At 30.4% G+C, this 72,089-nt stretch overlaps 6 protein-coding genes and 2 non-coding genes across 10 annotated transcripts; 3 read left to right on the top strand and 5 right to left on the bottom strand.

Moving 5' to 3' along the window:
• Positions 1-15,226: 15,226 nt before the first annotated feature.
• LOC108331952 (bHLH transcription factor RHL1) lies at positions 15,227-18,997 on the bottom strand. The gene is made up of 7 exons (XM_017566990.2): positions 18,283-18,997; positions 18,094-18,195; positions 17,842-17,997; positions 17,402-17,467; positions 16,750-16,815; positions 16,484-16,552; positions 15,227-16,004 (listed from the first exon to the last, which is right to left on the bottom strand). Exons 1-7 carry the CDS (start codon positions 18,832-18,834, stop codon positions 15,558-15,560), a joined length of 1,458 nt encoding a protein of 485 aa, XP_017422479.2. The 5' UTR covers positions 18,835-18,997; the 3' UTR covers positions 15,227-15,557.
• A 7,788-nt stretch (positions 18,998-26,785) lies between these two features.
• Positions 26,786-26,859, bottom strand: TRNAT-AGU (transfer RNA threonine (anticodon AGU)). Its single transcript has one exon. It is a non-coding gene; the product is annotated as a tRNA-Thr (tRNA).
• Positions 26,860-27,811: 952 nt separating this feature from the next.
• Positions 27,812-39,112, bottom strand: LOC108330171 (nuclear pore complex protein NUP1). 2 transcript variants are annotated; one of them, XM_052876958.1, is made up of 8 exons: positions 38,733-39,112; positions 35,689-35,744; positions 34,655-34,821; positions 33,686-33,881; positions 32,262-32,564; positions 32,095-32,172; positions 29,489-30,100; positions 27,812-28,491 (listed from the first exon to the last, which is right to left on the bottom strand). In XM_052876958.1, exons 1-8 carry the CDS (start codon positions 38,992-38,994, stop codon positions 28,048-28,050), a joined length of 2,118 nt encoding a protein of 705 aa, XP_052732918.1. In that variant the 5' UTR covers positions 38,995-39,112; the 3' UTR covers positions 27,812-28,047. The 2 variants fall into 2 exon arrangements, with proteins under 2 accessions (XP_052732918.1, XP_052732919.1); XM_052876959.1 differs by lacking the exon at positions 35,689-35,744 and having other exon boundaries at positions 38,733-38,875.
• A 1,477-nt stretch (positions 39,113-40,589) lies between these two features.
• LOC108332135 (EIN3-binding F-box protein 1) lies at positions 40,590-43,332 on the bottom strand. Its single transcript, XM_017567276.2, has 2 exons — positions 42,998-43,332; positions 40,590-42,842 (listed from the first exon to the last, which is right to left on the bottom strand). The coding sequence occupies exons 1-2, from the start codon at positions 43,020-43,022 to the stop codon at positions 40,912-40,914; spliced, it is 1,956 nt and encodes a 651-aa protein (XP_017422765.1). The 5' UTR covers positions 43,023-43,332; the 3' UTR covers positions 40,590-40,911.
• A 9,448-nt stretch (positions 43,333-52,780) lies between these two features.
• Positions 52,781-54,693, bottom strand: LOC108330624 (tetraspanin-7). Its single transcript, XM_017565116.2, has 2 exons — positions 53,911-54,693; positions 52,781-53,259 (listed from the first exon to the last, which is right to left on the bottom strand). The coding sequence occupies exons 1-2, from the start codon at positions 54,415-54,417 to the stop codon at positions 52,966-52,968; spliced, it is 801 nt and encodes a 266-aa protein (XP_017420605.1). The 5' UTR covers positions 54,418-54,693; the 3' UTR covers positions 52,781-52,965.
• Positions 54,694-57,285: 2,592 nt separating this feature from the next.
• LOC108331795 (eukaryotic translation initiation factor) lies at positions 57,286-63,306 on the top strand. Of its 2 annotated transcripts, XM_017566729.2 has the most exons (9): positions 57,286-57,635; positions 58,568-58,639; positions 59,115-59,213; positions 59,493-59,681; positions 60,527-60,624; positions 61,066-61,153; positions 61,237-61,572; positions 61,664-61,909; positions 61,987-63,306. In XM_017566729.2, exons 1-9 carry the CDS (start codon positions 57,480-57,482, stop codon positions 63,019-63,021), a joined length of 2,319 nt encoding a protein of 772 aa, XP_017422218.1. In that variant the 5' UTR covers positions 57,286-57,479; the 3' UTR covers positions 63,022-63,306. The 2 variants fall into 2 exon arrangements, with proteins under 2 accessions (XP_017422218.1, XP_052732917.1); XM_052876957.1 differs by lacking the exon at positions 59,115-59,213.
• Positions 57,825-57,928, top strand: LOC128196429 (small nucleolar RNA snoR103). The gene has a single exon (XR_008248717.1). It is a non-coding gene; the product is annotated as a small nucleolar RNA snoR103 (small nucleolar RNA).
• Positions 63,307-66,477: 3,171 nt separating the features above from the next.
• Positions 66,478-68,701, top strand: LOC108331455 (NAD(P)H-dependent 6'-deoxychalcone synthase). Its single transcript, XM_017566140.2, has 4 exons — positions 66,478-66,841; positions 67,037-67,280; positions 67,803-67,979; positions 68,362-68,701. Exons 1-4 carry the CDS (start codon positions 66,522-66,524, stop codon positions 68,548-68,550), a joined length of 930 nt encoding a protein of 309 aa, XP_017421629.1. The 5' UTR covers positions 66,478-66,521; the 3' UTR covers positions 68,551-68,701.
• The last annotated feature ends 3,388 nt before the right edge of the window (positions 68,702-72,089 follow it).

Below are 72,089 nucleotides of genomic sequence, written 5' to 3'. Positions count from 1 at the left end.
TCATCTTAAAACTAAACAATTCTGACCGAACGGTTTACAAAAGCCCATACCGAACGGTCATACAAAAACAAAGGGAAAAGGTGATCGAGCGATGACCTTACTATCAGACTATACTACTGACAGAACGGTTCTACTGTTCGGTCTTAACTTCTACTAAGTTATCTTCCTCCAGCGCCTCTTCTAGCTATGTAATTTAATTCATGTATAAACATATATTTCACACAATCCACCAAACAAGATAACTCATCATTCGTTCATTAAAAGCCTAATACTATACTGACTGTATGAAATCTGTGTAGCTACGACGTTCGTGCACCCAAGTGATGTAGTAACTGGTGTAACGTCCCGGCAACTCACAGGGACCATCGACTGCCCCCACAGATTATGAGTTAGGCTACCGAAAAGCAAATGCATTTTGGTGATATGAGTAGTCAAATCAATTCCTTTAAGCTATCCTTCAACTGTATAGTCCCATACCTACACAGTCTCCAGATCCCTCTCATTCCGGTGTATGCTCGATTCGTCCATGTACCCCTTCAAATCATGTGACATCCGGGCACTAACGAGGGCGGGGAGTGACGCCGGTGCAAGAGGCATGGTGCAGGGGGCACAGTCAAGGAGCGGCTCCTGGCAGCTTCGGGTGGAAGGGGTACATGGACGAATCGAGCATACACCGGAATGAGAGGGATCTGGAGACTGTGTAGGTATGGGACTATACAGTTGAAGGATAGCTTAAAGGAATTGATTTGACTACTCATATCACCAAAATGCATTTGCTTTTCGGTAGCCTAACTCATAAGAACTCCATGGTTAAGCGTGCTTAGCTTGGAGCAATTCTTGTAACACCCAAATATTTTAAAGGGTATTACTGATAGTAGAGACTAAATTAATTCGATATCTCATATAAACAATCAAACTTTATTTCAATTACTCCAAAGTACAATACCAAACTTACAAACTTTAAACAATATAGTCTTCACCGTTGACATTTCAACTTTTAAATTTTACACAACATAATCTTCCCAATACAAATTTATTCTTTTTACAAAAATCCATGAAAGGTTTTCCCCGCATCTCTCTCATCTCTAAGCTTTTTCAACCACATCTGCAACATTATCTAATCACATATAACATGAGTTATATGATCATAGCATAAACAAATAAGGGTAAGCCAACCATATCAAATCAATCATTAAACTTGTAATAAGAATAGTTTAATCATTTATTTCTACAATTACTCAAATATCATTACCCCGATGTCATTAATTCATCATTATCAAAATCATCTTCCTCAATTTCATAAACCTTACAATTTATACTATGCTTACTCACGAAGCCTTATGGTCAGACCGCTCTCTGCCTGCTTCCTTAAGCCTCACCTGTATACTATGTCTTACTCTCTGAAGCCTTATGGTCAGACCGCTCTCTGCCTGCTTCTATAAAACTTATGATCCACATATTTATGTCAAAGCCTTATGGTCAGACCACTTGCTGCCTGCTTTCATTAACCTCAGGTGTTACTTTGTTCATACCAAGCTCTCATGGTATAACCGAACATACTACTTCCCGTAGGGAACATCATTTCATAAGCAATAATTTCTTATATCCACTCCAACATTTCATCACCTCAACATTTCATACTCTCTTATCCACTCCAACATTTCATCAAATCAACAATTCATAACCTCTTCTCCACATAACTCAATCATGTTCATTCTCTAATCATAATTTGACAATAACCTATTTTGGTGTTAATAAATTAAACATATCGCCGACTATCATACTTCATATTATAAACTCATTTTTGACCATAACGAGTATAACTCAACATATTTTCACCAATTAAAGATTCATAGATCAGCCAAAACATTTCATCATATCTTAGCCACTACGTATTAAAGTCTGAACTCAATGTAACGATAAATAAAATATATATGAAGTTTTTACCATGATAAATTTATGCATCTCGAATTAACTTATTTTATTTTAATTTCATCCTATTAGAGATCTTTCTTTACCCCAATTGGTCACCGGAGAGGACCCAGATGTCTGAACGCATCAAACTCACCTTCGACGCCAACACATATGACTAGTCACAACTGACTGGACCAGGCCAGGGCTGCTCTATGATCAGGGATGTGCCAACTCAGGTTTTTAAGGTTCCTCTATCCTACCAACAAAGGGAGGCCTTCAATAATTAACAATTTATTTATTTAAATTATCTACCTTGTTCGCTTATGCTCTAAATCTAAAATGCCTAATTTTAATATTTTTACTTCGTCTTACAACAACCTCAAATAGTATCACTACATCTATTTAATACTCATATACAAGTTATTACAGAATCCTTACTCCAGACCTTCCAACAAGATCAATTTCAGCCAAGAAACTCATTCATGATAGAATTCATACAAGATAATTATAAACAATTACCCATAATAAGATATTACTATAAATGGTCATAGAAGAATACAATATTTGACAATCATAAGAATAATCTTAATATAAAAATTTATGGGAAACAAGAAGTTGAATCTGGCAGAGCCGGTTAGACAACTTCTAATCCATCCCAAAATACAATATAATTAAATAACAAGAACAATACATGTCTGGGGAAATAAGAAGTTGAATCTGGCAGAGCCGGTTAGACAACTTCTAATCCTTCCAAAAATGCAATAAAATAAATAAGTAAAGCAATAAATAGTTTGGGGAAACAAGAAGTTGAATCTGGCAGAGCCGGTTAGACAACTTCTAATCCTTCCAAAAGTGCAATAAAATAAATAACTGAAGCAATAGAAAGTTTGGGGAAACAAGAAATTGAATCTGGCAGAGCCGGTTAGACAATTTCTAATCCTTCCAAAATACAATTAAATAAGGGAAACAATAGAATGTTTGGGGAAACAAGAAATTGAATCTGGCAGAGCCGGTTAGACAATTTCTAATCCTTCCAAAATACAAAAAAATAAACAACTAATAACATACAAGTGGCATAACATAATCAACATTACATTTTACAACTATCACACTTGGATATCAATACAAAGCATACTCTCATTTAAAATTTAAGATCATACAGAAACAAAATACTCCATATTCAAGATATAAGATCAGAAAAGCAAAATATAACATATCCAAGACTCAAGATAATACAAAAGGAAATACTCAAAGTTGGCTCCCCTTACCTCTATTCCAGACTTAGTTTCCTCTTCTCAAACCGTTCTCCGGAAACTTCCAGAATTTCCCCTCTTCAACTATAATTTACTCCAACTCTCTTCTCTCACAATTTCTCTAGAATTTTGGTGTAAATTTCCAGCCTCCCCCCCTTGGCTATTTGTAGTAAAAAAATTTACTATTCATTTTTACTATTCATTTTTACTATTCATTTTTTTATTCATTTTACTATTACAAAAATAATTTTTTATTTGCAAATTGGTGAATTCTGATCTCAAAGCTACGTGTAACACTTATCCTTTCCAAAAATATATTTTTTTTTTATTTTTATTTTTTTTTTACTATTCACTTTTTACTATTCACCTTTTACTATTCACAATTTACTATTCATTTTTTTTTTATCTAGTATTTAACTTACAAATATTTTTTTAAGGATCTTACAATTCTGGGATGGGTGACCTTCTGGGAAGTTTTCCCGGAAAGTGTGCGAGTGAGGACAAAGCACACTGGAAAGCCTGGTGGTGATCTGTGGGGGCAGTCGATGGTCCCTGTGAGTTGCCGGGACGTTACAACTGGGATGCCCTCAACAGCTGCCACCCGAGGTTAGTCCTATCTGTCCAAATTAATGCCCACATTCATACTTTACCAAATTCCAATATCCATTCATGAGCTATTCCTCCCTGGAACGCTCGTCCATAATCCAAAACATTCCATCCATATCAAATTTTATTCATCTTTCATTATTAATCATCTAAATTTCACCCTTCGTATAAATACTTAGCTTATTTGAGTTTAACATCAAGAAAACCGAATGTCAGTCAATGACCGAGCACGGTAGAGAGAGAACTCTATTGAATTTGGACGAACGCTATTTTCATTAAGATAGATTATAGAAAAAAGAATGAGAGCTTGGTGTAATACCCAACACTAAATAGTACGAGCGCTTGGTGAAAGACCTAACTCTAAATCGTACGAGCGCTTGGTGAATATAAGGTATCATTTGACTAATGTTCAAGAACGAACGGACATACTACTACACAGATATACTTAAATTTATATTAAAATACCAAGGAAAGGATATCCTTGGTGGAACACCTGTACACAAATTGTACTAGACGAAGACGCTCGTCCTCAACATAAATTCCTTCCAAATTAAAGAATCCAGTTCTAAGCGAGTCCCCGAGAAAAACCGAACGGTCAAAGACCATTCAGTAACGAACATACATTATCATAGGGAATTTTCATACTTAGAAATCATTTATCTCAATTCAATTTCTCAACATTTATCTACATAATTTCATACATCCACATCATAGAAATTTCACATACTTCATACATCAAAACATAGCACAATCATACTTCATTTTAATTCATCAACTCAACGAACGTTCATGCAATACAAGCAACATATAAATTAAATTAATAAGCTTCCCTTATCTCTGAGCGTGACCGAACGTTCCTAAAGGCAGAATACAGTTCACACTACTACAAGTCCTTCTACCCTCAACGCTCAACAATTCTCCAAAACTAAACCAAACAAAAGACCAAAAATGGCTCAGAACGAGATTATGAACTCATGCAACCAGAATATTGGTTTGCATGTGCCAGAAAACGAACGGCTAAAGGAGAGGAAGAACTTACCAGTTCAGAACCCGAAATCGATCGGCTCAAACTGAAGCTCTTGACGCCGGAAGTGCTTCTGCGGTGCTTGAGTGGTGATCGGAGAAGAGAAAGGGTGAGATTTTTTAGAGAGAAGGAAGAGCTTTTAGAGAGAAGGAGGAGAAAAATGAAGTTTCAGAATTTGGAAAAGAGGTTGCATGCAGAGAGTGGCGTGAGTTTTGAAAAAACTAAGATTTGCTACCACCGTCAAGGACGAACGACCACTTTGCTGCCCACACCTGTCTCCCACTTTCTGATTTCCAGATTTCCTTCGCTTGACACCTGACATCCATTCAGAGTGGTTTTGAGTGCGTTTTTAGTGAGGTCTGACACTTTTAGCACAGGTGGGTATTTTGTTTTTTTCGTTTTCTATTATAATATTAATGATGAATAGTTAAAAATAATGTTAAAATAAATAAAAAAATATTAATAACGATTAAAATTTTCTAATTTTTTATTAATTTATTTCTAAGTAATCATTCCACCGATTTCTTACTTCTTTCTTTCTTTCTCTTTCAAAGGGGCGTAAAATGTTAAACAGATACATAGAATATTATTTTGATTCTCAGTTTTTCTCGCAATCTTGCCATCTATTTTTCCTCTCTCGGAGTCAAAAAATGTTCACATAAAAATCAATAAAGTAGACTGTGAGATGTCATGTGTGTTGCCGTGCTAGTTTGAATTACGAATCAATGTCAATCTGTATCTCAACAAGAGAATGCATTTTAGAAAGAAAAAAATAAAAGGTTGTTGAATTAGAATTAGTATTTAAAGATTATTTTAATAATCATAAAATTTACAGAATAATATATATTTTAATATTTTATTGATCTTTTATACTTAATATTTTATTTATTTTACGAAGGTATATTATTTTGAAGTAAATCAAAATGAGTTGGTGTGATTTACTTGGTTGAGTTAGTGCAGATGTACAGTGGAATAAAAAGCTTTAAATTATTGTGGGAGTCAAATTTGATTGGTATTATCATCCATAGCAGACTCATTTGACTAGGGAGATCAATATTTGGGTCGACGGTGGACATGTTCCGAAATTTCTAAAGATAAAAATTTTTAAACAAATTTTGACATGTGATTTTAAATAAAATATAATTTGTAACTGTCTTACTTATAAAAAAAATATTAATTTTTACTAACTAAACTATTTTAATTTTAATATTATTTATTTTAAGTCAAGAGAATTCACTGTACCTTTTATATTCGATTTTACCGTAACAGTGAGCATGTCCCAAAATTTCTCGGGATAAAATCTTTTAAATAAACTTTGGCATGTTTACATCACTATGAATGGTGGTATTTCAATGATGTTCACACCTCAATTTGTCCTATGTAGTCATGTCAAATATAATATAAAAAGTGAAAAAAAAAAAAAAACTCAAATGTGTCGTTTTTTTGGATAATCTTAAATTTTAAGGTTTTATTAATAATTTTGTTTAAAAATTTTATTTTATTAGTTTTTGGATACTGTAATATTTAATTTGATTTAATAGAGATAAAATAGGATAAATAATTATGATTTTCAGTTTATTTAGATATAATATTAAACAGATTTTATGTTTAAGATAATTAATATTTTATTTTTATTTCTCTTAATATTGTAAGTGTTATGATTATTTAAAATTTTCAATTATAATGAATAATAAGACTCAATTTCAGGAAATTATTTGAGTGCGTGAGATTTTTCCGAACAGTTTTATCTTTGATATCAGACAAAGCTACCTCCATAGAAGAACAACTCAAGACAGTATGATCATCTGTTACGAATTCTCCATGGCACAATGGTTTAATCCGTGAAAGCCGTAAATATCAATATTCAACAACATTCTGACCAATATGGTAACATTATTTACCTCTCCCTCTCTATGTACCGTGAAAGATTTTCACTAGTTAAAAAAATTATTGAAGTAATTACATCTTATTATATTTTGGTTCTAACTATCACAATAAAGGCTAAAAAAGTATGTAAAATGACTTATTATATGATCTTTATTATGTTGATAGTATTAATAATCATTATAATAAGTTTATTTTATTATGTTGATTGTAGTACAATCATGTAGAAAAGAAAAAAAATATTTAAAATGAATTATTTAAATGTTATTTTCTATCACAATTAGGTTAAGGAATAGATATTAAACATTTTGTAAAGTATAGTTAGATGTTCCAAAATTAGATAACTAGCAAAAGAAGCATAAAAAGTTACCGTTAAAGGATTCAAGACTAGATCACTTATATAAAAACACAAAATGACTCATGAAGAAGCGACAAATTCATATAGTTAAACAAGACTCATCTCCATATTGGACTTTATGATGTCTAAGAGAATTATTTATAATATTTTTGAGAAAAAACCTCACATACTTTAAAAGAAGATTATGACGTACACAACCTACTATACCAGTAAATATTTGACTGTACTTGTTATAATACCGTATCAAGTAATTATGAATTGTGTCATGTCTAATATAATAAAACATCAAACTTAGTCGATATGACTCCGTCTTTATATTGGATCGAAATCAAGTTTAGTCGAAATAACATCGTTCTTAAGTTAGATAAGTGAGAATGGTGGTGTTGACATCCTATATACAATCTCCAATTTCACATTTATCCTACTTATTTATTTAATATTTTAATGTGATATTGTTTTATATAATATTTATTTTCATTTCTCTTATTATACCTAATTGTGCATGAAAAACAACTTTAAAAGTGTTAATTCAAATAAACCCTAAATTATCCCATGATTGATGTAATCTTGAAATAAATAAAACACATAATTGACAATTTAAATTTTTTTAATTTTAGGAATGAGTTTGTCAACTAGGAATGACAACATGTCGGGTAGGGTACGAATAGTACCTACCTACAATCCAAGCCGCAAAATGAAAATTTCACTCGCAATCCGCTCGTTACCCATGTAAATATCTGTTTCAAAAAAATCATCAGATATTTTAAAACCCGTAGGTATCTGCGTATACACGCAAACATTAAAAATATATATTTTATGCATTTTTAAAATAAAATTATAAAAAATATATAAATTAATATAAATAAAATAAAATATAAATTAAAATTAATTTTAATTAAATTTAATCTAATAAAATATAAATTAATTTTATTTTAAATTTAATTTAACTAAATAAAATATAAATTAAATTATTATTTTTATCTTTTGCGGATAATGAGTACCGACGGGTTAGATAGTATAAATACTCGCACCCGATTTGTTTATAAATGGTAGTAAAATACCAGCAATCTGCAATCTGCGAGTATTTACTACCCACGGGTACTAATTATTCGTCGCAAATTTCATCCGCTGGTACGAATTTTTTTGTCATCCCTATTGTCAACCCTAACATAATGGTGTTTTTAGTGTATTTGTTTTTAAAAATAAATTTGAAAGAGTGTATTTGAGAGAAAGGAGAAGGAAAAGTATAATTGTTTGAATTAAGAAAAATAATAAAAAAAAATAAAGAAATTTGAGATAAAATTAGTGAGTGATAAGATAAATTTAATAAATTAAAAAAGTATTTTATTGCATAAAAATAAAATATTACTATTTTACCCTTAATCGTAAAAGTAATTTAAAATAAAATATAATTAATGTAAATTATATTAAAATAAAATATTAATTATTATATATATATATATATATATATATTTATAAATTGATTTTTTTTCATATTTTTGTCACTTATCTATTATTTTTTTCAAGGTTGTTTTTGTCATTACATATTTTTAGGTTATATTTCTTCGCATACTAATGAAGATGATAAAAATGTAAATATTTTTTTATCCGTACTTTGAAATCAGTGCACATTTTTTGATTCATGAAGAGTGACTATCTCATTTTCATTCGTGTGAATATTATTAATCTGAATCCAAACCCAGGCGTGGAGTTGAGACCAAAGAATTGGAAGATGTTTATTACCATGAACACATCCTATCCTCTATGGAATGAAATGATATTAAAAACTTTTGTTACACCTAACGATAAAATAAATAACGACAGCAACCTTAGTGAATATTTAACTCTTTGGAAGATCAACCGGTGGGGAAAGCAGCTACTGATTTCGAAGGTTTCATAATACGATCTCCAACCAATCTTTTTCACTTTTTAATATGATTAGTTATTAGAACAGTTCTGTCCAAACTCAGTCCATTTCACTCCACCTTTTGAACAACTTCTGTTTCCTATCAGTTTTTTTCTTCATTCAATGCCATCTCCAAATCAATTTGATTGGACACTTTTCAGTACAAGTTTAAAATGTTTTGAATCCTTACTAGCAATGAAGGTTCATTACTAGCAAAGAAACCTTGCAGAATTTCTTGGTGAGATGTAACTCTCACAATGATGTTCTTGAAGAAAGGGATATATCAGTAGGTTCTGTAGACAAATTGTTTGCCATGTTCTTTTGCATGTTTGGTAAGGAAACCTCAATTAACACAATTCATTTCAAAGTATATATAGAAATTTAGTTTGAAAAAAATAACTGAAAGTTCACATTTTACCTTGGTCTTGGAGCGTTTGTTTCTTTGAGTATGCTTGCTGCAACAACTCTGCTACAAAGAACACAAAAAGAGGAAGCCTGAAACAAAGTGAAGTAGAAGGTTTTATGATATGTTCATATTATATATGTATATATAGGGGAACACATATACTAAGTTTCATTCCCTGCAATACCATAATCTATCTCTTTAAAAGACCATTCTACCATCCAAAAATTATATTATTCGTTGTCTCTCCCATCAACTCGTATTGCAACAAAATTAGGTTTCCTCAATTATTACCCAGCATGCCACACCAAAAGCACTTTTGGTCTAATAAACATGCAACAATAGACATAATGAGTCTCCAGCATCCTTTTCTTCAAAAGTTTGCAAAATATAAAAACAATGTCAACTTCAACAAACCATCATGCTCTCATAGCCAAAACCTCAGAAAATGAGCTTAGGATGATAGTCATTCATTACATAACAGCCCCTTCTCCCTAAATAAGATCCAGAAAACAATTAACATATAAATCCCTTCTACTAACGCTTTTTATTTCCATGTCGTGATTATTAAAAGAAAATCCCCAAGTATAAGTACATAAACACTGCATTTCATGCATATTGCTTCAGTTGAAAACCATATCAACAACGAGATAGAGAGGGAGTGGTAGTAAGAGAGTGAGACAACGCGATAGCAAGATAGCGAGAGCGTGCAAGACTCAGAATAATTGGCATTTTGTACAGAGGATAAATTTACTAAACTAAAAACATAATATTATGAAACAAAATTTTGCTGAGCAAATCCCAAATATATATAATGTTTCGGTATGCAGGGTCAACTCAACTTCCAAGATATATGCAACAGTCCAAAGGTCCTGCTAATGTTCTTTAATCCTAATTTGTAGTAATTGATATTTTACCGCTTAGATATTAAATATCTATTATTTATTTTTTTTACTTTAAAATTATGTTTATAAATTATGAAATTGATCTTTGATTAACAATTATTTAATTGTGATTCAATTTATAATAATTATGCTTTAAGTTGTTTAATATTAGACTTAATATTTTTGTAGTCACTCATCAAACGGTTATATACTACATATATAATATTAGGTAGCAAAACAGGCAAAGGTTAATAATGTTATCCACAAATAATTTTACGTGAAAAATTTGTAGATATTGTTTTTTCTTTTTGTTGCATAATTTTATTCACAGAAACAAACATGTAATTGCAATAAAATCGGCACGAGGGTAGTCCATTATGTTATTGTTAATGCAACAAAATCAGCAGGTTTTAATATTGATTTTTTATACATATTTTCTTACAAAAATAATCGTAGATTGAAACTATTTTTTACTTAAAACATTTAAGATAACAAGAGGATTACTCTGTATTCTCCATCTAAAGCTTTAAGATAAGATAATGAATTAATGAGTTTTTCAACATACATTATACAGTGCTTTATTTTTTTATTTTTATACAATATGGGATTTGGACTCACATTTAATCCTATTTTTTTCAAATAATATTTCTAAATAATTTTTGGAAATTTTTTACCAAAAATATTTCATAATAAAAATTGAGAGTATTTTTTATGAAAAATGTTTTAGGAAATTAATATTGTAGGTAATAGATGTGATTTTAGTAATGATGCCAGCACAAAGATTATTCTCGAAGTACACATGCGCTTAATCATGTCATAATTAGCATTATTATGGCTTTGTTTCAAATGATGGAGTTATTTCGCAGTAAAATCCTAGCTTAACATTGGTCATATATAACTGGAAAGTTTAGATATTCTTAAGTTTTCTAGTTTCAACCAATCACAAACACAGTGATTGAGTTTCTTACCTGTTACTTTATCTTTGTACCACTTATCTAATTATACATAGGCAATGTCTGTTTTCTTTTGTCGAGAATTTCGGATACTCAATTTTAAAACAGTGATTGAGTTCTGCATGCTGCATATATTTTCCTCTCATGTTACTGTTATATATATCCTTAACCGGGAAATTTATGGCAACTTAACCTTGATTTGGTTTCATTTCTTCTATCTTGCCATTAACGTAATACAACACATGATTTTGGTAATATTGCACTATCAGTAGATATCTTAGATGACTCTTTATCTCGCAAGTATTTGATGACTTGAACAAAATAGTTATTATATTTTAATTATCAGTACATAGATTGGGTTTAGAGTTTAGTGTTGATTCAGAGTAATATAGATAAAAGAAAATCACAAAATAAAAAAAAATCCAAATAAAAAAGTTTTATAAGATGAAAATATTAACAAAAGAGCTGAGTTAAGATTAACATACAACTCAGAAATTATTACAAAAGAATTACTTAAGACATTGTATATACATGAAAAACATTTAGTTAATCTAAATCAAAATTCAGCATGAGAAAAGTTAGATTGGATTTAAGTCAAGTTAGAATAGATTGACACCATGTTAAAGTAATCAAAATGGACCTAAGTCAAGATAAGTCCACACCATGCTGAAATCTATTAGGTCTAGGCCAAGTCAAGTTAAAATTGACTCAAGGTTTTCTAATTTAGGCATAATCTAAGTTTTTTCGAGTTGGACCTAACCCAAGTTCTACTAAATAGAACTTAGTAAACAAGTTCAATTTTGAATATATTAGTTAAGTTGGAACAAGCTCATCACATGTTAAGCTAAGTAATGCCTAGCTGAGGTCAAGTTGAATAGAACCCTAGGTCTACTTGAATTGTTCTCAAACTAATATTGATAGGATAAGATCGAATCCGAGTTGAGTAGGTCAAGTCGGGTTGAGCTTAGATGAGGCTGATTCCAGGTCAAGCCAACTGCAACTCAAACCAAGGATAACTACCTATAATAATTTATTAGTAATGGAACAATTTACAAGTTATTATAAAGGAGAATTAGACATAAAGGATGAACTGATATAAAGATATTTATGTCATTGGATTATCTATTGCTCATGTAATAACCTTTAGCTATCTTTTTAGAAAAGTTTTATGAAAGCTTTTTTAAAACAATTTTCAACCATTAGAAAATCATTCCTAGATCGTCTAACTACCAAAGCTTATGAAAATATTTTAATCTTTATTCATGTCTTTTTCCAAAGCTTATATGTTTCTTTTTAGTTTAAAGATTTTATGCTCTTTGTTCAACTTTTTATAAGCATTGAATAGTTCAACATTTTTATGTTTTTAGTTTCTAAATTTTGATGTGATATTGAAATTCGTGTTAAATGATGTTTTAGCTGACACTTATGCTGAAACGTGTCAAATGATGTAAATGAATCAAACATCAGCCGAAAACATTGTATAACACGGCAAAAAAAATTTATGTAGTTGGGTTAAAAAGATTATTTCTATTCATTTTTTAAAGTTTGAGGAACAAACAATATCAAAGTGTGTGATAGTGACAAATTCTAATTTTGCATCCAAGTTTGGAGACATAAAATATATTTAATCATTCTTGTTTTGCAATTTTTTTAGTGTATCTTTACTAGAGTTGTTAAAGGTGTTGTTCGTGATAAGATTTCACAAGTGGTAGTAAAATATCTTGTAGGGTTGAAAATGTTGTTACATGTATTGTATTTTCATGCTTATTTTTAGTGGTTCTTGTAAATTTTGAAAATATAGTGAATTGGTCTAATACTAAGGATGATTAGGTGACTAAATGGAGCTATTGTGATAAAGAAACCACTACAAATCTTTATGCTTCTCTCTTTTCTCATATTTTTTTTTCTATTGATATATTGGTCACTACATATTTGGTTTTCTTGAAGTTTACACAACCTATAATATTGTATTTCAAAACTTTAAAAAAACTTATTTTATAACCATGATAAACTTGATTTAGTGAAAATTTGTCATAGTTTAATTCACCATCCTCTTCAACTCAATCTATACTTTTAAGACTTTAGACTTTGTATGATCAATGTTTTTCCTTGATGAGATAAGAATCGCTATCATGACTTCAATAAACTTTGTTGTTTGTTATGACTCTTCTTCTCTTTCTTAAGGCATTCTAACCATATTTGTAGCAAACAACTTGATTTCTTGGATTTGTAGCATACAACATAGATTTTTTTTGTCTTTTCAATCCTTAATTAGTTACGGTGAAATGTCGTTTTTCATTCTTCACATCTTATAAATCTTCTTGAAAATGAAGGATTATTCATTTTTCTCACAATTATTCCAGATTTGATGGTTTTTCAACCTTTAGAACCTTGGTGGGAATATTGATTTTGTTATGTTTTAATGCTAAAGATTTTTCTTTCTTGAATAATTCATCTTATCAAATGTCTAGCCTATGTACCTTAAGGATACTAACAAGTTCCTTGAATGATATATTGTATAAGTCTTTAGATGTTATTGTAATAATTAGGAATGACAAAATGGGATATGTCTCATAACTCTACCCACTAAAATGAGATACGCCAGATTAAAATTTTCAACCTATAAGTCCATTTTGGCTTAGCTCGCCAAATTGGCAGGTTAAAATATGTCAACTCATTGGTCATTTTAAATTAAAAAAATTTAAAAATTTGATTTTTTTATATTTCTAAAAATGTAAATATGCAATAATATTGTAGTTTAAATCATTAACATTTATAAATTAAGTTTTAATTACTAATTATAATAGAGTAATTTAAAATATAAATGTAATAATTATTTTAATTTATTTAATTAAAAAAATAATTAATCAATTAAAAGAATGTAAAATATTTATATGATTATGTTTTTAATATATATATATATATATAAATTAAAAATTAAAAATTAAAAAAAAAAAAGATAAGACTGATTATAATTTCTGACTTTTTTTTATGACAAGTCAATTACCCATTTTACCACCTCTAATTATAAATAATCATTTATAATTGTTATTGTTTCTTTTAGTTATATTCTCATTCTTGACTATTACTTAAATGTCTAATTAGAGTTTAATAAATCTTTAATTAAATTCAAATTTTGACTAAAACTATATTTATTAATAAAACACAAATTAAAAGAAATTAAAATAACTCTACCATTAGTGGTGAAATAGTAAAAAAATGCAAAACTATCGATAAATCTTGTTAAATCCTGTGATTCGAAAAAAAATTAATCTGATTTATTAAAAATTTGACTCATCCACACACACACGCATATATATATATATATATATATATATATATATATATATATATATATATATATATATATATATATATATATATATATATATATATATATATATATATATATATATATATAAATTATTTAAATTTTATTTAAAATTATGATTAATTTTTGAATGAATGATTTATTTATTGTTTAAAATGAAAAAAAATTGAACTTTTTAGATTTTGGAATTATTTAAATTTTATTTAGAATTATGATTAATTTTTGAATAATAGTTTATTTATTGTCTAAAATGAGAAAAAATAAATTTTTAAAATAGATTTGAATTTTTAAATTTTGATTATGTATTAAAAAATATTAAATTGACGAAAAAAAATATATTTTTTAATTAAGTGAACAAACAGATAAAACTCCTATTTTTTTAACTCACTAATAGGGTTTAGTTAATTCACTTAATGGCTAAGTCATGATGAACCAGTCACGGAGTCCGTTTGAACAGTTTAATGTGCGACTGCGTCAAAGGTACAAAATTCTTCGCCGCTTTAACATATCCTCAATTTGTGAGATACCATCTTTTTAAGACAATATTACAAATATTCTGATGTGACGAAACGAGCATTAAGACGTTTACACTTTTATGTTACGTGATTAGACAAATATCATCTCAAACCTAAAACTTGCCAAAATATACTCTTAATGCAATACCATAATTTAAGGCTTCATAATAAAAAGCTATAATTAATTGGAACGCATTAAAAAATGAAAAGGCAGATCAACTTGTTATTTAGACGGAAATGCGAAAAGGAAAAAGAGAAGGAAGTACACTAATAATTTAAAAACAATGAACAAAAGAAAGCCAAAGCGACAGATAATAATAAAGAAAAAGAAGACGGAGGTTGAAAGTTAGCCTCAGCCAAACAAAGTCTAGGTAAATACGGCGTCGTCGAGTCGACCCCTCCGTATCCCTGACGCCTTATTTTCGTAGACTTTAACGGCTCTTCATAGAAAAACACACGTCATTTTCTGTCCTTTGGCACTTTATGTTCTTTTCTATTTCACACCAAAGTCACCCAAACGCCGTCATCACGGCTTCGAAACGGAGGTAGCGTCCTTCACGGCGCCCTCGTTGCCCACCACGGCCGACTGCACCGTCAGCACGGACATGCTCGGAGAGGACGGGCCTTCGCCGTTGGACGCCACGGCGGGGTTGACGAGAGTGCCGGGGGCGGCGTTGGTCGGAATCTGGGTGCTACCGGAGGCAGCGTTGATCAAGGGGTTCCTGGTGTGACACGTGGCAGTGGAGATGGCAGTGGCAAGAGAAATGGGCATGAGGCAAAGGCCCTTGCCTTGAAGGTACTGCATGGCGGAACCCATGTCCTCCTCCATCAGTTTCGCTACCTGGTGCTCCGTCATGGTCAAGCTGTCGTTCGAGGTTGACGCTGTGGTTTGGTTGTTGTTGCTGTTGGAATTTGGCGCGAGGGAACCGCCGCGGTTAGCGTTGCCGTTCGCTTGGATGCAGTCACCGCCACCCTGCAAACACAAACAGTCACGTGACCATGGGGTTTTAACGGAAAGTGAAAATAGAAAGGCGCGTGTGCGCGTGCGTGAAAGAGAGAGACAGAGGGGAATCTGAGAAAGTGGATACGCGTGCTGCTTTTGGATTGTCGTTTTGTGGTGATTGAGAATTTGAGTATTGAAATAAGCCAAAGCCAAGTGAAATGTTGGGTGGGTTGGTGGGGTTGTGGGACAGACTCCTCTCTCCGACATTTTCATTCATGGTGCGCAGTCTGTTCCACATTTTCTTCATTACTATTTTTTATTTTTTCTTCTTATAGCAACCCTCTCATGTTTTCCTTCTATTTTATCCTCTCACAGTTTGATCTATTATGGTACTACGGACACCTAACACTTGTTCAATTTTCTAAATAATTTCGAAATTCTCTCAGAAATTAGAGTGTAATGAGATTTGAAGTTCTCTGCTGTGACAATGAAAATGGAAAAGTAATAACCTCAGAAGACATATCAGCAACAAGGGGTGCGACAGCAGCTGCACCGCCCAATCTGCTCATGCTCAGAACCTGTAACCCAAACAATGACACCATTTATTTATTTATTCACGACACAGGAGAGTGGAATTTAATAACCATAACACCATACTTAAAACCTGTAATTAAATAATGAAGTCCATCATTAAAATATGCCAATACTTGATGCTGATGAAGAATAAAATCAAATTAAGAAATATTAGCACAAGAGTAAAACCCGGGAAGAGCACCTTGACTTGGAGCTGCAGGAACTTCACGTAATCGATGATCTCATCTAGCATGGATGCCTTGTCTGTCTGTCATTCCACAAACCAAACAAATATTTCAATTAGGGATTGACCAGTTTATTTTTCCCATATAATAGTCACAATAATAACAGTAACAGTTTCGCATAATGATAATTAAACCAAACATTGTTCTTTCATATGTTATGTTATGCCTGGACTACCCCTCTATATGACTCAGAAGTCAGAATAGCCACACTTCATGGTCCCTACCGTGAGCAGTGATCGGTGAGCTATGTGGGGCCTAACCCCTCTGCTATCCAGCTTAGTATGTTAAGTACGCACGGAATCGTATGATGATCAGGCAAGACAAACGCTCACAGCACCTCCGGAGCGCGACATTACTATCCATTCTTTTCTTTCCAGTTTCCTTGTTACATTAACGTCGATATACACGACAGCAACATCAAAACAACTAACAACTCATATATTCTATCGATATGACCCAGTTGTCCCATTACACAGCAAAACTACAGTCACCGTGTTGCAAAAAACTGCTCATCGCGTGCCAGATTACTGTGGCTTCCGTTTCAATTTCTTTTAATTAACTGAAATTAGATCCATATTATAATAAACAAAACTAAGGACGAGCATTTACCTTGTTGGCATTGGGAACCAGTTCCTGTAGGGCTTTCATTCTCTCTGCGATTCTCTCCCTTCTCAACTGTCACAAACAACGTATCCAACCAGCTCAGTAACCAAAACGCTAAAGTCCTTTACTAACTGCCCGGGAACAAGCAGAAAAAAAATCTCTCTGTTTCTTTATTTTCCTCACTTAATTCATAGTTTATAAACCCTAACTATGTAGCAGTTTATCATTGTCGTAAACATGACATGCTCGATGTATAAGAATTAAAGAAAGACTAACTACTGAGTTTATTATTCAGTCTGTCACTTATCACTACCAGTTCTACTGAATAATAATGAATTAGGATATTGTCTACCTAATGCGACGACCTGAAACTATTGGGCTCCATTACCTAAACATGATATTTAATGAAGCCAAGAATTAAAGCCAGAAACAAAAACAGTGAGTACCCTTTCAGCGATGCTGTGAGGGTCCGTGGCTTGACCTCTCCTGGCACGAACCCTCTGCCTCGGCTGAGCAGCTGCGCCACTCGCCGGAGCTTGGTTCGTTGCGCCCCCAGTAACCGGCGCACCAAAATTTTGCCCTTGCATCGGATTAGAACTTCCCTTTAATTGAAACATAAAAAACAAAAAAAAAATACTGTCAACGATTCACGCAATAGTAATTATTTTTTGTTTAAAATTAAAATGACAATCGCAGACCTGAGGATGTTGAAAATGCTGAGTCTGGTTGGAGGCTTGACCGGCGCCATGCAGAGATCCGGCAAAGCCGTTGTAGAGAGCCTGGACCGAAGTCTCGCCGCCCTACGGAAATAAAAATAAATTAGGGATAAATGCAGTTTAGAAGAAAGAAATGGGAAGTTTACGGTTGCAGCGGTGAGAGTGATGTACGGGATTGGGGGATTTGAAGGAGGAGGCGTCAACGACGTCGTTTTGAGGTAAGGAAAGCGGCATGTGAAGGAGCGGAGAGTCTCTGGACATGAGGAGTTGATGCTGGAGCATGAGAGCTGCGGCGGCGTTTTTTGTAGAGGAAGCGCTGATCTGGTGGTTGCGGAACTTGGAGGCCAAGGTGGAGGGTTCGTCGTAGGGGAAAGCGACATTATTATGGTTAGTATTATTGGTATTGTCGTTGTCGGAGGGAGTGGTTTGGTCGGAGAGGGTATTGGGGTCCCACAAGGACTTGTTTGGGTTGAGGTCGGGCCAGGAGCAGGAGGAGAACATTTGGTCGAGAAAGTCATCCTGAGAGGTTGGGTCGAAGTGAGGGAGTTGGTGATGGTGTTGGAGTGGTTGGTGGTGGTGGTGGTTGATGTGTGAATTTTGGATCTGGTTGGTGGCGGTGGTGGTGGTGGTGGTGGTGGTGGTGTGGAGGTCCTGGAGGGAGATTTGGGAAGAAGAGTTGAAGAGGGAGTTTATCCCTTGCATTTCTCTGCTACAGGGCTGCATAGTTACCAATAGAATGGTTTAGGAGGTGAGGATGGTTTAATGTGAGAGATAGAGTGGGAATGGAAAGAACATTGTGTTTGCGGGGTTTTCGGTTTCGCCCTTCAGAATCGGAAGCCAGTTACGTTTCTGTCTACTGACTATCCATCTTTCTCTTTACTTTCCACTCCATTTTTTTAAATAGGAGAAGAAGAGCCGTCTCCTAACAAATTAATTAATTAACTAATCAAACCAAATTAGGCTTTTATTTCTTAATTTATTCTCTCACTTCGTTTTTTCTTTATCCAAATTATTAGTAAGTAACTTCTTCACCTCAAAGACCACGTCGATATGGTGTTTAGTTAAATAAATAAATATCACTTCTACCTTTCTAGTTTTCGATTCTTCCGGGTTTATTCGAGTATCTCAAAAGTTCTAAATCTCTTGAAAGTTGAAGGTAGTAGTTATATATATATATATATATATATATATATATATATATATATATATATATATATATATATATATATATATATATATATATATATTTGTGTGTGTAATATAAAGGTACTAATCCATTTACAATGTCATGGAATAAAAATAAAAATAATGATTACAATCGATATACTATCAACTTCAACTAGAAAAATTATAATAAAAGATTCTACTACAAAGTCAAGATTCCTCTTCAAATCTACTCAATACAGCTAGCAATTATACAACCTAATAGTTACTAGAGTTTATAAGCACTTTTCTTTCAATTAATCTATTAAGAAAATGCTTTTTAAGTACAAAATTTTAAAGCCAACCATCTATAGAGTTTGACCCTAGTGTATTACGTTAATATACTTTGTGATTATATTTGGGAATAAAAAAGAAATTTTTCGGTAATTTCTATTTTTTTCTTAACAGAGACTTATTCTCATGTTGAAAGAGTTTACTTCTTCACTTAAGAATAGTTTACTTACACTGTCTTTTCTTAATTCAAAAACATTTTTTAAAAATAATAGTGTACAAAATTTAATTATTGAATTTCGAAACATATAATCCTTCAAAGGTGATCATTAAATTAGGGATATTATGTGAAGTACTTGGAAGTGAGAATAGATGATAACAATTTAAACATTTGTTCGTACACAATAATACAAACTGAAGGCTTATAGCTTTAAGAAAAAAACAAACAAATAATATATATATATATATATATATATATATATATATATATAATAAATAAAAGAGTAGTGTTTTAGAAAATGAAAAACCAATATGTTAAAAGTTTATAATATAATTAAAGTTACCTATTAGCTTCGTATTTTGTTGCCTATAATTTACACTAAAAGCATAGGGTGTAAATCATTTTCAATCAGAGTGTTCCATATTGGATCAAATATGGTATTTAGTTGAGATATAGTATTTAGGTGGATTAACACAAGTAGAAAACAAATTAGTTTCTTCATTTGAAAAACTAAAAAGTAAATAAAAAGTTAGACGTCTTCTTTTTATAAAGTATTATATAAGCTTGACTTTTGCGAAAGTGGTTTATAAAGCAGAGTTTATACTATGATTTTAAATTTTATGTTAAAAAGTACCTTTAAAATTTAAAAATTGATTTGAAAGAAAAGATTTGTATATTTCTGTATATTATAATTTTATTATATTTTTTGTTGATTATTTTTAAGATACTTAATATTAAAGATTGAAATTATTGAATTTAGGAATAGACGAGTATTTAATAACAAATGACATTATATACAACACAATCTTAAGGTAGACATGGTTAGACTTAAAAGTTTAATATAATTCTTTTAATTTTGTTTAACTATTTTAAATATTTTTAATTTTATTATATGTTTAAACCCTTTCTTAATCCTAATTTTTGTATGAAAATCTCAGTTGGGTCATCATAATCAAGTGATATTTATTGCTCATATTTACATCAAGTTATTTTTAGTAATCAAGTCAATTTGAACTAATGACGGATTATTTTTCAATTGTGTCATTTATATATTTATATATAAAAAAAATTCTCTTTCACGTACATAATTTATATTTATATTTTATCCTTTATAATATAATTATTATTAACCGTATTTTCAAGAATAACTGTTATTTCGAAATTGGTTGAATAAAACTGTTTTTTTTTTCTTTTTTCATCACATTTATAAATATATATTTAACTTTATTAATAAATATAAATTTAGTTTACATATTACTTAATCAATTTACAAATATTATTAACATATATTAAAATATAAATATTTACGACAATACATATATTTCCACTAATTATTGTATTGTGTTTTCTGTCAATTTGATGAAAAAGAGTAAGACTAAAATAATAATATTCAAATTCAGAAAACAAAATTGAAAAAATCATCATAATATTGAATCAAAATGTTTATTTAAAAAATATATTTGATTTAATTACATTTAAGAATTAAACATTTAAAGAATTGAAAATCTCACATTAAAAAAAATAAAACTATATATATATATATATATATATATATATATATGGTTTGCTGATTTATGTAAATTCTTTTTTTAGTTGGCACATTTTAACAAAGTGTACCAAGTTTTAGGTTAAAAAATATTTCTATTAAAAAAACATACTTTAAATTCAGGATATTTTAATAATTTTAAAATTTAATTTAAAATAAAAAAATAAAAGGTAGTTATTTATGATCCATGACTTTATTAGTTGTTTTTTAAAATAAAAAATAAAATGTAATTATTTATCATCCATGACTTTAGGAATATTTTTAATTATAATATTTTTATGAATATATAAATAAGACTTTTTATTATAATTTTTTACATAATAGCATTAATGTAATTTAATGTAAAACCTTGTTAAAATGTGGGATTTTAGAAGTTTACTAACTTATGTAACCTTTAAAGTGTATTAAATTTTAGTTTACAAAAAAATCTCTATTCATAAAAAAAGACATATTTTAAATACATGTATTTTAATAATTTTAATTTAAAATAAAAAAATAAGAAATTATTCAAATATTTTTAATCTTAAAACTTAGAATTCATAATATATGAAAGTATTTTTGTCAACTAAAATTTGATACACTTTAAGAGGTTACATAAGTTACAAAATCATATATATATATATATATATATATATATATATATATATATATATATATATATATATATATATATATATATATATATATATATATATATTATATTAAAAAAAATTTGGACGTATTGATTTTTATGATCACTATAGAAGAGACTCAACCATATTTTAATCAATCAATTGATTTATGAAGTTTAACTAACATATGCAAAATTTAGATACTAAGTGAGAAATATATTGTTAAATGAGTTTCGATATTAAATCCAAACAAATATTTATTTTAGTACTTACTAGCTCTCGCAAGAACTACTTCACAAAATATTTTCAGTAAAATACTCTCCAACAAGAAAATGGACATAATAAGCAAGATAATAAATAAATAACAGCCTATTAAGAATAGCATGATTTGTTTGATGGATAAATATTGGTTTCTCTTGAATTTTTTATTTATTAAGGACTATTAAATTTATGTTGGAATTTTCTATTTGCATTATTAATTTTGTATAGTTTATGAGATTTTTAACTTCTAATTATTACTATTTTATTTTAATTGACTGTGTTTTTTAACTTGTTTTACATGATTTTATATTTTTTATGTGCAGAATTAGTTTGGATGAAAAACAGAGAATATAGAGGTTTTGTAAAAGAAAATAATAATATATGTATTCACTACGAATGAAAACCAAGAAATATACAAAGAATCATTATTTGTATATGAATGTACAATTTCCAATGCAATCTTATATATGAATACGTCCATTGGTAAGTTAGTTAGAATATATATATGTTTGTAAGTAATTTATCTTACGAAAATATATTTTGAAATTCGTAGATAACTTAATGCCTATGCCAGTATAGGTATAATGTACTAAGAGTGTTTAATTTCCAGTCGTAACATTATGGAACTCCGACAAGTTCATTCGAAACAATAATGCAATTAGATTTATTTCCAAATGTCTTAATTCAAATGTTGAGAAAATTGTCTTTCCAACTAAAAGTACAGCTTAAATTTAAAAATTAATTGGTATCACCATCATTCATTGGTTAGCCATACAACAGTGTCATTAAAACAGATCACAATATATATATATATATATATATATATATATATATATATATATATATATATATATATATATATATATATATATATATATATATATATATATATATATATATATATATATATAACAAAAAAGGAAAGGAAAGAAAAAGAACATGTGGAAGATTTGAGTTGGTTTTCATAGCACGATGATGTATTACGATGACCCCAAATGGTAACATATGATAGTATTACATTTAATAGTGAGTTTTTATTTTTAATAAATGTGTTTGATGTTTTGTTGTTTGAAAGTGGGACAAGATTAAAGAAGAGATGATACGAAAAGCATTAACCTATCGTATCGCCAAGTTCTTTGAATCAAAATATTTAGATGACATTTCACATAACATGGAATCCTACAAAAAGTCGTGTTAAAATTTTAAAAGAATTTGGTTTATTCTGTATCAGAAGTTTGGGTTATAAAATGAATAATATATTCTCTTCTCCATCACTGTATCTCATTATTATTCTTGTCCTCCAGAAACTACCAAGAACCCTTAAACTATTCACTGTGATTCGATTGGAGTTTGACGGAGTTCGCAAACTATGTCTGCAATTTTATTTCACATTTAATTTTATAACACTTATAACTTGGTTAGTATATTTACATGTTTAATTTTCTTTTTAGCTTTAATATTTCTTTTCTACCAGACAAAAAATTTAATCAATAATTTACTTTCTATATATATTTTTTATAACTCAATCGAGTTTCTATCAACATTATTGTATAGTATGACTGTCTGATAGTCATGGATTGAGCGATCAACACACCTTAATCTATTGTGAAACGTTTGGTCTGTCGAACGGTTGAACCACAAACAAGATTAACAAAAAGAATAATCATGTTAATTTTAATCCGGATTATTATCAAATTGGGTTATAATTGAGCTGTTGACACTAATCAAAAGTTCATCCTAAAATTTATAAATATAAGTTTGATATCCAGGTGATTGATTACTTTTACTAAACATTTATTATCACAACACTCAGACGAACACTAACTTTAGCATCGAAGTATTTTCTACAAATAGTATTAGGGACATCCAATCACATCGAATAAGAGAGAGAATTGAAAACTAAAACGTTAACCTAAGCTTAAAGTTTGAAGATTATTACGTAAGAAAACTTAATTTTGACCAATAAATCAAAACAATTATCATTCATGAGAATAAATCAAAAACCCATATGTAAATCTATGTGCTAAAGTAGAGAAAAACGAAAATCTTAATTCTATAATCTTGAATATAAAAAATACAATTTTAATGGGATTACATCATCTGAGGAAAAGAAGTTAAAAAAAAAGAGAATTTAAACTAACATGTAATAATTTTCTAATTATATTAACATTAATTTCACAAAAATAAACTGCATTGTCTCTTCTTAAACAATATAAAAACTCTAAAATAAAAAAAATTATAGAAACTAAATAAATCATCAATCTAAAACAAAACTACTAATTAAACTTTTATTAAACTCAAATTCACCTTCCATACGATGTTAAGATTATTCTAATAAAAATATATATTAAATTTATTTAATAAATGTTTAAAAATAATAAAATGAAAATAAATATAAAAATTAAAACAAATAAAAAAAATAAATTACTAATTAAATTATTTTATAAACACAAGGCGCAAACTAGTATTAAATATATGATTCAGTTGAGTTGTGAGTATATATGCATATAAAGTATGCAATAACGAAGTAGCTGTATGCATTGAATTCTGTTTTTGTGGTCAGAATTTTCAGGTTCCTTTCTCAATGTGTAATTAATACTTCATAACTCAAACAATCAACACCCAACCGATTAATATATTTTAGAAGCTATAACTTTTTTCTTCCTGTTCTGATCTTATATTAAAGATAGATAATATTCTTAATTTGTGTATTACAAATGAGAATAATAATAATAAGACCTCATTATTTATCAGCACTCTTATCAAATAAGTATCAAATGGGGTCACTATCATTCTTACCTGTCCTATTTTGGCTCACTGTCAAGTCAGCTCGCATAAAATTTAAATACTCTATTTTGCATAATTACTATTTGTCGATCTATAAATCGGCTCATGTAAATTAAGAAAATAAAAGAAATTAAAAAAATTATTCGATAATAAATAATAAATACAATAATATATTAAATAAATAATAAATTTGAATTAAGTGGAAAAGTAATGAAGGACAGCATTAGTAAGAAAATGTTAGCAACAGCATGTTTCCATGTTAGTTAACATAACATTACGTCAGTTGTTGTTGATGAAGTGGGTATAAGCTATAATTCCGTATTACTAAATAGTCTATTAGCTACCTATTCTTCATATTTTATCAACTTCAAAACACGAATCAATTCTCTTTACTACAAGTTACACGCGTTTCGACAAAACTTCTAAATAAACATTAAAATCATAAGAGTTCTTATCCCTTATCTTCAGTTTATGTATAAACCTTTTCTATGAGAATAATATTACATTAAGTTAAATAAAAATAAGAATAGAATAACGTTAGATGGTTTAAGTTAGATTCTTGCTACTTTTACTTTTTGTCATCCACTTGTTTCAAAATGCAACTATTATTGTTGGATAAAGCTACTTTTCTGCTTTTCTAATATTGATTACTTGTACAAGCTGAAGAAGTTGTAGAGATTATCATGTTTGGAAAACATTATTATATTTTAACTAACAACCAAACTCTAAGATTACTTCTGCTTTCAGCTGCTCAACTTATCTTTCACTTTCTCAAACTCCTTCAATGAAAAATGGATTATTAATATTGTTTAAAGTGATAAATGGATTATCTTTCAAATCTTCTTTTTTTATATATATTTTTTTACTTAAACTCATATTTTTCTCATTATTACTTATTTTTATATATTACATTAAGTAAAAATGTTATAATTAAAAAAAATCATTACAAACAGTTGAAAATAATAAAATATATTTTATATTTATGTGTTTAATAGGGATCAGAATATTTATGATAGTATAGATATAATAATTGTTTGCCTAAAATCATACACTTATACAATTTTTAAAACATTCGTTTAAAAACAACTAAATAAAATTATAAATAGAAAATTATTAAACAACTAATTATTTGCTTAAAAAATTAATATTTTTCAAAAAAACGTTTACTCCATAAAAAATATAATTTACTATGACGTTGTAACGTTAATTATCATAATAGATCATATTTTTTATATGATTATAAAAATACCTATTATAAATTATATCTAAAATATTAATATTTACATATGCTGAAAATACTATAATAGATATAACTAAATCCGTAAAAAATGAGTAAAACTATATAAATTAAAACTGTCATAAAAATTAATTTTTATATTAATTTTTACATTCTATGATATTTTATATAAATTAATAGACTAAGTTAAACTTATTATGAAGAATTTTTAACTAATATAAAAGGTTTAAACTTAAATTATGTGTTGTAGATCAAATCGAACTCGTAGGACTATCATAAAATATTTCATCTATAATACTGGACCCTATTATATTAAGAGTAATTGCAACAAAAAATTTGAAATTTTTTTAATTTTATTCAAAATCTTCCTTTTTAAATCTAACATCTCTTTAGTATGTTTTTTTAAAATATAAATTTATTTGATAATGGTATTATTCTTGTTCAAATTTTAATTTGAACATAAGTAACCATGAGCATACAAAATCATGATTTAATGGTATGATTAACACATAAAAATATTAACGTTTGAAAATGCTGCATAAAATAAATGCCAAACGAAAAACATCAAAAAATATAGCTGCTTTCATTGAGAGTCGAACTCAAGACCTCCCGCTTACTAAACGGGTGCTCTAACCAACTGAGCTATGAAAGCACTTACTGAATAACGTAAATATTATATATTTATAATATTATTTTTGGATGATAAGAAAACTGCTGACATTCTGTCATTCATACACGAATAGTTAAGGACATAAGAATTGAAAACTGTGGTAGGAACAAATACAGAACTAAAGCATATAATTTTCACCACTTGAAGGTTCAAACAAGTCTATATGTCAAAATTCTAAAGATCTTGAAGGAAAAACATTTTTTCTCATATTATAAAGATCGTTTATTTGCTTTTCCTTTTAACAAATTTCACATATTCTCAGTTTTTCAAAGCCTTTAGAAATGAATTTACTTAACTTAAGCACGTGTGTGTTCAGTCTTTGTATACCACAACCAGAAATCTTCTTCTTTTGTTTATCAAGCATGTTATGGTAAATACTTCGTTACTAAAAAAATATGATTATGTGATTATGAGTTGTTTTAATTGCTTGTCTATTCAATTGTATTATGAATATGGGATTAGTAATAAGAACCAGAATCACCTTTACATTATCTTCTAGAGATGCACATGACGAGACCACAAAGGCATCTCTATCTAGTTGAATTACATTATACCACATTTGTAGTGTTGGAAGATAGAATAGTAAACTATTTTTGTTTGTTTTTCATTTTTTTCTGGAAACATACATCCTACTTCTTAAATAACTATTGAGATACATATAGCTACCAAATTCCTTTTAATTGTGAACCAAAAATTAATTAATCATGTTTACTACTACTCCTACATATATCCGGCACAACGAAAATTCTATATTTCACTTACGAAAGCAGTATTGTGATAATATGACATTCATATTAATCTACCTATCACTGAAGTTAACTTATAACCCAAGATTCGGGAACGCCATTTATGGCTTTAGCTTCCTAGTGAAAATTCAAGACTGTTGATAACAATTGTGTGCAGGTCCAGATTTGTATCTGTGAACACAAGCCTCTAAAATTATACAGATATCAAATAGCCAAAATTTCCTAGTATTCCATTAAGTTGTGACAGTGAAATAAGGACAAAAAAAAAGGTACACGAGACTGAGGAAAGGACCGCATAAACGACACAATTCCGTTTCAAAACGGCTTTCATTTTACTCATTTTCTCATAAAGAACAAAAGAAAAGAAAAAGTACTCTGAAGTACAGATATATTTTGGACAGTTTTGGAAGTTTTGCCGTTAGATTTAGCAGCGGACAGCGTTGTTTTTAAAGCTGAATGATAAATTTGTCTTCTTTGTTGAACCAAAGTTAAACTTCGGGTCACCAGCTTCATTCTGAACAGTAGTATTGCTTGTGGAAGGGAAGCAAAAAACTATGGTCGGACACTTTTTCAAACCAAAACTATAGGACAGCTCAGTAGATCCTTCTTTTAATTGGTGCTGATCCCCAGCAGAAAACAAAGGCATGATGGATGGAGTTGGTGGCTCAGAGAATACAGAAGAGGAAGTTGAAACAGGAAAGGTAAATCCAGAGCCGTTATCGGATGCTACTGTCCATCTTGATTCGGGCTTCTTAATAGCAATAGGAGGTAAAACTGGCTTAATGGTGGCAGGGTTAGTGGGAGCCTGCTTTTCTTGATTTACACCATAAGGATGGCCTCCCCTTGGGAGATTCAGTTTCGTAGCATCCTGCAAAGTTAGCACCTCAGTACATTTAGTTCTCATTATTAGCAACCAATAATTAATGTAGCATGATGAGTATAAAAAAAATTACAGGGTTTAAAACAATCAATAAATTGACTACTCGAAAATCGGCTTCTCGCATCATCGCCTATGTGGTAGGAACTTGTGTTAAAACAGAGAAAGAAGCGACTAAGTCTAACTACTTACAAAAGAGAAATCCTTAATCACATTTAAAGCTGGAGATAAAGAAAGTCCCACGGATTTTGAGGGTCTCCCTATTGATCCATCCTTAGATGTGGTCCCTGGCGAAGAGCAGTATCTCCAACTCTATACCTTTTAACAAGGAGGTGGGAGACTTGTGAATCCAAGAACAAGAAACCAAAATTCATTTCTAACCCACTCAACTGTCATCCCCTCAACCATGGCACCAAAACCCTTCTGTGGTGCATCTCCAAAGATTCCTTTTCAGCAGTCACCCTATCACACCCTACCACATTTAGTTTATGTTCGTGTATTCGTGGCAACAATTCTCCAAGGTTTCTACCCATGACCCAATTCCAGCTGGCGCATTGACCATCCAAAGCTCCCAAAATCAGGAGTTCTGATACCACTATACCAGATTATAGATACCAAAATATAATAGAAAAGAAGGAAATTCAGAGTAAATTCAGCATATTAGTGCTGAAATCTGACTCATTAGGATAATACAGTGCCTGAATATAGAAGACTGAAGATGATAAAAAATGTAAGACAAAATATCCTATGCAGTAAACCGTGCCTAGTTTTTCTCAAATGTCCAAGCCAATTCCGCCCTACCGTCACATCACTCCACTAACAAATCATACGCATGCATCATTCTCTCACATTTCGAACCCACCTCAGCATTGGACCCTCCTACCCTCACATTTTTCAATAAGATTATCAACACAAATTTGGATAGTTAGACAGGAAAATCTTTTACAGCCAATATATAATTAGAGAAGAAAAATTGTGTAGTGCTTACATCATTTCCAAGTCTGGAGTTGCTGCTATTATAAGCATTCACATCAGGCACCAAAGTTTCTTCTTTTCTAACTTCCATAGATTTATCAGAACTATCCTTCAGTTGAGTACGAGCGTGGTAGTTTCCCTGGCTTTCATTCAATAAAGTAGATTTCTTTCCTTCAAGCCCATCAGATTTTTGAGGGCTAAAATCATTTAATTTATGCAAGACATTATCTTCATTTGAATAGATAGTACTGAACTCAGTAGAAGATTCAGAGTTCCTCCATTTTGCTGCCTGCTTCAGCTCAGCAAATTTCTCTTTAGGTGTGGGAATGTTTCTATCAATATGGTTTAATATTTTCTTAGCCATCAAACTGGAATGCATGTGTACTGTTGGAACACCCACTGGAAAGACCAGTGGCTTATGAGTGGAGCCTGTCCCAACAGTTTCTATGCTCTTTGCAACAGGAGTGAAACTATCAACACCAGAACTTTCCCTGTGTGAAGGACCATTCAGAGATGAATAAACTGGTTTTCTTGAAGAAGATTGTGCACCAACCCTATGCCTAGTCCGACGAATAGGTCCAACAGATCCATATCCACTTTCTGATGCTCCAGCTTTAGATTTATCCTGAGTTTAACATAATTAAATCAGGAGCCAAAAGAAAGAAAAAAAAATCCTAGTTTAAAAAACAATCCAAAGAAATAAATTTCAGAAATATAATTCAAATGACAGAAAATTAAAAAAAAAATTAAGCTCAACCACAGATTAAGAATTTAGTGTCAAACAACCTTTATAAAACAGGGTAAAATAGAATGCATAAGAATAATGCATTACTTCTATGGCCATTCTGAATTCTAAATTAGAAAAATAGAAGTTACAAAAGCAAAGATTTGGAAATTTGGCTAGTATAATAAAAAAAAATTGTTACAAATAGATAGTAAAATGTGAAAAAAGAAATAAATAAATTATTGTAAAATTGTTAAAGATATTATTTGATTATTGTTAGAAATTCCACATTGATAAATATGACTTATGTGACTCGTGCTACCATTGCCATGAGCATAGTAATTCAATTCTAAAACTCTTGTGAAGACCACAAGGACGCAATTGTACGGAACTTAAAGTATGTTAAAAATGTTCTTGGCAAAGGCCTTATTTATGAAGATAATGGAGATACTCAAATTGTTTCAGTATTATGACATTGATTGGGCAGGGTCACCAAGCGATAGAGGCTCCACTTCAAGGTACTTTGTTCTAGTTGGAGGTAACTTAATATCGGAAAAGTAAAAAACAAAATGTTGGTGCATTACCAAGTATAGAAACAAAATACAAGGCACTGGCATTAGTCACTTGGGAGCTCATATGGCTAAAATGACTCCTCTAAGACCCTAAACTTAAAAACTAAAATCCCAAATGCACCCTATATGGGAAAACCAAAAAGCACTACACATTGCCTCCAATCTTGTCTTTCAAAATAGTATGAAACATATTGAGGTAAATTGCCATTTCTAAAGAGAAAAGCTAAAGTCTAGAGTTCAACTCTAGTGAACAATTGGCAGACATATTCACCACCAAGACTCCAAGAGGACCAAGGATCAATAATGTTTGCAGCAAGCTGAACAGTTGACTTGCATGCTCTGGCTTAAGGGAGAGTGTTATAATTATAGAAATAAGACAAATCTTTCATAATCAAGAATATATTCTTCATAATCTTTTAGAATCAGGAATATCTAGGATTGTTTTTATTTATTCCTGTATCACATCTTTATTATTAGAACATATATCATCTATTGATTAGATTGACTTTGTCTTCTCCCTATAAATAAATGTTATCTCCAAAAACACGTGGTTTCAGCCCAATGACTCTATTTCCTATAGTTTAACAATTATGTTGAATATATGATTTGAAAGAAAGAAGCATATTAGAGATTGACTGTTACTTTAACATTTAGAAAGTCATGTCCAGAAAATATTTAGTAGCTTTGTAATTATTTACTTTGTCAACTTCAACAACCAATTGGCTCATATGTTTACAAAGTCTCTCGAGGGATCTTGTGCTGATGACATTTGGAACAAGCTTAACATGTATGATAAATATGCTCCAACTTGAGGGTAGTGTTGAAGATATAATTTGATTATGTTAGAGATATGATTTGATCACATTAAATAGAGGGACATGGTATGATTTAATAGGGAAATATCTTGCCAAATATTTCTCAATATTATATATTGATTTTGTTTTGTATTATTGGTCTCTTCTTCATTTAAATAAGAACACTCGTTTGTACACAATACACAGAATTAATCTTATTTCTTCTAAATCTCTTTCTTCTCAACACAGCAACATAGCAATACCGTCCTCCGTGACTTGTATTATTATCACTAATATTTTCAACAAATATCATTATTTAAATGTATGCATGTTTATATCCATAATATCTTAAAGTACTGAACAAGAACAGGTACAAAGATACAGCAGAGCATAAAAAAATATCACAGGACACAAAAGCATCAAGAGAGTGATTTACATTTTCAGTGATTTGCAGACTGTAAAGAGAATTGACACACTACAAATTACAAGTGATATGCAATCATGAAAGGATCATTATAGTGAAAGGTACCTGTAGATACATAGCAGTCTTTGATTGAAGGATGGGAGTTGATGAAATGTGGTTGTTTTCTCCTTGCATGTGAATGAACTGGTGAAGAAAAACAGAGAAAAAAAAATATTACAAGTAGGGATTCAACTAGAAGGATTGAAATATAAGAAAACAAAAAACAAAAGTACCTTTGATTTGGACTTTGTCAAAAGAGTTCTAGAATAAGGAGTACGGGGGAAATTATGAAGTCCATATCTTCTCTGACTTTGCGGTGTTATGTAAGCATCCTGCACCACAGAACCTGGCCAACATGTTGACGACTTCTTTGATGGTGCTGGATCATATGGTTTTATTGCACCTTCAACACCATGCAACACCGTGTTTTCAACAACATGAATCGTGTTCTTAGAACTTGGACCTGCCTCTGATACACGAGAATTCATGTAAGCTCTAGCAATCTCTATTGGTGAAGCACCAATTTCATCCTGAACCTGGACAATTGTTAACTTGACTATCTTAGAAAAGTAAAATTATGCCTGACCCAAAAAGGCGTGTTCTACATCCTAAGATGATTCAATATTTAGGTAACAGTAAAACTCCATATTCACTTTTGAAACAGAAATTTAAAGAACTATGCATGCAAATGTTTAGGAAAAGAATTTAATTCGTCTCAAACAAATTCCATAGTGGGACTGGATCAGAATTAGAGAAATGAAATAGAAGTTTTGCTATTGATATTTCCTCCATCCCTAGACCAGTAGAAAGATACAACAGCGATGGAGATGAAGAATATATGGAAAGTGTAACCCTCATAAAATAAGAATTCATACATTAGCTGAATAGGTTGTAAGTATAATGTTGTAAGGTGTTTGCATAGATTGACTGAGAATTTGAATAATGATGGCAAAAAGGGAACATCATTAATGTCGTCTAGCCTCAAGAACTAAAAATAGCATTTCAGAAAATCAGAGGACATAAAAATGAAAATCTTTATTTGGAAGACCAAAAGAAACTGTGTCCCTAATTTGGAAAACTAAAACCATATTTAAGTCTAAATTTTCAAAAAACTATGTCACTCAATTAAATCTACATAGCAATTGCTGAGTAGACCACAATTTGCTACATCATCAACATCACTAACGTCATCTAATCCCAAAGACTAAAATTAGAATGTTGCAATATCGAAGGGCTAAAATTTGAAATTTTAACTGCATAACAAAAAAGTTGGTGTCTCCAATTTATAGGACTAAACATATTTAAGCCTTTAAATATTAACAGGCAACGTATACATAGGTATAGATAGCAGTTAACAAGAGGGTAAATAAAATAAGCATTACCCATGGGTATCTATTAAAGGAATCCATTTTGTATTCATTCCAAATTATCCATGGAAATCTGCATGCACAAACCTTTTTTGTAATAGGACCCAATAGGAGCATTCATGTTGATTAGGACTATATCTTATTTGTGGTTAATGTTGATTTTAATATATAGAACCTTGTCTGGATTTTCAAGACACAATTCATTGCTAAAAAGATTTCAAGTCTAGGCAAAGAGATTGATCATAATCTAGAAGTAAAAGTGAATGATTTAAACAAGTTGCACTACTCACTTTTGACACAAGAGGTGTTGAGGTTCCCCATATAGCTCCAGCTGACTCTTCATTCCTTTGTTCATTTGAAACATTAGGAGGTCCGTGCTCAGCATCTTTGCTAGAAGTCAAACTTGTATTTTCCTTACCTTGTTCAACATTAGAAAGGTCCATTACCCTTGAATTTATCACTGCCACTAAACGATCAAATTCATCTCTACATGAGGAGATTAAAGATTGTTAGGCATGGTACATCCATAGTCCATGGAATACCAAAAAAAAATACTTCCTTCACTAAGGGAAAGCTTGGAAGGGAAAGACTGCGAGAATAAATTTCCCCTTTTTTAATTAAATATTCTTTTGTTTAAAAAAAAAACTAAAATGGGATAGAATGAAAGATTACCATGTAACCTTCTAATTAATGTTTATTACTATTTATAAACATTTTACAATATTCTACAGTCTCTACTCAATTAAAAAGTAAAAAATTAAACCTCCACTTCTACTAGGAACCAAGAAGTGAAAAACAAAAACTTTTTTTGCCTAGAAGTGAAAAATAATATATATATATATTTATATATATATAATATGAGAGAATTTTTGTAACAAATTTAATCCTAACTCATCGGCCCAAAATGCTTAATAATCCCTAGCTTCACCAAATAGGAAACACGTTTGCTAATAACATACCAATGCATCCTAACAGTATCCAAATGTGGCATGTTTTGGTTCTCTCTGACATTCCCATATCAAATGTAAAGAGAAATATAAATTAATTAATCAACTAAAAAATGGTAACGATGAAAATTTTTTACTTCAACAGCCAAAGAAAAACACTTATTACTGTTGACGAAGGATGAAAATAAAGGTCCAGGATATTGGGACAAATAATTTGAAGTACAACATGAATAACTTTCACAGTGAAATAAGGAGTGAGTAATTCAAGCAAGGAAAAAGAAATTTAATTTTTTAAAAATTAAACTAATGTACCTAGAGAATTTCTTCCCTTTGACCAACTGCTCAATATCAGAAAACCCGTCTTTATCAGATTTCTCTACTTTTTCATGTTGTCTGGAAACAGCCAAATCTAAACTGCTTTTCAGTTTACCACTGATGTCATTAGAACTGGCAATTTCAGATGATTTGGACGCCAAAAGCTTCAAAATAATAACCATAATCAACAATAAAAATATGGAGGTGATAAAAAGGAATAAAATGCAGTAACATCCTACTCCACTACAAAATGGATATTTAAGATACAAAACCCACATTATGAGCAGTGACACTCAGTACAGAAATAGCTGAGTGAGACGAACAAAATTGTTTAATCATTTTAATTGAAAAGAGATTCATATAAAGAAATCTAAGGTTTATGATGTAGCGAAAAAGAAAAATGATTACCTATATATAAGGTAAAATTCAGATAAGCAACAATTAATCACATGACAGGAATGAATAGAAGGGTGTACAGATTTGGAATGATGAAAGAGACCATCTGCCTGAATGGAGAAAAAAATTAAGCTATAAAAGATTTTGAAAGTTAAATTGAATTGAAAAGGTTGGAAAGAAAATTGAGGCTTGCTTCTTCAAGTCAACTTGTCTCTTCTTTTCCACATCAACGAAATAAGAGAAAATGTATATTTATTTATATTCTTTCTCTCCTTTCATTTATTCCTCTCAATTTTTCCTCAAACAAGCAGAATGCAAAAAGCAAGAGACTAATTAAAATGAACACAGATTAAAAATGGTAATGAGTTTTTGAATTAGAATTTGGTTTCAGTTCCTTTTGCTTATTTACAGAGACCAAAGGTTATAGGATTTTACAACTTTTCATGTAATAATTTCAACTTCTTTAGCTTTATATAGTTTTAGGATTTAGAAAATGTCCAAGCAAACAAAGTATATAGTTTTGGTTGGTAAATTTTTGTGGCTGAACTTCATAAAAATTTCTAGACAGACTGGGTAAATCTGCTAAAAATTAGAAGCATTTTTTCTAGTTTCAGAGAAGTGTAAACGTTTCTTACATGTAGATTACTTCTGTGCGAACCATCTTCATGACTGTCACCAGTTTTCCATACATCTATTGACAGTGAAAAATTTTATCCGAAAGTTAAGTGAATCACCATATTCTACATTAATCAGAAAATTATATTATATATGAAACAAATAAGAAGAATAGGCAGCAGAATTAATTCCCATTAAAAGGGCTCATTGCGTCCACAAGCTGAAAGCACAAGCGACAGCAAATAAATATTCAACATTTGTCAAGCATAAGATGATTTACAGTGAACACATAGAAGATAGAACCTAAAGATAGACAGAATGAAGGATAATATACTTGGGAAATTGAGAATTTAGAAGGTTCAGGGGAACTAGAGAATAATTTCTTTCAAGATATTATTACTCAATTGTCAAAGCTCAAATAGCAAGTTATGACAGGGAGAAAAGAGAAAAGTATAGAATACATGAAAGGAAAAATTTGTGACCATTAGTCAATCTTCTCTGATTTTACAATAAGGAGAAAGCCTTTACAGCTATACAGGGAACTACAAAAAATACTAAAATAAAATTAACTGTAGTTCGAAATGGTGATAATTTTCTGCATATCTAAAACTCTAGTAAAATAAAAAAGGAACACAGAATCCACAATCTTAAGATTAAAAAACGTAAGTCTTATCATGCTCCTAACTCCTCACAATCTAGAATCATCCAAAGGCCATCTGGAAAGAAATATGCAACCCATGTCCTCTTTGACAACCTTAATCCATTAGGTTCTTTACCAAGCATTTTAAATGCTCAAACAAAGCCCTTCCTGTTGCTAAAATACAAATACCAGATTTTACTTTGTCATTAACATGTCGAACAGCTGAATGAGATAATAGATATACCCACTCACCAATCTCCAGAACTTTAAACATTTACTAAACATGAAGTAACCGGGATTAGGAATAACAACAATGTACTTCCAATAATAATATTGAGCTTCAATAAATGTCACTCCAATAAAATATATATATATTTGGACGAAATGAGAAAGTATACTTTAAGTAGCTTCACAGATATCGACACTTATATAGTAATTGGTTGAAGGGAAATGGAAGGCAGGACAGTTGTATGGTTTAATTTTTAGGAAGAGAGCAGAAATTAGGAAAATTCCTCCCGGTCTAATTTCTGCTCTCCTCGAATATTGAAGGATTTGGAGGAGAGGGGAAGGGTATTTGAAACAAGTCAACAATAATGACTAAAATATAACTATCAATGCTTTGGATTTTAAAGTTATAAGTTATAAGGTTATCAAACTTGAGAGTTTACGTAAACTCGTGAAACTCAACTCGTAAGAGTTTACTTCAAATGAAAAAATATTATATAAATAATATCTTAATTCAAATAAGTCTACAAAATTATATAACTTTAAATAAATAAAATTTATAGATATATTTTTCATAAAAATAAATATTGTAAAACATAAATACTAGGATTATTGTCATTAATTTTGATGCATTTCATTGAGGAGGTGAGGCGATGGCATGACCATGGAGAGAGATAGAGGGACGCGAGAGATAGTGACAATCAGGTCATGAAACCCTAAACCCCAAACGACCTCGTTTTTTTTTTAATTTTCCCCCTTTCAAGCTCGCAGAATCGTTCCAAATTCGCGATTCTACACGATCCTACCGATTTCACAGTCGATTTTACCAAGTTTACGCAGAAAAGAGTTTACTTCCGAGTTAACTCGGAAGTCATGTATGGGAACATAAACTCGTGCGAGTTTACGAGTTAACTCGAAAGTTTGATAACCATGTTATAAGTATAAAAAAGCATATCAATAGTTAAAACCCCTACGACCTCCTTCCTATGAACCGAACCAAACAGTCCCTATAGTTTAACTCAACAATCCTTTTGGTGAAAACAATAGAGATAAACATTAAATATTCAATTCTGTTATTAATTCAACGATCTTAAACTTTGCTTTAAGTATGGTTATCATCTCAGAACTATAGCTGTGCAGTGTCAGAGTTCATAGGAGAGACGGCTGTGATGCAGCACACACTGCAGCCAAAATCAGAGCAACTACAGCAAGAAAACGCAGGAAGTTAAGTTTGTACCTAAAACCAGTATGATCAGTCAGGAGGTTTTTACGGTGCAAACTTGTAGAACTCTCAGCCTAATAAATCTAACGCATTTAGTGTTCATTCTTGCTCGCTTCTCGTTCCTCTCTGTTTTCTTTGCCCTAACACCTGCAACTTCTTCGTTTGTTCTGTTCTTGCCTTGTTACAGCTGCTCACAGACGACTTTCCAGTGAGTTTTCAGATATCCACAAGTTGGTTCTTCATTCCCTGGTGCTAATCCACCAGTTTCCAGTGAGTTTCCCAACCAATCTTCAGTGAGTTCAAAGACCCGTCTCTCTTTCTTCTCTGTTTGTTTTTCATAATGAATATGCTTTTAATAATAGGAATATTTCTTTATTTTTTAGCATTCCGCTATAACTATTTTGGGGCGACTGCTCCTTGAGTCTATTAACTACCATAGCTTTTTAAGTGAGTTAAGTGTGCTTCGTACCCTTTTTGCCACTAAAATTAAAACAAAACTGATATAGTTGTAAGGGTTGAACAATGGAGAGAAAGAACTATAATACGGCTAACAAATTAACAATTCTAAATTCAAACTCTATCATTCGACATCAAACAACGTATATCTGTCGAGGAAAAGAATAGCAGAATTAACAGCTCCTAGTAACCGTAACATATATACGCATCAACTCTGGAGCAAACCAAATCTGCCATTTAAATCGACTATAAGCACTCGCATTTTATTTTCTTTCTAATCACTACAGAGCGAATGCCCATGCTTGCAACAATGATTACTCGTTGATTAATTTTAAACTATTGGCAAAGAAACATAATCATATATTCTAACAACAGTTACGCATGTTGCCACAAGCCAAACGTTAATTTGCTAATACAGATAACAGAAAGAAAAAACAATCAAAAATTTAAAACAAACAACAAAACAGAGCAAAAGATTAAACGAGAGAAATACAGAGAGAAAAAACAAAAAGGAATGTAACCTTGATCATCAGCGGCAGAGGTAGGGCAAAGGATAGGAGAGGGAGGAGTCGCGGCGGAGAAGATGGAAGGGAGAAGACGAGTGGCTCCGCCGGCGATTAGGCGCAAGGCAGGATCGACGAGCTTCGAAATCCAACGCTGGCGCGTGGCCTCCGGCGGACGTGCGTAAGGGCTAGGAAGCGGCTTTCTCGGCGCTGGTTTTCGGAGCTTGCCTCCGGCGCCTCTCTCCTCAGGCACCGACGGCGTGATTTGTTCAGGGGCCATGAGAGTGGCTGAATCGGCAACTGCGGAAAAGTTAAAAACGAAAGGCCAAGGTAAAGGCAAATACTGTAGCTGAAACGTATTTCCAACACTGCGCTCACTTTACTTGGGTCTAGCAGGTAGCCGCGTACGTATGTATACTAATAAAGTCTTGAAGACTCGTCCACATGTGTCTTTTGTTTTCCACCTCAGTTCCAAATCTACAATCTATTATAATAAAAAGAAAGAAAAAACACCTTTATTAAATGTATTTATGTATAAAAATATAATTTGATTTAAATTCAAATGTGTAAATATATTTAAATTGGTATTAAATATCAAGTTATTACTTGATATAAATAAATTATATAAACAAATTTTTAAACTCATTCATCACTGTTTTGTTAAGATATTTTAGAGGATGAAAAAAAATATTAAATTATTTTAGTTCGATACTTAAATAATATGAAACTATTCAACGTGATAAAAATATTTTCAAATGATTATTTAATATAAATTAAATTTATAAAAAAGTTACTGTAAATACGATATAATATTTTATTATTAAGTTATCATTTAATATAATATGAATTAATTAGAAGATATCAATATTTAATGTTTTTTAATTTTGTTTACCACATTTTCTACGTATATTTGGTGGTTGAAGCGTGTATGTATTTGGTGTGTTATGTACAATATGCCTATTCTTTGGATGTGTATGAACTTGTGGCTAATTTTCTTTATAGATTATTCCTATTATATTTTATAGATTTATCTAATTTGATTTTCTTTACAGAAATTGGGTGAGCATTTTAAGTATGTGTTCAGCGAATTACTAAATTTCATCGAATCAATTATGGTGTGTTTGCTTCCATGAATATATTATTACAACGGGACTCAATATTTTAGGTATTTGTTTCTAGTGATTTGCCTTAATTTGCGAATATAAATTTGAAGAATGGTTGAATTTCGTATGGGTGAAAGAGATTAGAGGAAAAAATAACAGTTCAGAATAGATCATTTTACATAAATTTCCACTTTTAATTCAACTCGTTTACTTTTATTTGAATTTTAACTATGTGGTGAAATACTTTTAACTGTATTGCCATAGCTACATGCTTATTAATAATAATAATAATAATAATAATTATTATTATTATTATTATAAAAACTACGCTACACAACGTTAAAATACGTATATTAATGTCAGCCTATACCATCACCAACCTTAATTTACTTGCAGTGTTACCCCACGAGAAAATATTTCCTAAACAAAATTTTGTAGTTCAGCGACCATGATATTGGCCCCTTACAAAGTCTCTTGATAAAATATTTATTTTTGTAAATTTAATGTCTCGTAATAAAATGTTTATTTTTGTATTGAACATTAAAAGTCGAAAAATATCGACATACATTGATTTGGACGTTAACTGTGAGGTAAAAAGAACTAATGATTTATTTGTTTAATATATGTTTTCCATAAAATAGGTATCTCAAGTTTGCTTTTAGTGCAATTACAAAAATAACTATTAACCTTAATATCAAACTCGCCAGAAGTTAGTTAAATGTTTAGTAAACTATAATTGACAATTAAGGTGTGATTAAAACTCAAACAAAACTGTACGAAATCAAATTTTGGTTATTGTATTAGTAGTATGAATATATCTAACTAAAACATCTTAGTACAAAACAACCAGCAAGACAAAAAGAGAGTTTAACATATACAATGTACACTATCTATTTCCAGTGGCAGCCATCAACCAACCAGGACATAGTAAACTCAGGGAACCATAGCATAAAGGAAGTGGCCTCTAGTAGCAAGGCCAAAAGGGTTGTAACAAGCATTTCTGCACGGAAAATGCTTGAAAAAAGGGCTGAAGAAAGGGTCCGCCAAAGTTCCCTGGAAAACAACTATGACAATTGAATTGGTTCAGGCCATGATTAAGCCAGAATGTCACATCTCCACAACTTCTCCACTAGCAACTCAACTGTGTTGCAGCCAATTGAATTGCAATTCTGAAGATTCAATCCAACCAAGGTCTGGCCTAAATTTGTTAGGGAAGGTCCACTCTTGCAAGTTACACCAGAACAGTTTGACAAAGAAAGCACTTGCAGAGTAAGCCGATTGGCATTAGAAAGAACAGCTATTCCAGCATCAGTGATTGCACACTTTGACATGTCTAGATCCTTAAGCAGAAGGCAGTTATCTGCAATTGCAACCAAGCTTGAATCGGTAATCTTCCTGCATCCATCAAGATTTAGCAATTCAAGTGTTCCACCGTGTAGCCTGGTCAGTTCTGAAACTATGTTGTCTGACAAATTGCCGCAGCCAGCAAGGTTCAACTTTACCAACCCAGCCTCAGAATTCTGTACAAGAGGAAGAAGGCCAGCATCAGTAACACCATAAAGTCCAGTCAGATCAACGCGCTGAAGTTTGGGACACAATTTCCCAACCATAGTGAGGCTAGCATTTCCAACACCAGGGCAATTACGAATGGATAAATGTTGGAGAGACTCACAGGGAGAAAACATTGATACTTCCACATCTATATCTTTAATTCCTTTACACTTAAGAAGGGTGAGATACTTCAATGTTGTTTTGATGTTTGAAAGAGCACCAATAATCCCAAACTGGGTGATGCTGTTACACTCCTCCAACTGCAGGCTCTCGAGAGACCTTGCAGCTTTGCTAAATGCTACCAAGCCTTTATCAGACACTAAACAACACCTGCGCAGAAACATCTGCTTCAGGTGGATGCAACCTTTACCTATGGCTTCGATGCTTACATCTGTTATCCCTCGACATGAGGAAACTGTAAGTGACATAAGCTTCTGCAGACCTTGAGCAACACCCATGACCCAAAACCCCCTTTCACTGACATTTTGAAGACTGGAGAGCACTAGATTTACAATTGCCTTTCCATAATGGCCAATGACAGCCAGAGAGAAATCTGTAATGTTTAAATCCTGAAGCTTTACCCTTGAAAGGTTATCAGCTGATGATAATAGACTTGATACTCCATGATCCCCAACAAGAGGACAATCCTTGATAGAGATGCACTTTAACTTGGGGCAAGACCTTGCTATAGCTTGCAACCCCTCGTTTCCAACCTCAGGACACGATTCAATGTTTAAGGTGGTCAAATTGGGGCAGCCCTTAGCTATTGCAATTAGACTTTTGTTGCTAATGTAGGGAGCCTGGCAGATGTCAAGCTTCTCCAACATATGGCACCCTTTTGCTATTTCGGACAGACCCTCATCCCCGACAGAAGAAACATTCCACAAAGAAAATGATCTAAGAGAAGGGCAGCCATGAGCAATTGCTGAGAGACCAACATCTGTGACACCGCGAGCAGAATTGCTTCCTCTGATAGACAGTTTTCCCAGTCCTCCACGGGCACTAGTCCCAACTGCAATTGCTGCAAGCCTCACATCAGTTGCCTTCTTCCCTTCCAAACACCGCGATAAATACCCATCATCTTCGATTACTAGATCCTCATCCACCGAGGCCATTTCATCATCACAGGAAGCAGATCCCTCAGTCAGATTCTCAGACTTGTAAATTTCAGCTCTGCAGATACTGCTCATAAGCATGAGCCACCGCTTAGATACACAGGAACAAGAGCTCCTCTCTTTGCCACTAGAGAGCCGTCTGAAAATCTCAAAAAGACATTCATTAGGAAGAACTTCAATCGTAGGCTTTTGATCTTTCCTGAGCCGTGGAGTTTCAAAAACATCCGGGGCATTGATGCGAGCTCGTTTCTTAGGACTGCAGTAGTACCCATCCACACTTGAACCCAAAGTACACACGCGACCCAAATCAATGAGATTTTTTTGATAAAAGGAAGCTCCAGAATAGAGTTCATCATCACCTGTAAAACACATTAACACATGAAAACAACCCATCAAAAACACTACTTCCAAGAGCCAAAAAAACATTATTTATCTTACGTGTAAGAAATTTAAGCCTTGCAAAACAGTAGCAAAACGATCAAAGAGTAGACATATTGCAATTTGCAACACTTACCACTATAATTGACAAGGGTAGGCATGATGAGTAGGGACAGAAAATCCACAGGGACAGGAATAGGAATGGGAGCAGCTGAAAATCCGAAGACCCAGAAAGAAGAAGAGAAACAGCGACAAGAACAGTGAGCAAGAGAAGGATCAAGAGCATTTGAGAGCAGCAACCCCACAGCGCAGGGCAAAAACGATGAACTGATGAAGAAGGAAGAATGTTTGGGAGAATCCAATGCAGGGAATGGTGTTTGTGTTGTGAGAGGAATGGGTGCAATGTAATATATACGTGTTGTGAAGAAATGGATTTATAATGGAAAAAGAAGAAAGATAGGTGTGGAGAAGACTGTAGAAAAGAAAAGAAGGTGCAAAGAAGTTTAATATTGGCAGAAATTGGTGTAGTGCAATGAATCATTCCCTGAAACCGGACATTCTCCGTACATCCACATACACCCTCTCATTCTAATATTAGTCCAAACCAACCACCTAAGCATGTGCCTTACTTATTCAAACACAATACTAGGCACGTGTTTTCCAGCCACTTTCTTCTCTATCTTCTTTGATGCCATCAACTGTTTCTTTTTTATTGTTTTTATATTTTTTTCTTTTACTTACAAATTAGATGCAAATGATTATAATTAAAATTTTGTTTTTCCAGCAACATAATAAAGGCTGCTACCAAAGTTAATATAGATTATTAGAATGAAATTCTGATTCTAATGAAAAATAAATAAAAGCCCTTATAAAACTTTATTTAAGTTTTTTAAAACATGGCATTTTAGAATATAGAAACAATATATTTTGTTTAGATTAAATTATTTCAATATAACTTTTTTTTCTATAGTAAATTTTAAAGGATAAAAAATATAAACACGATTTTAACGGTTTATAAGAGTTTTGTTTATTTAAAACTATATTTTCATTTTTTTTTCTATAACCTTCTACAAATTTTTCTCATTTTTTCTTAATGATATATATGCATTATGTGCACAAAAATATTTATACATATAATGAAATTTGTAAATAATATATTAACATATTTTCTCCCACATAAAATAAGAAAAAAATATATTTTAATTTAATCAAATTACGGACTTGGATTGTTAACATTACTACTTTTTTTTTGTGTGTGTGTAAATTATACAATGTGTTTGCTCAATCATTATTTTTTTTTCTCGACTTTCAACGCACAAAAATTTTCGTTCTCTCTAGCTATGGTTTTCTTTAAAGTCCTTAGTATAATATTGCTTTGGATTTTGCAGTTACAATATTCGTAAATAAGTTTTTAATGGGATCTTGATAATTTTTAAAGGTTTGAAAAATAAAATAAAAATTATATTAAAATATTGTATTCTTATATTAAAAATAAACTATAGATTTTATAGCTTCCAAAAACTATACATATAATAAAATATTTTTTAAATATTGAAAATGTGCTAACAGTATTTTATAGTTCTTTATTCTTGAATTTAATTATCTATTATATTTAATAAAAACATTTCAAAATTTTGGATACGTGTTTTAAGGGAGTTATTAAGGCTAATGTGACATCTTCATACCATGGATCGATTATCATATCGTTACGTAATATAATTTGACAATAAATGTAGAAAATATTCTTAAGAACCGCTATACTAGTGTGTGTGTATACATAAATATATATATATATATATATATATATATATATATATATATATATATATATATATATTTCCATAGAGAACATATATATACTTTTTCTTTATGACTTTTTATCTTAAACCCATTTTTCTAAAAACGTTTCCACATGATAATCAATTTCCCCTCCAAAATTTATTAAATTTTTTGTTTTTTTCTAAAATAGTTTATTTAAAATAAAATCCAAGAACCATCACAAGTTGTTTTGGTCTTATATTCTATTACTTTAAGTGTTATAGTCAATACTTTGGAGACAAACTTTTAGAAATAAAAAATATGTACATAATGCATTGTTTAAATAATTTATTATTGGTCATAATTGATTTTAAATGATTTGTGAGAATGGTGTATATTTTAGTTGAGTGATGTGTGATGGTTTTCAGGAATGTTTTAAAAAAGAAAATAAAGTATGAGATAAGGAGAAAGGAATGAATTTGTATGATTTTTTTTTTTGTGAAATTATCAATTTACTCTCATATTCAACTTTTTAAAAATAATTCTATTTGTTGAATTTTTTAAAATTTTTTATAATTATTATTGACCGTTAATAAATAATATTTTTTAAGAAAATATTCTTTTTCTTATATTTATAACAAAAAGATATTTATACTTTAAAATATACCTAAAGACCATTTAAATATTATACTAAAGTACAATTTACACCTTTTCATTAATTCAATTTTAACATCACACAATTATAATTAAAAGATTTTAATATAATTAGTTTTTGTTATTAACAAGCTTTATTATCTTAAAATATATAATCTCTTTATAAAACATTTTTTTATAGTTTTCTGACTTTTTCTTTTCTTGTGGTCTAATTGGAAAATGAAACAATAGAATTGATCACTGTGACAAGCTTTTTAACTTGGACTTATCAATTTTTTTGTTTATTTAAGTTGAGTTTCAATATTTTTTTCTTGATTTTATAAATTGTTTTTTACTTTTATACGTCTTTTTAGTCATTTATATGAGTTTATATTGATCAATGAATTGTTGGTTTGATCAGAGGAGCTAATTATGTTTTTTTATGTTATAGATACATTGTTATTGCTAATTATATGATTGTACGTTTGTATTGGTAAATTTTATAATAGTGTTAGTTTGCTTTGAAATTTAAGATGTGTGGAAATGAAACTTAAGTTTTAATTGAATTACTTGAATGTTCTATAATGAAATTGAAAAATCTTGTTTGATTGATATTATAAATGATGTGAATTAAGTTAATGAATATTATATAAAATGTTAGGACATTTATGATTGTTGTTTGCTCAATTTACATAACTGAAATGATATAAATTTGTATAATTGTGTTGTAGAGAATTATACTTACTGAAATTATATAAATTTACATAATTATGGTGTAAAGAAGTACATTTGCTACAGGAAGTTGAAATCAGAGAATTTCTTATTTTATGAGTTATATGCCGCTAAAATTATGATGTAAAATGGATTGTAAATGAATTTATATCTCTCATGGGTCTGCAGGCGAAGTACGAGACAAATTGATTGAAATGAGTTGACCCTGGAGAAAATAAAGCAAAGAATAGTCATAAATGTTTGCAAAGTGTGGTCCCATGAAAAGTTTGAACTTCTGGGTTGCTTTCAGACGTGCAATGAATTTGATTTTGAGGTTTAGGGTTCATTGCATGGCCAGAAATGAAGGATACCCACGAAAGCTGAATTAAAACCGTGTGTTGATTCTTCCATAAAGGAAAATGGAAAATGAAAACAGTAGTTAGGCTAGAATCAATGCATCTCTTTTTGTTTTTGCGCTTTTTAGGTTAGGCAATATTATACAACTCAATAAGCTTGCACCTTTGCCTTTTTCTTTCTTTACACGAAAACACTGCCTTTTCTGGACTCGATTAAAACCCTGCGTAATAAAATAAATAGCCGACTAAACCAATTCAAAATAATACAATGGGATACACTAGTTAGGTAGTCCGCTTTTGTAAATTGAAAAATAAAATAAAAATAGTTTTGAAAGATAGTTTTATGTATTATAGTACTTAGAGAATGTGAATACGAAATGTTAGCGTAATTTAAATTGTTTAATACTTATAAATTAAGTTTTAATTGATAATTATAATGTAATAATTTAATTTGTAAATATAATAATTATTTTAATTTATTTAATTAGAAATATAAATTGAATAATTAAAATTCTAAAAAATATTTATGTAACTAAATGTACTTTCAAATCATATATATTAAAATAAAAAATAAAATTTAAAATAAAATCAAATAATTTAAAAGAAAGGACATGTTCACATAAGTCAAAACTTCCGGTTCATTTAACTTCTTTGAGTAAACTCGTTTACTCACAACGGACCAACTGTCTTAGATACACGGACTAGCCAGCTTAGTCAGCTTAGCCCATTTAGTTAGGCTGATCTGGTTTCAATTTTGGCATACCACTGATAAATCCCATCAATACTTGTTATTTATTTAGTTATGTATTAGTTCTCTTTATTAAATTATATATATTTTATTTGATTTACCAATGTTTTAATTTATATTTCTGTTTATTTCCTTTTTAGTTTTGTATTTCTCTTTTTATTCATTTACATATTTATTATTTATTTTACTTTCAGATTTCATGTTCTTATTATTAATTAATGACACATTATTATTATTATTATTATTATTATTTTCTTTTCCATTCATTTATACTTTTGTTATTTTATTTATTTTCCTGTGATAAAAATATTTATATAAAATTATTTATTTAAAGTTCTTGCTTCAATTTTTATTTTATTTATTTTTTATTATTTTAGATATCATCTTTTTATAATCTAAAGAAATATATATAACAAAAAGTAAAATTAAAATATTTTTAATTCAATAAATTTTGATAAATGAAAAGTACATGCCCAATTATTTTTAAAACTTTTTAAGTATTCTTTTTTATATTTGATTAGATTATGAGTGTTAAAAAAGAGACTTTAAGCATAACTCAACCCAACAAATCCGTTTGTATTTGTAGGGTGAGGTTTGCACACATATATACTTTAAATTGACCTTATCTACAGCTTCCAACATATAATGATAAGCCTAATAAATATTGTTAGGATAGGCTCTAACTCATGGTTCTGATACCATGTTAAAAAGTGAATTTTAAGTTTAACTCAACCCCACAAAACTGACTTGTAAGGTGAGTTTTGCATCTACATATATACTCTAAATTGACCTTATATTTAATCAATGTGAGACTTCCAACAATGAGTATGAATTATTTCTTAAATCAAACATGATGTTTCTCAATAGTCATCAAGCTATGCGATCTTTAAAAAGGTTAAATAGTATATCAACTTAAAAGTAGTCGTACGTTTCCTTGTAATAAAGTAAATGATGTTAATGCATAAGTATACGTGTCTAGGAAGTCTTATTTTGGTACATTGTAGGAAGAAAGACAAGGACTACAATGGAGTCTAAGAGAGTACCTCCTAAGTGAATGGATATTTGGGTGGTTTAGAGTAGTTCATTGTACTATTATTCATAAACCAAACTTGTACTATGATTCCAATAATCTGCAACAAGGTGTTTGGTGCACTCTTTCCACTAACAAGGCATCCATGGGTGATTATGATGAAATAAAGAGGAATGAACAGAGAAGAGAAAGGAACGAAAAAAAATATTATTTTTGAATCTTGATTAATGTAAGATCAAGTAAGACATTTCCATTGTTGACAGAGGTTCTTTTGGAAAAATTTATAGGAGTTGAAACTAAAGCAGAAGCAAGCATCCTGGTTTCTTGAAGAAGAGTTATGGCATATTTTTGTTGTGATAAACGTATTCCTTTGCGACTCCTCACTACCTCAAAACCAATAAAACAGGTTAAATCCCCAATGTTTTTCATCTTGAAAGTTTGGTCTAAAAGGACGATTATATGGTTTCTTTCATGAAGTCATCATTAGCTAATACAAAATCATCAACATATACTAAGAGGATGGTAATTTTAGAGTTAGCAATTTTAGTAAAGAGAAAATGATCTACATTAGTCTATTTATAACAATGAAGTAAAAGATTTTTTTTTCCAGTTTGTTGCATGTTACTATTAATAGTTTCTTTAAGATGTTGGTTAATATTAAAATCCTTGAACAAGTGAAGAAATATCAAGGACATAATGACACAAAATATTATGAGTATTTTTTGTTTGTGGCTACGTATCTTGATACATGTTTAAAGTTTGAGTATTTTCAATTTTACTTCAACCAAATAATGCACAACATTGATAAAAGTAAAGAGATGACAAAATTTAAATATTTCATCAAGAAAATGTTCATTGAGTATGCAATTAAATGTCTTATTTTTATTGAAAGTATGATTGTGACTTCAAACATTATATCTGATATGTCGAATAATGAAAAATAATGGTGATGATGACCCAAATTAAGATGATCAATTTATAATGAAAATAAAGAAAAAAATAAGGAAATTGACAAAGGTATGAGTTATATAGATATAATGGTGTTGAAGATGATAAATCTTAATTTGACCTTTCCGCATGGTAGAATCTAACATTATATTATTTCTTTCATGATTAGAGATATATTTGTTAAGATCAAACAATCTAGTGAATTTTACCAGAGAGTCTAATTTGTATAAAATCACCTAATGATTTTGAAGATAACAAACATGACAAATAATATGAATTAATATTTCATATGATCTTTCTAACAAGTATATTATTGCAACTAAAGTACCTTTAGACAAGTATGTTTTTATATTAGATCATACAACTTTAGGAACCTCGTCTACACTTTATTTGACAACCTCTAATAGATCAAATGCTATTATAATAAATTCAATGAAGTTGTAGTCATAAATACCTTATAAGTTAAACTTAATCTCAAACAACTAGTTTATCCATGATTAAATTGATTTTATAAATTTAATGTCCATATGAACCACTCTTTTGGAAACAAATAATCTTACACTTATGTTTAACTATGATTTATTATGCTTAATTGATATATTTGTATAAATTGTTTTCTTTAACAAATTAAAAAATATGAACATTTAGAATATTAGATCAAACTTTTGTAAAGAAATATTTTTCTATCATAAAGATGAAAGATACCACTTGTGATCTTGATACAAAGACATTGCAAGATTCAAGCCTACCTTATATAGAAATAACAACTAAGTTTTTAGAAATTATATAAAGAGACCAAGTTATATAAAGAGATCAAGTTAAAAATTGAAGATGTATCTCTAATACATCTTTCTAGATTTTGCTCATATACATCATATTCTTCTTTAGATTATGAGAAAACTTTGTAAATTTATCGGTGTGAAACTTTTTTAAATGAGCTTAAATTGTGCTATGTGATATTTTTTTTTTCTTCTATTCTCGAGAGTTATTAATCTCATGAGAGATTAAAAAGGTTTATGATAAGGTGATTCATGTATTCTTTGTAACCTAGATATATTAAAATTTAGTATTATGTGTATAATTTATTTTGTTTTTAAAATTTGTACATTTCATTCCTAAAATTGATCTTACTAAAAATTGATTTTTATTTTTATTTTACAATGTTTGACATTTTGAGAGGACTGTATATCTCATAATAATGTGATTTTTTTAAACTTTATATTATATTTATTCTATGTTGATGTTCATGACTTGTCAGTTTAGACAAATTGTGTTGTATTGTGTTTTTTTTGTCATTTCTTGAATTAATTTTGAAAAACTTGTCATGAAACATTAAATGAATTTTTGTAAACATTGTGTTATTTTCTAAAATTAGGATGGTATTTAAAAATTATAATTTTTAACACAAAAAAAAAACTTCTTCAAATTTTTTACTCAACTCTTTGAGTTGGATCGAGTTAACACACTACTGTATAAAAGACTTTTAACGCATGTTATTTTGAGCTTTTTACATCTTATCCCGATTCGACGTCTATAAAAACGTCAGACTACACAGGTCACACGTCTATATAGACGACACAAGTCAAACGTCTACTATGGGAGCTTCAATGGGCAACCGGAATGCAGCTTCCCTTCAAGTGCTCTTTGTATTTCCTTTTGTTCTTATAGTTGCTCCATGAATCGTTGCTCCATTGATCTCATGCTTTGGTTCAACCTTTCGTCCCACTGAAGATCCATCTTCCTCAATGCCTCCTGACTCATGGATTTAGTGTTTTTTTGTGTAGGGCCAAAGTAGTCACGAAGACCAAGCACACGAGCAAAACTGCACCAAAACGCAAAGAAAAAACATTTTAATCTTTTCAAATGAAAGATAATTCATCAAAGAATAATGTAATCATAGTAAAATTAATTTTAAACGGGACAAAAGTGAGAAATCGAAGTTTAAAATCGTAGCCTGCAGAGAGAAAACGCGAGGAAGATGATGAATAGTGAGTGCGCGTATCTGCTTCCTCGCACGCGGGTTTGGTAATAGCATACCATTAGACGTCAACTCCCCTGCCTAGCTTACGTTTAAAGGATTTAAAAAAAAAATTGGTGCACACATTAGACGTCCAAGATGGGGTGGCTGACGTTTAAATGACTATAAACGTTCGAGTGGCGGGATCAGACGTCTAAATAGAGTAAGAAAATGACTTTAGTAGATTCTGGGCGGAGTATTTAGACGTCTAGCCCCCATAGTCGACGTCTAAATAGAATAATTTTTTTTTTTACTTTTTCGTTTAGTTTTGGCGTCCATTCGGAGGAGTCGACGTATATGAGTATTTAGACGTCTAAATAATTATTTTATTTACAAAAATGTACGTTGAATATTCGAGGATCGGACTTATAAAGGGTAACCGGTGTCATAAAAAAAAAAGTAAAGAAACTTAATCCAACTCAATCAATATATTTCAAGTGAGTTAAATAATGTGTTTACCCGAATCCTATTTAATCCAGCGTGCAATCTCCCCCTGTACTATTATATCAACGTAAAAGCATGGGTTCAGATTTCAAGGGTTAAATCAACACTGTTATTCTGTTTTTTTTAACAAATCAAATACTGTTTTTCTGTTTTCTTTTTTTAATATAATACATTATACGAAGCACGGTTAATAAAAAAAGTATGATATAAATAAATTTACAAAATTAAAATTTGAACTTCACTTAAAAGTATCGTAACATATAAGAAAAGCAAATCATATACGAAAGAAAAAAAAATCCAACACATGATATTTAAGTTGAACAATAACAAACAAGATATTAGCAATTCTAAATCTCTTAACAAAATCAATCACAAAGAAAAGGAGCATGTTTGTTGAGCTAACCTGTTGAACCTTTGAACGCGTTAGTTTTCTCCGGTCTTGGACAGCTTGACCGGGTCTATCTCGGTTCGAATGAAATCAAACTTTTAGAAAGTTTAGATTACACACTGACTTAATTTCTAATTAAACTTGACTAGAACCGATTAATCCGGTCTAGTTCTGACAAAACTAGGATAGATGTTACCCACTTTGCATTGTTTGGAAAGAAAAACCATATGGGGTAACTTTAATTTTAAGAAAAAAAATTGTATCTTGTGAAACATTTATAGCATATAATGCCTATTTTAGGAAGGTGAATATGAAAGAACACAACGAAGGAAAATTTGTTGATATGAAACATGAATGTAATGTTTGATGATGTTCAACTTTCTCTTTTTGTGTCGTGATGTAATATTTCATGATGTTCACCAATCCGTAAGGTAAGAGTACATGGTATTGCTTTTCATTTTTTCTATATCATTACAAAAAGTATAAACAGAAAATATCCATTCCAATAATCTGAAATCCAGAAAGTAAAGTAGCATCTGATTTCACTGTTTAAAAAGTTCAAATTTTTACGAAATCATATTCTAGCACAGAAAGAGGTAGCTGAGTGGCGACAAGAATAATGGTGACAGAGGGAAGGATTGACGACAGACCCTAAAAGCATTTGTTTCTTTTCGATTCCACGTTGTGAAAAAGGCTAAGATGACATACCCGTGATCCCGTGTCAAAACAATCTATCTCTATCTTAACATGCCTCCACATTTTGATGAGTAATGATAAACCAGGAAAAGGACATAAAACGAGTGGCACACCCATTGCACTCGTTCTCGACACGTTCTCAAAACAAATATCCTTATCTGCACACCTTAGCAAGAAATCATGAATCATCTTACTCAAAGAAAAAGCAACCACACTTTCTTATATATCTTTATAACACTAATAACATAGTAGACAAAATGTTGTAGATAGTAAACAAACCATAGCCGAGGTCCAAGGTACATACTAAGAAAGAACAACAGAAGGTGAGAGCTTAGATGAAGAAAAATGAAATGCTTCTAACGTACATGGCTGCATCTAGCGCTTCCAATTATCTCTCAAGTTATTCCGGAATGCACAGCAACCAACAGAGTACACAATGATGAGGAAGATGAGAAATATGACATTCACAATTGTCACCTTCTTCCAGTCAGTCTTAAGGCTCTGCAGGAACCCAGCCTTGCAAGTTTGGCAATTGAAGCACAGAACATTGGGATCATTGTCCCAAGCATTACAATCAGGGTTGGAATAATTTCCACTTTCAGTCTTTTTCCAGACAGATGGACCCTGGTACTCAAAGTTGCAGCTGTCTGATGGCTTGCAACACCCGGACTGAACCACAAAACAAGTGCAAAACCATGAGACCTAAAGTTTTCTATGTCGTGCCAAGAAGAAAGTTAAATTTCTTATGGAAAAGAGACTGAAAGAGAAAGATTAGGTGAAAGAAGGGTAGAGGTAGTTCAGAAAGTTCAAAAGCTTTTATGAAAACTAAATAAATCATAAATGGAAAAAAAGAAAAGCCTCGTCTAAATGCTGCAAGGAACTGAAGATTTCTGATTGCAACACAAGTGCAGCTCAAGAGAAATAAAAAGCAACTCACCTTTTACTGTAACAGCACAAGCATCCATCATGCAGCCTTTAAAATTTGGTCAAAGAGTACTAAAATAACAAAAGAATTGAAGAAAGACAACACAAAATATACCAACTCTTTCAAAAGAAACCTACTTACGATATAATATTACACAAACACCTCTCATGCTCACGGGCTGGAGCAGACGAAGAAACACTTTCTCCAGAAGTGGAAATAAAAACCACACGGTGGTGGGTCATGGGGGAAAGGCAAAAACAGTACTACACACTGGAGAACAACGTTTGAAGAGGCTTTATACCAAATTAAAAGGACATTATTTGAGTTAAATTTGCATTGAGGAAATGGAAATGGAGAAATTCGAAAAAGAAAAAAGGAAATGCGGAATAGAATACCTGAAGCGAAGACAAGTTCTCAGCGTAGAACTTTTGCAGATTGTCGTTGGCGAATTGGGTTTGAAATTGGGAGCAGATTTTGGAAGATCGAAGACAGCTCCGAATTCGGTTCCAGTTGTGAGCGTTGTTGACTCTGTTCTGAAACCAGTTGGAGTAGTCGCCGAGCCTGTACTCCTTGTAGCCTCGGTTGGAAAGGACTTGACCGGCACCCTTGTTGGTGATGACGAAGGCGAAGATGGTGAAGGAAAGAACAAGGAGTATGAGAAGGAACATGACGAAGAGGTAGAGCCAGAGGAGACATGAGACACGACAACATGCGCCGACAAGGCCTGCCAGAGACACCACCAGAAGGAAAACGCCCAACACAATGAAGATTCTTTGCAGCCACCATTCGCACTCCGCGTTCGCTTGCTTGCTCAGCCACACGCCCGTCACCAAAATGGGAATCGAGAGAAGGAAAGCCAGCAGATTCAGCACCCCAACCAGATTGTTGCTCACCCTGAACATCTTCTGTGATTGATCTGTAGCCAAGAAAATACTTTTACTTCTCTGAGCTCACTTCAACAATTAGTATTCACAGTACTTCCTTATGTTACTTTCTTTTATTATTGTTTGTTTTTGTTCCCGTTTCACAGCATCTTTCTCCTGGAATATTCAATTGTGCGCACTTTAAAAACGTGCTTACGTTTCCGGAATCAGCTTCCATTATTGTAATTGTGCATTGCCACCGAGTTTTAACATGTTTGATTGGTTATGTTCTGGCTAAATTCTCTTGGGAAATTATTGTGTTTTAGCCAGAGCATACTACGATAATTACACGGTATAAAATCTCCACACAGTGGTGAAGAATAGAGGTTGGTTGTAATGAAACTTGTAATGCTCTAAAATTTACAACTTTCTAGTTAATTATGATTAATATAAATTCTATGTAAATTTTTTATAGTTGACTGTAAGTTGTCTCATTAATAGCATAACAATAATTAATTCAAATAATCACAAAGAAATGTAATTTAACAAATTTTATATACAATACTGTAAGATAAATAAAGAAAATTAAAATAAGTGGGATTATACAACTTTGGTCAAGAGTTGGTGAACTCTTACTCAAGTCAACTAAAATTTTTAAGTCCAAAAAGACACAGACATCAATATAAATGTACACTGTCCCTCTGTTCTCTTGTCTCTTTCTTCTTCACTTTTCTCAAAATGCGAGAAAGATAGATAAAAAGGAGGAGTAGAGTTGCTCTCCTCTCATTCTCCAAACCATTTTCATAATCTTTTCAACCTTTTAATGACTCGAGAAAATTAGGAGTTTTCTTTTGTGAAATTTAAAATTATAATGCCTTTATGTGAAATTTAAATAATAATTTAAAAAATAATTTCAATAACATAGAGTGTATTGTTAAAAAAAATTAAAATTATAAGTTTTAAAAAAATTTAAATATACAAAAATAACTAACGTGTTCAATTTCAATATTTTTATAAAATTAAGATTCATATTGTCAAATTTAAAATTATAAATATGTGGTAACAAATTATGGATTTGAAATTCAAAATTACAAAACATTATAAAGATATTGTATCAAAGTTTAAATTTGAAATTCTAAATAAAAAAAGATTGTAAAAAAATAAGTCCTTTCAATAGACCCTTTCAAAATTGTAATAAGTTAAATTTAAATAATTATTGTAAAACATTTATTGTTTATTGTATGCATATTTATAAGTGTTTTTACATGTTTTATTCCATTTATTCTCTTCGGTCTTGCATACGAGTACCTAAAGTTTAGTATGAAAAATAATAATCAAACAATTTGTTTTGGATGGTATGGTCGATAATTACTTCTTTCACATTTTATCATTGTAACTTCTTGTTTTCTCTTCCTTAAAGTTCAAATCAAATGGGTAGGTACTTGTCAAAAGACACTCCTACACTCAATTAAAACATTAAATGTCTAATAAATGTTATTATCTACTTCCTTACTTTACATTTATATTTATAGATTTCTGAATAAACATTTAATTACGGTTGACCCAATTACGACCTAATGTCTTATAAATATGTTTTGTCTTATTAATCTACTGGATTTATGATATCCTTAATACGAAGTGTGACCATTCGGTCTTCAATGAGGTTGACAACTGACTGTTTGATCGCCAATGAGATTGTTGACTGATCGATCTACCCTATTTTTGGAAGTTCTAGAGTTTTGACGGACGGGTCGCTTTTGGTAATATACTGGAGTGACCTATACGGTACATAATCAATAAATAGAATCAGGTGATGTAAAACAAATAGAAAAAATTCAAGTTATATTTTCATAATGATTTAAAAAAAATCTTATTCAATTGCAAATTTACATTATACAAAAATAAGTAATAATTTTAATTTCAACCTTTTTCTAATTAAGATTGACATTAAATATATGGTAACCCAATTTCAATTTAAAATTTGAAATTGAAAACGAAATGTAAAGATGTGATTGCAAATTTTGAATTTAAAATTCAAAATACCAAAAAAAAAAATTAAAGCTTTTCTAATGGTGATTTTTATAAAAACTATTAGATTATAAGCTTATTGTAAAATTATTAGGCTATAAAATCATTTAAATCATTATATTATAAGCTTATTAAAATATAAGATTGTTAAATTATAAGATTATAAAAATATAAGATTGTAAGAATATAAGACTATTAGAATATAATACTATATTATATGATCAGTTGATCAACATTAAATTGGACGATCTAGAAGGTTAGACACGTCACGACAATAATCATAATTATCATTCTAAAACGAACGATAGTAATCTATAATTATTATTCTAAGATCAAACGATAATAGTCTACCTACCGAATAATTATCTATTTGAAACACAAGAAAATATTAGAAGGAATAAGAATAATGTTTTTTTTAATAGTGTTTTAATTATTTATTACTTTAAATATTATTATTATTCTAATTTAAAAAATAACATATAAAATTAATAAAATTTATAAAATTTATTTTTATCATTAATTATTAAATAAAGTTAGAAACAATACCATTGCACGCTACTTAGTAACAATTGAAAATCACTAATCAGTGAAGAAATGTTAGTGCAAGTAAAATTTGTTGCATTTATTTCAAATTACAATTTTCTAAATTGTAATGTAATTGTTAGAGTTATAGATTGTCAACCATTTGATAATGTTGGAATTGTAGACAGAGATCTTTAGTATTTTTAATTTTCGATATTATTTTTCTCTTATTCGAACTTATATTACTTATAATTTTAGTTATATATTTTGATATAATGGAAAAAAGAATAGATTTTAACGTCTGTATTTCAAAAACTATTTTTTATTTAAACCTACAATGGAGTAATTAAACCTGATAACTTTGCTCAAATAGACGAGCAGTACCCGCCCGCTGCCATAGTAGTGTGGTGTAAGGGTTTTATTTGTTTCTTGTCGCCAGCACCTTTTTTCTTTCTCTTCTCCTTGGCGCTGCGCAGAAGAAGAGAGAGAGAGCGAGAAGAAACAACAAACCACCGATCAACACTCTCTTATCTGTTGCAGTGAGTAGTGATATGCAGCAGGGTGATCCAACGGTTCTAAGCTTGAGGCCTGGCGGTGGTCGTGGCGGCGGAAGCAGGCTTTTTGCTCTCTCCTCCTCATCCTCCTCCCCTTACCCTCCCTCCGTCGATCTCCCTCTCTCGCGCCCCCATGCGTTCTTCTCTCTCAAGGTCAGACCCTTCTCTTGTTTTTCACTCACTTTTCCGATTTCTCACGCACCTTTTGTTTGGATCTCGCTATAATGCCCAACTGTTGTCGTTGTTAGTATTACTATCATTTTATATTTAGGGTTACAGAATTGAAGTTTAGAGTATTAGGGAGAAGGTGAAGTTGGAATGTCCTGATTCTTGGTGGGAGCACTCAGTTATGGGTTCTTGCTGTAAATATGGACATAAAACAAAGTGTGGGCTTTAGGTGGGCTTTCTTCAGTTTTGGATTGCCCATAAAGGACCCACACACATTCCTGCTCGTTTGTCTTTGGAACTAGGGTTTGGTTTTATGGCTGTTGTTTAGTGAATCTCAACACTAATGGGGTTCTATCCAATAGGCAATGCCGTTGCAGTAAGGAAGTTTGAGAATTTTCATTCTGGTTCCCCTATTTCAAGCAGAGAAACAGTTTGCAAGAGCTGCCTCTGTCTACGCGACTTGTTAACAAAAACTACTGGCTCGGCCTAATGTTGCTAGGCATGTTGGTTCATTGTCTTTGCGTTAAGGAAGTTTTGAGATTATTTTAATGTTTGACACGTATCTCATGCATGAGAGATGCTTTTCCCACACAACATAGTAAATGAGCTCCTGTGTTGTCAGTGTATTTGCTTCTGATGAATGAATATTTGGAAAGGGAAACGGTTTTGTCTTGCCAAATGTTAGTTCATCATTGAGTTTGTGTTTGCTGGTTCATGTATAACTATTTTCTTCACCGTAGTTTTGTTAAGGACTCGAATGGAAACTAATTGTGATGATTTGATATTTATTGTTGCATACTATCATATATGTCTTTCATTTTTCTTGCCCTTTTGAGGTATTTGTTGGTTGTAAGGACATGGTTCCAGTGTGTGGACTTTGCATAGAGATCTGTATCTTACTAGTTTTTGTTTTATAGACCGGAGATTCACGTTTTGAGGTTCGTGAGCGTGTGCAATATACCAGAGATCAGCTTTTAGAGCTTGGCAAGGTAATTGTTTGCCCCTGTAATTTAGCTTTAGTTTTAATTCTATAAATCTGTTTCTGAATATGCAGAATTTTTATTTTATTACACAGTTCTTCCTTCTGCTGCCCTTTTCTTTGTTAAGCTTTATATTGATCACATCTATCTTCTGATAAAATCTGGTGTGGATCAGCACTCTGTCATGGCTAATTGTTTCTTTTTTTTGTATAGGTTTTTCCTTGTGAGTCCTCATTTATAAACTATGGCAGTCTATTTTTTTTTGTGGGGGGGGATTGTGTTTTGGTCCATTAAAAGGCAATTTAGATTATTACCCGTGCCTCCAAATTTTTCTTTTCGTTGTCTTTCTCCCCTTTTGCCCTCCATACTAGAGGAATCTGCTTCTGAAGGTCATAGTTCAGTATTATTTTTGTTACTTGTGTAAGCATCTAAAGTAATACTTATGTTTTAACTGTTATCTATCTGTTGAAATTTTCATTCATAGGCTGTTGAAGTCCTTGATGATATTCTGAAAATTAAGCAAGATATAGGAGCTGAACTTTTTGGTGAAAATCAAAGTTGGGGTGGCCAAGCTGACAGCAATGTAACTATCTTCTCTGCCTTAATTATATTGATAGTTGTGCTTAGAACCATATGTCATCTTCCATCCTATTTGTTAAATTGATCAATAAAGATTTGTGTTGATTATTTTTAGTGGAAAACGTACTTGTCTGTATCATATGGTGACAAGACTTCTGTAATTAGAATGTCATACTGATACTTGTACTACTGATACATTTTTCTTTTGACTGTTGCAATTAATTATCACCTGTTTTATGTCTGTATTCATTTTTTGCAATTTATGTTATGTAATATTGTGCAGCTTCCTCATCAACTACCAAACCAGTATTCTGAGTTAGACAATCGTGATTGGCGAGGTCGTTCTGGACAACTTCCTGCTAGTCCAGATGAGAGGTCTTGGGAAAACCTCAGAGATAACAGTAGTCAGACTAATCGCCAAGACCATATTAATTCCCAGTTTGCAAGGACACAGATATCTTCTACCCAAGGGGTAAGCATTGGAAGAAATAAATCAGTTTAATGGAGAATGCTACTCAACTGCCTTAACTATTTTTCTTTCCCTCACAGTAAAAGATATAAATGAGACGAGATTTTTTCAAAAGGAGAGATTGCTATACTTACATTTATTTTTACCTGATATATATTTTATCATAAAAAATTTTCTGCATATTCCCTGATGAGCTTTGACCAATATTTGCATGCTTTTATTTTTGTTTTCTAGTTTTTATCTATGCCAACCTGTAATGCTATGCATCTTGATCGAATTGGACATGTGATGCAATCATCACCACTAAGCAGCTAACTCACATGATAGGCTGTTGTCTTAGTAAATAATTTTCTGGTTTTTCTTTTCTATTCTTAATTTGTTGGTTACAATGTATCTTCATTCGCTTTCATCCGAGTGTAAATGGCAACTTTAATTTTGTAGTTGTAGTATGTTTCTTTTAGTTGGCTGCAGATCATGCAAGTCAGTTGAAGAAGCATGTGATAGTATGGATCGAAATGAACATTAGTTGGGTTGTTTTGTAAAAATTACAATTATCAGAAGATATTGTGCTGAACTGCAATTAAAGAATTGGAATTAGTTTTATTTAGTATTGAATGTTTTTTGTATGTTATTATTTTGAAGTATGACCTGTTCCCCTTAGACTAGTTATTCATGGTGAGTGAGTTCTGCTGCAGGCCTTATCATAATTTCTTGGTTAATAGATTAAGAGTATTTGTCACATGCTCTTACTAGGAGTTTTTGCTTCATATCATTGTTGTTTTACTGTTTACCTATTAGATTGACATGATGAATATGCATTATTTTTAATCTACTGTCTATTTATTCAGGGAGGACCTACTCCTACACTAGCCAAGGCGGAGGTTCCTTGGTCAGGCAGAAGGGGAAGTCTATCTGATAAGGATCGTGTCTTAAAGACTGTGAAAGGGTAATAGTTTTTGTCTTAGTAAATTACAGTTAGATGCGGGTCCTATTAGCCATGCTATGTGAAAGGATTCTGGGTTGCCATGTATGCTTGAATCTCAGCTTCTGTAGTACTTGTATCATGTGCAGTAATTTCCCTTGATGCTGGCAGGTTGTAAAATGGCTTCAGCCTTGCACAGTTGGAGGCTGTTGACTATTAAATATGAAAGTGAAAAGTAATAAACTTGTCAGTCTTTTTTACAAAGGATTCTACCTTTCCCGTATAATTTGATGAGCTACTTCTGAAGCTCTTTTAAGCCTTTTTCACATATTACTCTGTTAAGGGTTTTTGGACCTGCATGGCTTCTGCTTTTCATATACAATAATAGTATAGCACCATCTATTTATACTCATTTTTAATTGGATGGTTCCTGATATTTATATGCTGTTGTCTTATTTTATGCAGAATTCTGAATAAGTTAACTCCTGAGAAATTTGATGTCCTGAAGGGTCAGTTAATTGATTCTGGCATTACCTCTGCTGACATCTTGAAGGTTGTCAATATTAAATTGCTCTTGTCTATCTATTTCTGTTCCCCTTCTTGTTCTAAATTACTCGCTTTGCTTTGTGAGTGCAGGATGTCATTTCACTTATTTTTGACAAGGCTGTTCTAGAACCAACATTTTGCCCAATGTATGCTCAGCTGTGTTCTGATTTGAATGAAAAACTGCCTCCATTCCCATCTGGGGAACCTGGTGGGAAGGAAATCACCTTTAGGCGAGTATTATTGAATATTTGCCAGGAGGCATTTGAAGGTGTAGAACTAAAAAGGATGGCTGCCCCTGAGCAGGAGATGGACCGTACGGACAAGGAAAGACTGCTCAAGCTTCGGACTCTAGGAAATATCCGTTTAATTGGTGAGCTATTGAAGCAGAAGATGGTCCCTGAAAAGATTGTCCATCACATTGTTCAGGTTTGAAGGACTTAAGATGTCTACTGTCATATAAAATGTCTGCGTCAGTTTAGTAATATTCACTTACTAGTATGCTTTTTGCTTTGAGTAGGAGCTTTTAGGACCCCCAGACAGCAAGTCTTGTCCTGCCGAGGAAAATGTTGAAGCCATATGTCAGTTTTTCAACACTATTGGCAAGCAGCTTGATGAGGGTCCTAAATCGCGCCGTATAAATGATATTTACTTTAGTCGATTGAAAGAATTGAGCTCAAATCTACAACTTGTACCCCGGATTAGGTTCATGATTCGGGATGTTCTAGAGTTACGTGCTAATAACTGGGTGCCTAGACGGGAAGAGGTAACTTTTTATATTCTGTGTCACAATATCCTTAAGTTTAGTGCCTTGTTATTAAGTTTTAATGCTGACTTGTGTAGATCAAAGCCAAAACCATTACTGAAATTCATTCAGAAGCAGAAAAGAATCTTGGTTTGCGACCAGGTGCCACTGCAAGTATGAGAAACACCCGTGGTGGTGTTCAAGGAAATTTCAGCCCCGGGGGCTTCCCTATTTCCCGACCTGGTACAGGGGGTTTGATGCCTGGAACGCCAGGGACCAGGAAGATGCCTGGGAGGCCTGGATTTGATAATAACAACTGGGAGATGCCTAAGACTAGATCTATGCCAAGAGGAGACTTCTCGGGTGTTCAAGCTGCTGGATCCAGCAGCCCTTTACTTTCCAAGTCCACAATCCTTAATTCAAAATTGCTACCTCAAGGGAGTAGTGGTATTATAAGTGGAAGAAATAGTGCCTTAGTGCATGGAGCTGCTACATCTTCTACTCGACCAGCAAACTTCAGTTTAGGCCATGAGACAGCACCTCAGCTCTCTTCACATGATAGAACTGTTGCTCCTGTTCTTGTATCCTCTGAGAAGCCACAAGCACCTGCCAGTGGATTGAATTCTAATGATCTTCGCCGCAGAACTATCTCTCTTCTAGAAGAATATTTCAGTGTTCGAATTTTGGAAGAGGCATTACAATGTGTGCAGGAATTAAAATCTCCTTCTTATCACCCTGAGGTTGTTAAGGAAGCCATTTATCTTGCACTTGATAAAAGTCCACCATGTGTTGAACCTGTAGTCAATCTCATGGAGTATCTATACATTAAGAAGATTCTTACTGTTATAGATATTGAGGCAGGCTGTTTGTTATTCGGTTCTCTGCTGGATGATATTGGCATAGATTTACCTAAAGCACCTAGTAATTTTGGTGTGATAATTGGGAAACTAATTTTGGTTGGGGGATTAGATTTTAAGGTGGCGAGAGAGATTCTCAAGAAGGTGGAAGATGACATGTACCAGAGAGCAATATTTGACAGTGCGGTAGGGACCATTAAATCTGCTGCATCCGGGCAATCAGTGTTGGATTTACAAACATCTGATATTGAGGCCTGTCAGAGTCTGCTCAAGTGAGTCAAAAAGATTCTGTAACTGGGTGTCTTCCTCTGCTACTTAATTACCCTACATCCTCACTTTGAGTAAAAGATTTTTGTATTTATGTTATGAAGTGGAGACTTGTCAGGCATTTTTCTCAAGCTGTAAAATTTAATTTTTGATTGAGATTTTTTATGTTTATTGAGGGAAAAGTCAAACTATAAAGCTACGGATATTATTTTCCGGGTAGCTAATCAGGTACCAAGTTTCTCTGGAAAGTGTTCCATTCAGGGTTAAATTTAATTTAATTTTATTTCAGTAGTACTTAATTTTGTTGACATAGTGAGTTTTTAATTTGTCAGTGCATAAATCATTATTTATATTAGAAGATTTATGTTGCTAGATAGTTTAGCTTGATCTTGCGCTCAATCTCTCTCATGCTGCTGCTTGTTACTCTTGTCTGGAATGATGTTTGGCCTTCTAAAACTTGAACTATAAACCTTTCTGCACATTTTGAATTCGGAAAGTTTGTGTATTGTATAACTGTTCGTTTTGTTAGAATTGGATGGTTTCACAGGAACCCGGTTAGTTAGGAAACGTGAATCGAGCCGTCTCTAGACTTTAAACATGGTTTAAACTAAGGTTGCTTATATTATATCAAAACATGATCATAATAAGTCGATGTTGAGCTGCAATTGTTAATTTGAAGTTTATTTTGAAATCATTAAATATAGGTTTATGCATTTATTAGTAGATTGTTGAATTTATATTGGTTTTGACATCATAGTGTCTTCGGTATCTTCGGTAGGTAACGAACGACGACAAAAGTGAAGTAACGGATGAAAGGTAACATGGGTTAGGAGTTGGATGAAAAAAGTGAGGAGAATTGTTGACTTCCACCTCACAAATCAAATCGAAACAAAAAGGGAAAAAACCTACTATATATACTAGCTAACAAAAGGTCCTTAAACAAAAAAGGTTAAAAGAGATTCCTTATGCTATTAGCTCCTGAAGCTCAGTGTAGATGTTAATCATTCCCAACCAATTTTGAATGTAACTTTTCAAAGGAGGTAGGACGAAGAGGTTTGATGAAAACTTGAGAGGATGAAGGTATACGGAAGAGTTTAAGAAGACCCTTATTGAGATGTTCTCAAACTATATGTCAATCTATATCTGTACATTTGTTGCATTCATGAAAGACCTAGTTTGATGCAATTTGAATGACAAAATTGTCATCAAAATAGACAATGACATGTTGAGAGAGAGTAAGGCACAAATCATAAAAATTGTAGATGAACCATTGTAATTAACACATAATTGAAGCTAAGACTTTGTATACAATTAGTTGATTTTATTGTTCACGTTTAAGATGATTTAAAATGTCACACTAAAGTGTTAAAAAATTACTAATATGCATTAAGTCATTTTTGTTACTTTAATACACATAATCATATATGAAAAAGATAGATTGTTATGATTAAATAAAAAATAATAATAATAAATAATTTTGAAAATATTTTAAGGAATGATTAAAAGAGACTAAGGAGGATAATGAAACGGAAAATGGACAAGTTTTGCTATCTTATACTCATTCTCAAAGAAAAGAAATTATCCTCATCCCCATACTCAAATATAACCTATTTGAAATTTTTGTCTCATCTCCATCCCTTCTAGGTAATAGGTATACACTCATATTGAAAGTTAATGAATACTTACGTGTATGGATAATATGATACACTTATCCTATCTGTTCATAAGCGAATATTAAAATACTTATTATCCGCAGATAATAAATATTTGTGGTTATCAACTATATATTGTGAGTTTTATCTATGAATATCCATGGACACAAATATTTTTGTTATCCCTAATATAAATCAATTTTTTTTATAAACTAATAAAAAGTTCTTGAAAAAGAAAACATAATATTATAAAAAAGATATATTTTCGTTTTTTAAATATCAAATATTTATAAAAAATATATAATTGTATACATCTCAAATTAAAGTACCATATAAATTTTTTAGAATTACATTTGTAAAGGCTAATGAAAAGTTATATATATATATATATATATATATATATATATATATATATATATATATTTATTTATTTGTGTACCTAATAAGCTATTAATATTTTTAGTAATTTAAATAGAGACGGAGATGAAGGTAGACACAGTTGTTAGGGTGAGTATTAGGACAAAGACACAATAAATATATATAAATTCATTTACATTTCATACTCAATTGAAAAAAATAAATATTATCTATACTCATACCTAATTGAAAAAACCTAGTTAATGTAAGAATTTTTCATCTAAATGAAAACGAATTTGGACAATATCCACAAAAATGAGTTTATTTGCTATTCCTATAGAGACTATACTATTAGAGAGAAAAAAAATATAAATAAATATTTTTTAAAGACTTAAATAAAAATTTTTATAATTGATTTTATAAAGTAGTAGATAATTTTATAGTATTTCATGCAAACTAATGTATTCTTAAACTTATACATTAAATATTTCAACTAAAATTATTTTTTTTCACATGATTATTAATGACATTAAATTTAAACAATAAATACAATAAATAATAGCATTAATTATATATTATGTTAGTATCACTAAATACATGCATACGTCAGGGTTAGGATGTGTAGTAATTTTGATAATTAATATATTATTAATTATTAATAAATGTATTTATAATTATAATTTGATGGACAATGATGATACATGTCAATAATTTGAATTGAAATAATAATTATTAAGACAAAAAGTTTTAAATGATAGACATGATATTATATTTACTTATATATTTTAAGTTAATTATATCATTTGTTAATATATGATTAACAATATCTCTTCACAAGTAAACATCAACATTTGATATTCTTCACACATAAACATGAACATATAATGCATGAAACTAAATATTCAAATGATAAATTTAACAAATTTTGTTAAAATAAATTCTAATACCACATTAAGAATATGAACTTAAATTTAACTCATTAGAAAAAATTAATTTGGTAAAATTTGTTTCGATTTATATAATCTAAAATGACATTATATCATCATTCGTTTGGAATTTGTAAAACATTTTTATCATATAAAAAATCAAAAGATAAACCATAACAACAATAATAATAGAATAATAAATTTTAATTTAGATAGTTAAATTAAATACATAAAAATATTAAATTCTTTCATATTAAACATTCAAACTATTTGTTAAGATAATATAATTTTTATCACAATTTTGTATAGAAGAAAAGGTAAAAGAAGTTTCAGTGTCCCCACCAACATAAAGTTGGATTGAACTCTCCTAGATCATCTTCTGGTTAACAAAACTAACACCTAATATTTGCTATAAAAAATATTTATAAAATTTTATAATTTAATTTAATTTAATTTGTTTTCATTATGCATTATGCACCTATAAAAACAAAACAGAGACATAGTTTTCTTGTCCTCCATTAGATATGTAATTCATCTAAACACATTTTGACTGATTACATTGTGACAAAAAAACATGTCTTCATCAAACATCCCTCATGTGGTGCTTCAATCTTCTTCGAATCATCACAAGATGCCTGTGATCGGATTTGGCACTGCGTCAACATCTTCTCCTATTGACACCAAAGAGACAATGTTAGAAGCTATCAAATTAGGTTACAGACACTTTGATACTGCTTCAAAATATGGCTCTGAAAAATCCCTTGGAGAAGCTATAGCCGAAGCACTTCAAATTGGCCTCATAGCTTCCAGAGATGAACTCTTCATCACTTCCAAACTCTGGTGTACTGATAACTTTCCTTGTCTTGTTCTTCCAGCTATCTACAAAACGCTTGAGTAAGTGCAAAATTCTTCTATTAAATGTGTATATGTATTTGTGTAAACCCCTTGATAAAAACCATTACTTCTTATAATTCTTGATTTTTTTTAAAAAAATTAAGTATCAAAAAGAGGGCTTGAAAAATGTATTATTACATAATCTCTTTCCGATACTGAAGCAACATTCTTGTGTGGAGCCGAAAACTAATGCAGGTCTTTGAAGTTGGAATATGTGGATCTTTATTTAATTCACTGGCCCATTTCTGTGAAACCTGGAACTTGGGATTTTCCTTTTCCTGAAGAAGCCCTAACATCATTTGACTTAAAGGGTGTGTGGCAAGCAATGGAGGAGTGTCAAAAGCAAGGCCTTACAAAATTAATTGGAGTCAGCAATTTCAGTTGTCATAAACTTGAAAATCTTCTCTATTTTGCTACTATTCCTCCTTCTGTCAATCAAGTAAGTCCATAAATTTGTAATCATGTTTTCATAACTATACCTTCTTTTTATAAAGATAATATAAGATTGTTCAAAAAATAAATTTTTTAATTCTAAAAACGAACGTGTCCATAAATGATTGGATAAAATTATTAAATTTTCATTATACCATTTTCTAGCCTTTTACCGGTTAATTTAGAAATTATAACAGTTAATATAAGTGCCTTTTATTCATTTAATATCATGTTTCATTAATTGTTTTTATTTTTCATTTATAATATGCAAAGAAAAAGGAAGTAATATACGAAAAAATATATCAGACAAATCTCCTAGTTAATAAAAAAATTAAACGTTATAAACTTAATTAAAAATACTAAAATTTTCAATACGCAATAAATAATTATTTTTAATAAAAAATCAATGAAAAATATTTAAATTTATAAAAAAATTAAAATTTTAAATAAAGTATTTTTTTATTATACCATTTCCTGGCTTTTAATATTTTAATTTAAATAAAGTATTTTTTATTATACCATGAAACAGGTTGAGTTGAATCCTACTTGGCAGCAAAAAGAGTTGAGAGAATTTTGTGAAGAGAAGAATATAATTGTAACTGCGTACAGTCCTTTGGGATCAGGAAACTTCTGGGGTTTGAATAATGTAATGGACAATGAATTGCTCAAACAAATTGGAGAAGCTCATGGCAAGTCTATTGCTCAGGTAACAATTTTTACTTCATCTTCCTTTTTCAACAAATGAAACATAAAAACAAAATAATGTGATTAATTAAGAATTTTGATTTCAATATTTATTTAATGTGGGGATTGAAGAGTGTATTTTTAAGGATAATTCATTAGAAAGAAATGGTATAAAATAATTGGAGTCCAACTCATATAAACTATTCACAACATTTTTAATTCAAAATCTTAAAACATTGAGTTTATAATTTTTTTTTTCTTATAATACTCAACTTTTTTATTTTTACATAATATGAATCTTATACTTATATTTGTTTAATTAAGAAATAAAATCATAAATATGAATACATATCATATATGACAAGTATATATATATGCCAACACTAACCTATTTGGTTTATTAGGTATCTCTTAGATGGTTGTATGAGTTAGGAGTAACTATCGTGGTTAAGAGCTACAACAAGGAGAGAATGAAGCAAAACTTGGAAATATTTGATTGGGCATTGACAAAAGATGACTATGCAAAAATTGATGAAATCAAGCAAAGTAGGATGTGCAACCTTGGACCAGAAATTTGGGATGACGAAAAATAATGCAATGCTATGAATGTTATTTGAAACACCTAGTTTACTTTCTTATGAACTTTCCTTTCATCATAAATTTTAGATTTAATAAAATATGTTTTTCATAAAATCATATGTTCTATCATTTGCTACATGAATCTAATCAAAACTATTCGCTTTACTGTCTTGCTTTGTTTTATTTTAAAAATGACAAGAAGTAGCTTTAAAAGTTAGAATTCTCATAATCTCTTTATAATAAGTTAAACTAATTTATGTTCGTTATCTTTATATTTTATTTACTGCCCGATAAAGTTATTAAATTGGATCACTATGGCAAGTCAATTTAATTGTAGATAGCTAATATAAATATTATAACATAATGAATATTAATTAATTAGTAATTATAGAACTTACTGTCATCCTTTACATGCATTTTATATTAATCTAAGACATTAAATTCTATAAAAAAATTAACATGCAATTATATATTATTTAAATAATTTAGTATATTTTATATAAAAACAATAAAATTACGGTTGTTTTTATTTTTTGAAATTCAACATGAATATACATCAAATAGTATTATTCATATTATATGAAATGTGATCATAATTATGATGATTTTTAACTCGTTCAAACTTATTTTTAATAGAATATAATAGGATTATCTAGGTCTGTCATCAAAGATATAGAAAGGTGGAGAGAAAAAGAAAGAAAACAGACAAATTATAAAAAAAAAACCTACTATGTACACTATCCAAAAAGGTCCTCAAACAGAAAAGGTTAAACACTAAAAAATACAACTATACTATTAGCCCCTGTTAATCATTCCTAGCTTTGAATGAAACTTTTCAAAAGAGATAAGAGGGAGATGTTTTGTGAAAACTTGAGAGGATGAAGATATAGGGAGGAGTTTGAGAAGAACGTTATCGAGATGTTCTCGAACGATGTGTTCGTCTATATCTATATATTTGTTGCACTCATGAAAGACCTAGCTTAATACAACTTGGATGGCAGAATTATTATCACAGTAGATGATGACATGTTGAAAAGGATTGATGCACAAATAATGAAGAATGTAAACGAACCATTGTAATTCACACATAATTGAAGCCTAAGCATTTGTATAAAACTAGTTGATTTTATTGTTCATGTTTTAGTTGACTTAAAATATGTCACACTAAAGTGTTAAAAAATCAACAATATGCATTAAGTTATTTTTGTTACTTTAATAAACATAATCATATAATGAAAAGGATAGATTTTTATAATTAAATAAAAAATAATGAAAAAAAATAAATTTAAAAATATTTTAAGGAATGATGGAAAGAGACTAAAAGGAGGTAGGGAATGAACAAATTTTGTTATCTCATACTCATTTTCAAAGAAAAAAATTATCCTCATCCTTGTACTCAAATGAAAAAAATTATCCTCGTCCTTGTACTCAAATGAAAAAAATTATCCTCATCCTTGTACTCAAATTTAACGTGTATGAAATTTTTGTATCATACTCATTCCTATTAGGTAACAAGTATACACTTGTACTCATACCTCTTACAGTTTAAATTTAAATTAGGGATGATAAAGGATCGTGTTGATCATAGATAATGCTTACCCACATCTTGACCCACAACTAAAAAAAACTCACATGTTACTCCTCTCGCTACTTGTCAAATATCCGTTTAAAAAATATCTGAGGGTATTTTAAAATAAATCCAAATAAAATTAAAAAAAATATATAAAATATAATATAAATTAACATTTAATTTTAATTAAATTAAACTTATTAAAATATATTAATTTTAATTTAATAAAATATATATTAAATTTTTATATTTAAGTTTTTGCGGGTAATAAATACCTATAGGTATAGATAATATGATATTTGCACCCGACCTGTTTATAACGAAGTATTAAAATATCGCTACTCATTTCTCACAAATAATAAATATATGTGAGTATCAACTATCCATCTTTCATTTTATCCATGATACCCACAAGCACAAGTTTTTTGTCATCCCTAATACCAATCCATTAATTTTTATATATAAAAAAAAATCTTGCAAAAGAAACATAATATTATCAAAAGTATGTATTCTCGTTTTTTAAATATCAAACGTTTTATAAAGAAATTATGATTTTATACATCTCTACAAATAATTTTTTATGGGAACTAAAATAGACAAAGTTGATAAAATTTAAAAATATTTTCAAAAAATTAGAAAAAAATATATTCAAATTTAAAAATATTTTAAATGTCTTTTTATCCCACTCTTTAATATCTTTTTCTTTATACATTAATAAAAATTATAATTCATCACTTGAATGAAATCACAAAAAGAATAAATATTAAATTAATAATAATTAAAATTATCATAAATCTTTCATCCTTTAATTTTCAATATATGTTAAATGATGATAAATAAAATTTATGACAATGACATTAAATTATTAAATTATTATATTATGTAAATACTTTTTTTATACAATTGTAGTGATAGATTTACTTTTATACTAATGACTTGGAAAATAAAATAATCATATAAGAAACATAAAAGTAGTATTTTATATGATAAAATTAAGCAACAGATAAAAATATTAAAAAAAGTAAAAATAATCAAATGTGTCCTAATAAAAACAATTTGATGCACCAATGAAATCCTAGAAAGAAAAAAATATAATTAAAAGTATGATAATATGAAAAATACCTTATTATTGTAAGAAATCTTTTCAAATATCAAACTATTCAAGCTGTTGAGAGATAATGAAAATTATTTTAGCAAAACAAAAATAGTTATTCAAATGAAACAAAAATTAACAGTAAGATAATGAAGAAAATAAATTGTTTATATTGCCTAGTAAATTAAAAATCTATGTCATTGAACATTTAGATTGAAAGAGAAAGATTATAATGTAAAAAAGTAAAATATATTAAAAAGGTAGAAATATTCATATATAAAAGATAAAATATATTTTATTAACATAAATTTTTAGAACATCTCCCCAAGATTAAGATAAGAGAAAATATCATATAGACATGAATTGATTTGAAAATAAGTCAAATAATAAAAAAGTATGTAGCTAAAAGAAATAGTATAAAACTAAAGACTAAGAATAATATATATATATATATATATATATATATATATATATATATATATATATATATATATATATATATATATATGTTATTAGTATTTTTAGTAAATTTAAAGGGGACATGGAGGAAGATAGACACGATTATTAGGACGAGTACGAGGACGGAGACACGATAAATATATACATATTCATTCACATTCTCGTATTCAATTGAAAAAGTTAACTGTTATTCATATCCATACCTAATTAAAAAAATTCAATCAATGTGAGAATTTTTTAGAATGGAAACGAATTTGGGCCATATTGATGGAGAGACAAGTTTATTTGTCATCCATAAAAAGACTATATTGTTAGCGAAAAAAATATAAATAAATATTTTTTAAACAAAATATTTTATAATTGATTTTATAAATTAGTTTATAATATTTTAGTATTTCATGCATACTAATGTAGTCTTAAACTTAGACATT

The sequence above is a fragment of the Vigna angularis genome, chromosome 4 (assembly GCF_016808095.1).
Source record: "Vigna angularis cultivar LongXiaoDou No.4 chromosome 4, ASM1680809v1, whole genome shotgun sequence".
In the NCBI taxonomy this organism is placed as follows: domain Eukaryota; kingdom Viridiplantae; phylum Streptophyta; class Magnoliopsida; order Fabales; family Fabaceae; genus Vigna; species Vigna angularis.
Note: the sequence above shows the minus strand (reverse complement) of the source record. Positions and strands in the feature narration are given on the sequence as shown.

Bases quoted from the DNA above. Each gene is read 5' to 3' on its own strand.
- LOC108331952 (XM_017566990.2), bottom strand. From the start codon at position 18,834: ATGCAGCCCTGTAGCAGAGAAATGCAAGGGATAAACTCCCTCTTCAAC. The intron at 17,468-17,841 runs GTACTCACTGTT...TGTTTGTGACAG, and splicing joins CTCACAGCATCGCTGAAAGG to TTGAGAAGGGAGAGAATCGC. The intron at 16,816-17,401 runs GTAAATGCTCGT...GTGGAATGACAG, and splicing joins TGGTTCCCAATGCCAACAAG to ACAGACAAGGCATCCATGCT.
- LOC108330171 (XM_052876958.1), bottom strand. From the start codon at position 38,994: ATGGCCCCTGAACAAATCACGCCGTCGGTGCCTGAGGAGAGAGGCGCC. The intron at 33,882-34,654 runs GTACATTAGTTT...CTCCTCATGTAG, and splicing joins AAAGGGAAGAAATTCTCTAG to AGATGAATTTGATCGTTTAG. The intron at 32,173-32,261 runs GTACTTTTGTTT...TTTCTTCACCAG, and splicing joins TGACAAAGTCCAAATCAAAG to TTCATTCACATGCAAGGAGA.
- LOC108332135 (XM_017567276.2), bottom strand. From the start codon at position 43,022: ATGCCTACCCTTGTCAATTATAGTG. The intron at 42,843-42,997 runs GTAAGTGTTGCA...TGTGTTTTACAG, and splicing joins TACCCTTGTCAATTATAGTG to GTGATGATGAACTCTATTCT.
- LOC108330624 (XM_017565116.2), bottom strand. From the start codon at position 54,417: ATGTTCAGGGTGAGCAACAATCTGGTTGGGGTGCTGAATCTGCTGGCT. The intron at 53,260-53,910 runs GTATTCTATTCC...TTTGTGGTTCAG, and splicing joins AGAACTTGTCTTCGCTTCAG to TCCGGGTGTTGCAAGCCATC.
- LOC108331795 (XM_017566729.2), top strand. From the start codon at position 57,480: ATGCAGCAGGGTGATCCAACGGTTCTAAGCTTGAGGCCTGGCGGTGGT. The intron at 57,636-58,567 runs GTCAGACCCTTC...TTTGTTTTATAG, and splicing joins ATGCGTTCTTCTCTCTCAAG to ACCGGAGATTCACGTTTTGA. The intron at 58,640-59,114 runs GTAATTGTTTGC...TTTCATTCATAG, and splicing joins AGCTTTTAGAGCTTGGCAAG to GCTGTTGAAGTCCTTGATGA.
- LOC108331455 (XM_017566140.2), top strand. From the start codon at position 66,522: ATGTCTTCATCAAACATCCCTCATGTGGTGCTTCAATCTTCTTCGAAT. The intron at 66,842-67,036 runs GTAAGTGCAAAA...AAACTAATGCAG, and splicing joins GCTATCTACAAAACGCTTGA to GTCTTTGAAGTTGGAATATG. The intron at 67,281-67,802 runs GTAAGTCCATAA...ACCATGAAACAG, and splicing joins TTCCTCCTTCTGTCAATCAA to GTTGAGTTGAATCCTACTTG.